Below are 72,089 nucleotides of genomic sequence, written 5' to 3' on the forward strand. Positions count from 1 at the left end.
AAGGTACAGAGAGAGCAACCGAACCTGCAGTCTGCGAGATCCAAAACAGCCAAAAGCAATCAATATCTGCTCCACTGATTACAGAGCAGCCAAAAAAGAACTACATTTGCCAACATCCTAGCAACTTAACGAGGCAGGTGCTACACCCCCTTATCCTTGTGAGCAAGCCAGGAGTGATGAAACACGTCAGGGAAGGTTGGTTTTCAGGTGGACATATGTGAGTTAAAGTGTTACTAATCCCAGGAGCCTGCAGTCACTATATCTGGTCTCCCCAGGAGCCTGCATTCACTATATCTGGTCTCCCCAGGAGCCTGCATTCACTATATCTGGTCTCCCCAGGAGCCTGCATTCACTATATCTGGTCTCCCCAGGAGCCTGCATTCACTATATCTGGTCTCCCCAGGAGCCTGCATTCACTATATCTGGTCTCCCCAGGAGCTTGCATTCACTATGTCTGCTCTCCCCAGGACTCTGCATTCACTATATCTGCTCTCCCCAGGAGCCTGCATTCACTATATCTGGTCTCACACAGTACACAGAACATGGAAATGCAATTATTCTAGTAAATATAAAATGCTAAATACCTTTTCTTTCCAACAGTATATAGCAGTCTTGTGACTTATATCAGTGTCCTAGCACTGGTTAAAGCTTGTAGGAGGAGTTTCCACTCTCCTCTGACTGTCTTGTGAGGCTGCATGACCCCTGACCTTCTGTCTGGACAGTGCTAATTGGCCCTGTGCTGATCACATGCACCCTCCCCCAAAAAAAAGATTTCTAGCAATACACACCAAACTGAGCATGTGCAGAGGGCCTCATAGGGCTCTGTGCTATCAGCAGATGTATTGGGGACAGTAAAAAGAAGGGGAGGATCTGTGCATACAGGATCAAACAGCCTTTTTACACAATGCAGAGGTTTAACCCCTTGCACGCTTTTCTGTTTATACAGACTGATTTTACTGCTGTGGGTTTAGTAAGACTTTAAATTTGGAGTGCAGCTGATATTTTTTTATATCTTCGATGGAGAGTGGAGGGATACTATTGTAGCCAGCAACTGGATTGCCCATGTATGTTAATCTTGAGCGGAGCTATGGATTTGGCTATGTTCTTTTTTATTTTTTAAATGCTTCCATGTCTCTTGTTGCCAAGACCATGCAGAGAAGTTTGAATTTGTGTTCCTGTGTGTGTCCACATTTAGTTTTCAATTAAGTAGGTATCTACCAGAACAAAAAGTTCTACTCGGACAAAGTCCTCTCTAATCTGCTCTATGAGGGCTGAGCTGTCAGACATCATTCATGATGTAGTGGAATGAGTTGGGTGCACGTGGGTATGAGAGGGTGTCAAGTGCTGAGTTTGCATATCGGTTACTCGCCATTTGCAAGGAGAGGACTTCAAAGAGCTGAAAGTAATTTAAAGAGTTTTTCAGTTTAAACTAATCTCCTTCTTTGTAATGAGATTGTAGCTCTTTAATTTTGCTCGTACACTTGCTGCATGTTAAGTGGTTGCCCCGGTTTTCCTTTGTTTGGCTGCTTAGCAATGCCCAGAATCAAACTACGTATTCTGAAAACAGAAATCACATTAATTCGTGGCAACTATTTAGAAAGCCTCTATTAGGGAGCTTCAGAATAATAACGTAATTGGCAGCGAAAGAATCACAAAGAGAACATGAAGTCCCAGCTTGAGGAGACGGCGATTCAGAAGGAGTCTGCATAAATAGGGGAGATGGCGACATTACCATTCCCCAAGGAGCTCCCACATTTCATATTATAATACAATTAATAAGAGGCCTTCAGGGTTGACCATCATTGTGTCAAGAAAAACAAGAACAACATTTCTGAATCTTCAAAACTTCTTCCCAAAGTTGTTACGAAGAGTAATGTCTGAAAGTGGATGAATAAATAAGTATTGTATACCCAACAATCTGACCCACGCTGAGTACGGTCAAAGAAGGTGGAATCTCCAAAGCTTTCCCAATTCCCCCATGAGATTCATACTAAAGAATAGGCTGCTGTTTTGATGAATGTTGTAGAGCCAATGGGCACATAGACCTCCCTGGAGGTTTATATCAGCCCTTACACTTTTTATTAGTGATCAGGTGTCTCAGGAGAGCCACCCACTAGGCACCTCTCTTTTAAAGATCTCACCTTCCTCTCTGCTCCTCCCAGGATCTCCTGCTCTCTAGCTCCCTTGTCACCTCCTCCCATGCTCACCTCCAGGACTTCTCCAAAGCCTCTCCCATCCTCTGGAACTCCCTGCCCCAGTATGTCCGGTCAGCCCCTACCCTGTCCGCCTTTAGGCAGTCCCTGAAAACTCACTTATTCAGGAAAGCCTACCCCAACTTCACCCAATGCCGCGTACACACGGGCAGACTTTTCGACCGGACTGGTCCGACGGACAGAATCCGACGGATTCATCGGGCTTCATCGGACCTTCAGTGGATTTTTTCTGTTGAAAGTCTGACGGACTTTAGATTTCAAACATGCTTCAAATCTTTACGTCGTAACTCCGTCGGACCCAGTTCCTATAGAGAAATCCGCTCGTCTGTCTGCTAGTCCGACGGACAAAAAACGACGCTAGGGCAGCTATTGGCTATTGGTTATCAACTTCCTTATTTTAGTCCAGTCGTATGTCATCACGTACGAATCCGTCTGACTTTGGTGTGATCGTGTGTAGGTAAGTCCATTCGTTGGGAAAGTCCGTTGGAAGTCCGCCGAAAGTCCGTCGGACCAGTCCAGTTGAAAAAGTTCGCCCGTGTGTATGCGGCATTAGAAGTCTACCCACCTCCACCCAAGCCATCTCCATCCGATTATCCCCCGCAGCTATTACCTTTTTCACCATCTCCCGCTCCCTTTAGATTGTAAGATCCACGAGCAGGGCCCACCCGTCCCTTATGTATAGAACTGTATTGTAAATGTACTGTCCCCCTCTACATTGTAAAGCGCTGTGTAAACTATTGGCGCTATATAAATCCTGTATAATAATAGTAATAATATTAATCTTCAGCATAAAGCCATATCTTGGGCACAAATCCAAGGATAGGTAAATTCCCGACTATAGCAACGTCCATCAACCTTGGCACCTAGACAATAATTTATCCTTAAGAAATAGAAAAAATACTGCGCTGCCACTATGTGAAAAACCCCCCCAAAAAAGCAGCAGTTTAACTGTGGGATACACACCAAAAATACCAGATAAATAGAATAAAACTGTGCTATACCATAAATTATGTGTAAATGTACAAAAATAAATCATACATATCATAAAGTGGTGAAATATAGAATCTGAGAAACTCCTCTCATGGAATACCAACATCAAAAAAATAAAAAAAAATACAGTGATCAAATAAACGATAAACAATACAAATAGGACTATGAATCAATGTATGCGTATCAGAGTTCATAAATGATCTTGACTGGAGAAAATCAGAAAACCTGTAGGAAAGGTGAAGAGAGTCCCAAAGAAAAGCCCCTCAATGCTCTGCGGAGAGGACTTAAGACGACGTCAGTTGTGGACGAAACGTACCTTGGGAGGTTGACGCTCTGACGTCATCCCGATCCTATTGTAAACGGGCGGTCGCTATGCCGGCTGGCGAACTGCTCTTTTTATCCTGTTTTGTGTAAGTTTTCTACCTTTTTTAAATAAATGTCCTATCGGATTTATGCTATGGCCACCTCTCTTTTATTCACATGCCTTTGAGCTTGAGTGGTTGCATCCCCTATTGCATTTCCGCAATCACGCTGCATACAGAGAAGCTCCAATACCAGCTGGATATCCCTGATTTGGGTCTGCACACAAGCCTTTATTGCTTGCTTTGTGGTAAGCGTGAATTCTATGTGGTGGAGGAACACTGTGAGCGGTGTTTTTATATAGTCTTCATATTTAAGTCCTCTCCGCAGAGCATTGAGGGGCTTTTCTTTGGGACTCTCTTCACCTTTCCTAGAGGTTTTCTGATTTTCTCCAGTCATACATATTGGCCTAAATTCATGAAGAAATTAGATTTTTATACATTTTTTTTTCTTGGATATGTTTTATAGCAAAAAGTTAAAAAATATATATTTTTTTTTTTTACAAAATTGTCGGTCTTTTTTGTTTATAGTGCAAACAAGAAACAGCAGAGGTGATCAAATAACCACCAAAAGAAAGCTCTGTTCGTGGGAAAAAAAGGACATCAATTTTATTTGGGTACAACGTCGCACGACCGCGCGATTGTCAGTTAAAGTAACGCAGTGCCGTATCGCAAAAGAAAAAGGGCCTGGTCATGAAGGGGGAGGGGGGGGGTAAACCTTCCGAAGCTGTAGTGTTTAAACAGCATTTATTATTTACAGGTTACCATTACATTTCCAGTTATTGGAGAACGTTGTTTTTTTTTTATATGGGGAGGCCATTTTCGTACGTTACATATGGATTCACTGCACAATGGAGGCACCATAAAATCAACGAATCTTAATAGACAAACTGCAGACAATATATTCCGTTAATGCCAATCTTAACAATGTTTCTATTTTTTCTATTTAAAAATTACAATGTGGCGAACAGAAAATGAAATATAATTGCTCAGTAATTACAAGGCAAGGTGAATAGATTGTTCAAGCATGTCCGAAACATCAATAAAACCCAACGAAAAGGATAATTGAGACACTAGAGCTGGAAATGACACGCGACGCCACGTTGTTTTCTGAAATGCCAGCTGCTAATAACACGCCGACCTCTGATCTGTTTAATCTATTGTGAAAAGCTAAGTGCTCTCCAATCAGAAGAGGGGGGGTAAGGCAGGAATCATTATTGTGCCATCTGTGACCTGAAACATGGACACAATATAAGTATAAACGGATCACTCTACACTCGTTAAGTTGCCCCTTGAGCCGTATCGTATTGTATGATCACATTACTCTTATCCTTCTGTAATACCTAAAGTGCACAGCAATCTCCCAGACACATTTAAAGGTACATGCCAAACATAAAAAAAAAAAAACACGTGCATTTAAAAAAATCAGACAGGAGCGAGGGGAAGAGAAGCAGTGTCTTTTTTTTCCCCAAAATGTGTGGCAAATATTGGGAAATTTTGGCAAAATTTTATCAATTTTGGTAAATGCTTTGAAATGAATGGGGAAGGTGAAATGAACCACTTTCCGACCCTGGCTTTTTCTGACATTTGTTGTTAATCTGTATTTTTCGCAAAAAAACATTATATATAATTTTTTAGCAGAGACCCTAGAGAATAAAATGGCGGTCATTGCAATATTTTATGTCACACTGCATTTTTTGGAAAAAAAAAAAGACGTTCTAATGAATAAAAAAAAAAGAAAACTAAAGTTAGCCCAATTCCGCACTTCTCCCCAGCAGGTTGGCTGGGTGAGTAAGCCTCTGCTTGGGACAATGTGTTTGGGGTACTGTGTGGGTACAGGCATTGGGGGACTGGAGCTACGGATTAACTTCAAAAAGTCAACCCGTTTATGATCTCCTTCTGTGTTATGCCGCGTACAAATGACCGGACTTTCCGACAACAAAACCGTGGATTTTTATCCGGCGGGTGTTGGCTCAAACTTGTCTTGCGTACACATGGGTCGCACAAATGTTGTCGGAAATTCTGAACGTCAAGAACGCGGTGACGTACAACAGGTACAACGAGCCAAGGAAAATGAAGTTCAATAGCCAGTGAGGCTCTTCTGCTTGATTCCGAGCATGCGTGGAAGTTTTGTGCGTCGGACTTGTATACACACGCTCGGAATTTCCGACAACAAATTGAAGTTGGCGGAAAATTTGAGACCCTGCTCTCAAACGTTTGTGTGCGGAAATTCCGACAGCAAATGTTCAATGGAGCGTACACACGGTCGGACTTTCCGACAACAAGCTCACATCGAACATCTCCCGTCGGAAATTTCGACCGTGTGTACGCAGCATAATACCCTGTACACACGAGCGGACTTTTCGACCGGACTGGTCCGACGGAATGAATCCGTCGGACAATTCGACCGTGTGTGGGCTTCATGGGACCTGCAGCGGACTTTTTCTGTTGAAAATCTGACGGACTTTAGATTTGGAACATGCTTCAAATCTTTCCACCTGAACTCCGCCGGTCCCAGTTCCTATCGAGAAATCCGTTCGTCTGTATGCTAGTCTGACGGACCAAAACCGACGCTAGGGCAGCTATTGGCTACTGGCTATCAACTTCCTTATTTTAGTCCAGTCGTACGTCATCACGTATGAATCCATCGGACTCTAGTGTGATCGTGTGTAGGCAAGTCCGTTCGTTAGAGAGTCCGTCGAAAGTCCGTCGGAACTCCGTAGAAAGTCCGTCGGAAAGACCGCCGGACTTTTGATGCCGAAAAGTCCGCCCGTGTGTACAGGGCATAAGTCTTCTGCCGAAAGGGGAGATGTGTGACTGGAGTCACTTTGGGCGGTGGGGGGGGCTCTTGTGGAACCCAGCTTACCTTAGGGAGCTCTAGAAACTCCTTGTCCAGCTCCTCCGGCCCCTCCAATGTGTAAGTCACCCTGTGTCTATTAGGGGCACAGGGTGGCCGTGAATCCCAGTCAGGTCTTCACTTGCCAGGCTCACCTTACAACCACACCGGACTCAGCATTTTGTGTTACCCCTGTTATCCTGGGTTCTGTATATGTGGTTTGTGTTGAAAGAATAAAGGGGTTCTTTCACTTGGGACAGTAATACTTCTGAACAATATCCCTCAAGAAATATATGAAGATAAATTAATTCCACCTTTCCAACTGCTGGAATATTGTATGGGTCTGGTCTCATAAACTGTTGTAGACTTTTTACTAAATCGTTTGAGGTGTGGCTGTATCCCATTGTTCTAGTGTTTCTGTCTGCCTTGGGAGCAAAGTATTATGCGATGTATATGTGTTTCTAGCATGTAGACCAGGGGCAGGGTGGAGGGAGGGGGGAATTCCTCCAACAGCCCTCTCTAATGATAAGATGGTCTACTGATGAGAAGTTTGAATACACCTGTGTGTCTCTTGTTACTGAATATAGTTTACCCCGCCCCGGGGTCATTATGCAAAGAAGGGGGATGGTCCCTGAGTGTAAATCTCTTTGTACCTGTGTTTGAATAAACAGTCTTATGCTTCTTCACCCTACACTGATGCTTCGACAAGTGACTGGGGGGGCTAAGGGATCTAGGATCGTGCTGGTACTGGGCAAAGGAAGCTTTTATGGTGGACACACTCTTCTTGAGTACGGGGGTCCTTCACAATGATGTTATGCCAAGCATGACAGGTCCTCTTTATTGAGAGATGTGAGGTCAAAAAGACTCCACATCTCTCATTTACCTTTTTAAAAGAAAAAAAATGCCATTTTGACTTAAAAAAAAATCCTGTCAATCTGCCCGATGACCAGAAGTCACGTCAGAGGTCTCTCCGGTCTTCCAAGGGCATAGAGTCAAGTGGGGACCATCTTGCCCTCACTCAGCTTCCTGCATAGCCATTAGCCGCATCGGATCAGTTCCGAGCTTACCAACGGCTCTGGTAAGCTCGGAACTGACCAGGAAGCGACGGGTGTGGGTGGGGGAGGGTCACCTCTCCTTTCACCTATACAAGTGATCTCACTGCAAATATGCCACTGGGATCACTTTTATCTGAAAGCCGGCTGCCTGACTGAAAAAAATATACCGGGGTTATGGCAGCTAGCTGGTAAAATATTTCAACGGGGACACTAGTTCTGGTGACAAAGAGGGATTCCCTTACTTTGGAGCAGTGGGGGCCGCACCATTAGGGGCCACCACTGGCCCTCTCTCCGATGACCTGAGGAAGGGCCACGCCCCGATAAGCGTTGTCAAGACAATAGCCACGCTTTCTCCTTGCTTCCCTCAACTTGCTCTTCACCATCTTGAGCTCCAAGCCTCGCTTTGAATCTGGTCTCCCTGAGCGTTTGACGTCACGCCCGGGAGTCCCACGCTCACTGGTTCCTATTGGGGCTTGCTTTGACTATCTCCTGGCCCCCGTTTCCACCTATGGCTGGCTAGCTGTGCTGCCTCTCACCGCTGGATACCATCAGGAACTCAGTCCAGGCTCTACATCGTCTCCGGGTCCACACTCAAGTTGGGTTTTACTTCCCCCTTCCCCGTTTCTGTGGATTTCATAGGGGATGCATGAGGATTCCATCACTGCAGCAAATCTACCAACAAGCCGGTCCATTGGCCTCCGCCATATGGTACCATTATAGTGGTGAGCAAGCTGATTGTCTACCATCTACGCAAAGGAGAATTTTAATTGTTTTTTTTATATAAAAAAAAATCATCTTATGGCAACAATAAATCGATAAATGGTTCTTCTTATTGATTTTAGCCTGTTTATCTGTCCGCACAAGACTGCTTCGAATAGCGCTTTTCCTTATGTCTGCCATTGAGTGTATATAATTTTTTTTTTAACATGTGTCTGAACTTTAACGTGGTTGTAAACCCTTACTTCTCAGTTCCAGTAGGCAGGAAGGCCAGGATCTGACTTCACACACTGCACAACACAGAGCAGGGAGCTGAGTGTAATTTGAGACCTGAGTGGAGGGAAAGGACACCCCCCCCTACACAGTCTCATAAAGAAACATGCACAGCTGAGGCCGTCAATCACCTTCTGTGTGCTCTTGAGAGTCTGTGGTGTCAGGATAACTTGTCAGAAGTGAATAATGCAGATAGCATAGGGAGGAGAGAGGAGATGCTGCTTTGGATTGAGGCACATACACACTATAGAGGGATATGCTTTGTTTATTTTTCATTTCCGAGGTTTAATTTACATAGTTGAAGGCTCATTGCCTTTGTTCCCAACTATGCACTTAGTGAGTCTTTTGTATTTCTTGAGAAGCATTAAAATTAGGAATGCACCGATAGCATTTTTACGAATACCGATACTTTTTTGTAGTACTCGCCAATACCAATCACTGACACCTACCACAACTGTTTTGTTTACACTTCAGCTGTCAGCAATGGTACAAAGCATTGAAAAGTTATTTACAAATGAAATAAAAATTTTTTTTTTTACATTTTGCGCTTTTTTCAATGTGAAATGTGTAAATATATGTTAAAAATATGGGAAAATATTAATGAACAAAGCAAACAAAAAAAAAGTTTTAATTATTAACCGCTTGCCGACCGCCTCACGCAGATATACTGCGGCAAACTAACGTACCTGTATGTTGCCCTTTAGGAGGCCACCTGCGGCCGCGCGCGCCCCCGCGGCAGGCTCCATGAGTGGGGTCGCAGGTCCCGCGGACTCGATGTCCGCGGGGATACCCGCGATTGTGTCACAGAGAGGAAGAACAGGGAGATGCTAATGTAAACAAGCATCTCCCCGTTCTGCCTAGTGACAGTGTTACTGATCTCTGCTCCCTGTCATTGGAGCAGAGATCAGTGATGTGCCACACACAGCCCCTCCCCCCCACAGTTAGAATCACTCCCCAGGGCACACTTTACCCCTACACTGCCCCCTAGTGGTTAACCCCTTCACTGCCAGTGTCGTTTACACAGGAATCAGTGCATTTGTATAGCACTGATTGCTGTATAAATGACAATGGTCCCAAAAATGTGTCAAAAATGTCCGATATGTCCGCCATAATGTCGCAGTCATGATAAAAAAAAACGCTGATCGCCGCCATTACTAGAGTAAAATAAAAAAATATTAATAAAAATGCCATAAAACTATCCCCTATTTTGTAGACGCTATAACTTTTGCACAAACCAATCAATAAACACTTATTGCGATTTTTTTTACCAAAAATATGTAGAAGAATACATATCGGCCTAAACTGAGGAAAAAATGTGTTTTTTTATATATTTTTGGGGGATATTTATTATAGCAAAATGTAAAAAATAATGCGTTTTTTTTCAAAATTGTCGCTCTTTTTTTGTTTATAGCACAAAAAATAAAAACCACAGGGGTGATCAAATACCACCAAAAGAAAGCTCCATTTGTGGGGAAAAAAAGGACGTCAATTTTGTTTGGGAGCCACGTCGCACGACCGCACAATTATCAGTTAAAGCGACGCAGTACCGAATCACAAAAAAGTGCTCTGGTCAGGAAGGGGGTAAATTCTTCCGGGGCTGAAGTGGTTAATAGTTTATAAAATAAAAGTGAACAACAAAAAAAGTCAGAAGGAAAATAATAATTAAATGGAGGAGAATAAGGGGTTCATTAAGGCTGATTAGAGTAAAATAGAGGTTAATAAGGGGTTAAACAGAGGGACATTTAATAAAAAAAAAATATATATATATATTTTTTACTTGACAGGTTGCTTTAAACTGACTCCATCTGCAGATGGAAGTTCATCCCTTTGATCTGTAGATGAATAAACAGAAAGATACAAAAAGTAACAATGTTTCTTTTTATTTTTTGTTTCAGTGACTGAGTTGATGTTGTTGATAAACATTAATCGACTGCTTTTTTTCCGACATCTTCAATTGCTGGACTTTCAGCTGTCAACAGGGGAACCCCACTGACAGCTGAATGAGTCATCGGTTGTTAAGGGCGCGGTGGTCCAGATCCTTACAACCTATAATTGACAGATTTTTTTCTTTCTACATTTCAGCTGTCAGTGGGGGGATCCCGCTGACAGCTGAAAGAACCGAGCCTGAAAGTATCGTTTTAAGTATCAGCGCATTTACTCGAGTACCGATACTTGAGCAAATGCTTAGTATTAGTACCTATACCGGTACCGGTGCAACCCTAATTAAAATATCTTTACACACCTGGAGATCCTGCCGGTCCCCTTCACCCTGTTTCTTTCTGACCACACTAGGCAGGGAAGCAGATCCATCTTAGCATGGTCAGCTTGCATCTGTGCCTTCTAAACAGGAACAACAGGATGCCTGTGCTCCCGCAGTCAGGCTGCTGCTAGCACGACCCCCCCACCCAGGCCTGCCTTCTGCTTGGAAGCTACATGACTCTACTCCCCCATGGTCAGATCTCTGCAGGATCCCCTACCACCCGCCCAGACCTGCACAGTTGCCTGAGAGCAGCTGGGATATGAGACCTCTGTAAGAGCTGCCAATAGTCCCTAGGAATCTCCTACAGAAGGTTTTCTTTTTGTCTTAAAAGGGTTGCCGTAGGTTAGTATTGGACATGATTCAAATGTTTTAGGATAGACAAGGTTCACAATTTCACATTTACTTTAAGCATATTTTGACCTTACATTAAAATGAGTGAAATATTACTGTAAAATCCATTTGGCTGAAATCATTTGAACCATCTCCAACGGGCCGATATGACCTTGACAACAGTGAACGGGGAGAGATTTCTCCATTATCTGAGCTTCCTTAGACCTGTTGCTGTTGCTTGTATTTTTCTCCTCATGGACTACACCGGAGCACATGTGGTCAAAGTGTAACTCTACCTATATTAGGTAACATAAGTTCTCCCCTACAGCTAACACAGTTTACAATCTGGTTCCTTAGACACTACTGTACCTATGCAGCATACAGCACCAGTGAGCAATGCCACATCACCTGTTCTGGATTACCCTATTGGCTCAGATCCACGTAACCTCTCCCTGTACTTTCCCTTTTCATTACTGTTAAGCCTTTGTTCTGCCTGTCAGAGTTGTTCCTCAAGTTTTAACCTTCTTGAACTGGGAGTATCTGGAAGCCACTTAGCATCACCATTAGTGCACCACCAAAAGGGCCTCAACCTTGCCGGCAAAAAAAAAAAAAAAAAAAAAATCAATTTTTTTCCTCCCTGTTCATAGTATTTACATAGACTTTAGCAATGTTTCACCTTCTAGGAACACTGAAGTCCTGCAGGCAGACTTGGACCTAGCAAAGTCACTCCAAGGCCTAAGGCAGCAGGGGTTTATATTATCTGTTTCTGGCTGCTCTTATGATTATCTAGGTGACTCTGTTACAGTTTAAGCTGATTGGTAAAACCTATGGCCAGGTACTCATAATTATCCTGTATTTTAAGTGTAACTTTACCATTGTTATTCATATCACCCCTTATCTCTGTCTACCTTTACCTACGCTATTTTATGACAATGTACTTAGTTTGTTTTACTCAATAGTCTGGTGCTTGCGTTCTTTAAAATAGTATTATAGCTGGGTAGTAATGTCACTGTCAATGATTTCTCTGTGAAATTGTGTGTTTAAGTACTCAGCCTGGTGTATCAGAGGGGCTAAATATTTGGGAAGGTCAGGCCAGCAACAGAGGACCCATCGTAACTAGCACCTTCGGGGGTAGTGCTACACAAGAACTGAAGATGGGTCCTTACATTAAATGTATTCCTTTTACCAATATGATATGAATTCCAGGTAGGGATGTTTTTTGATAGTTACATTGCTCTAGCTTGGATCAATGTAACTATGCACAATCCATGCCTGGCCAATCTCCCTGCAAGCTGGCAATCACTGTTGTAGGTACCACTAGTACAGTGATCTCCACTAGCTTCCAGGTCTCGTGCAAAGTGGTCAAATGCTCGGCATGGGCACCATTCAACAATTTGCATTTTTTCAATGAATGCAAAGAGTTCTTTAATTAGACAAGGTGGAGAGGCAGGGCAGTTATGTCATGATCTCCAGCTCGTCCAATCAGAGATTGCTTTACATTCATTGAGAAAATGCAAAGTGTTCTCTGAATCGTGCGCCATGCAAAGTGAGAAACCTCTAGTGTTCACTTAGCAGTAAGGCAGCCGCCAGCCACTCAGTTCAGGACTCGGAAACTAGGGTTGATCACTCTACTAGAGGTGCCTACTACAGTCATCTCCAGCTTCCACAGGCTCGGGCAAGTATGGCACATACATACTTACATTGGTCCATAGTACAGCTTTAAGTCTAGAAAACAAAATTTTCATGTGTATGATTCTTCACTCAAGGCTCAACTTGAGGAACCAGCTCCCTGCCTGGTCCCTTCAGGAATAGACCAGCCTAGGACCCTCACTGGGGCCCATAGACCATTCATCAGAGAGGCTCAAAGCTGAAACTCTGATTATCAACAAAAATAAACCTTGAATTCTGTCCAGCACACCTAAAGCGTTCTAGAAAATGATGCAGCAAGTGAAAACAGAATTCCCGACCTCCATGCTTCTTTGGGGCCAATGACAGCTGGTGTTGAAGATATTGGATCCCAATGATGGACAATTAGCTAATATTTTCAGACAAAAGAAACTGACCACTACTGATGGCAAATATTTTTTATTTTGCAGTTCGATGGCAATATGGTTTACATAGTTACTCTGGAAAATTAGCATCAGGATTTTTGAAGTGAGATGATTGGACAGATTTGTTATGAGAGCTTGCTGATGTCCTCAGACCAAGCAGTCATTTGAAGAGGTTTTCCATCCCACCAAAGACAGACCTCAATCTGATAAGACTTGCTGCAATGGAATATTACATTCCCTTGTATATAGAGTAGTCGTATCCAAATTTATCTGACCAGTGCAAGAAGTATTTATTAGTGTAACACGGGAAGTACGGAGTTGCGCACTCATCAGGACCTTGACCTGGTTGATCATTTTTAGGGTACACATCTGGAGTTGCATTGTATTTCTGAAGCCATTTCTCATATATCCTAGAAAGATTTATGGATAGATAAAGATAATAAATCTCCATACAAAAATCCTAATACAAAAAAGTCCTATTTCCGTTTTGCCATTGGGGGATTCTGTCAACTTCTCTTCTCCTGTATCACAAAATTACTCCATCCCTGCACTACACACACACACCCCACAACTGTCCCACATTTCTGGCTTCCTCTGTCTCTGACCACCAAAACATGTCAGACCCCCCATCAATCCCTGATCCTCCAGAGAAATGTGGCTGGAGCAACTAATAGCAAAAACTTCCATGTCAGTCCTTTAACATTCACAGCCGCTCACCTCCCATCCCATATCTATTCCTGGCCACCTCACTTACTCCTCTTTATCCACAAACACATATAGATTCCCCTAGCTACCTTATCACACCTCCATTGACCGCCCCACCACCACCCCTCCCTTCCCTCCTTACACCCATCCCTCTCTGACAGTCTCACTATCTTCCACTGACATATGCATTTCTGGCCTCCTCCTCCCCATCAAATCCCTACCCCACTGAGAGATATCTATTTCTGGCCTCCTCATCCCCCTCAAATCCCTAATCCATGCGCCCGGACCCTAATCTACATCAGTGGCGTCTCCAGCTTTCATATTTAGGGGGGGCACATGGGGGGACAGGGACAAAAGTAGGGGGGCAATTTATATATATATATATATATATATATATATATATATATATCCTGGGGCCCTTTACTACGATCCCACAACGGCCCTTTCACATGTTCTGCAGTGAGCTCCCTTCCTACTGTATTGGGGCCCCCCCAGGGTGACAGAGAACAAGAGATATATGTCACCAGCATACTAAGAATATATAAGGGTCCAAAGCAGTGGGAGAACTATCAGGGTTGCAAAGGTTGTATTGCCACCGGGCCCTGGTGTTCTGCCACTGTGGGGTTCCCCAGCCTCCTCTTGCTGTTCTGCCCCTGCTATTGACAGCGCTGGTCTGGCATCTCTTGGAATTTACAGGCTAGTTCTCCTGTCCTAAGGATGGGAGAAATCAGTCTGTTTTTTCAGTAACTGAGAGTCCTGGTGGAGTCCTTCCTGCAACTCGCTCTTCTCCCTGCCAATGAGGATGCAGGAGAAGGAGCAGATCGGGCGGCCATGGTTGTTTGAGCGCTCGCATTATGCAGTGTCAGCAAGCAGAGGGAGGGGGGAGGAATCACCTGCAGGAGCTGACTGGGGACGCTCTCCCTCTTAGACATTGCCTTTTTTGTAAAATAAAAATTAATTTTTTTATTTTTATTGGGGGGGCACATGGTGGGGCACAGCATAATGTTGGGGGGGTCAGGGCCCCCTCTGCCCCCCCCCCTAGGGTCGCCATTGATCTACGTGCCGGGCGCTGGACGCATGGATTCCAATGTTTTTTTGTTTTTTTTTAAGCACATGATTTATAATTGGCTTAAAAAAAGGATGGGCTTGGGGCGCAGAACACTGTGCCCTGAACTTACCCAGTTGTGTAACAATAGCAAATGAATATTCACTATTGTCTTCCTGATTCTCCTCCAGGCCAATCAGGAAGCAGGTCCTGAGACCCGATTGGCCAGGGGGTCTTCTACACTTCCTGTTCCTGGTGCAGCCCTGTGGCCGGGGAGGGCTGGAGCTGGCATCCGGAAGCCGGAGCGATCATGGAGGCCGAGGACGGGCAGGAGCTGCGGGTCAGTGGAGCAGATGGCGAATGACACACTGGTGGTGACCCTGAGCTGCGGGGAGAAGTCATACAGCGGGATGCTCCTGGACTGGAGAAGTGAGTACACCCCCTCCCCGCCCATACACTGTACGATCTTATCGATCGCCGCATTCCCGTCTGTCTCCCGCAAGAGGGGGGGGCTTGGCTTTAGTTTGCCACCCCCCCAAAAAATAGTGAGCACCGGCCGCCACTGACGCTACTGTACCCCAATGGTTGCCCTGACCTTGCAAGTCTCCTGACATCTCTGACACCCTGGGTTCAGACATTTTAGCAAAGAAATATGGATGCAGACACAGAATAATTCACAGTAAACCAGTTGAGTTTAAATTAGGATTTTGCAGTAAATAGAATCGATAGAAAATGTATCGGATAAGAGAAATCAGGTTATTGTTACACTCTTTATATGAACAAACAAAACTGAAGTCCCTTGTGAAGCAAGTAATCAGCAAGTTTAACCAATCAATGTCTATGGCTGAAGGCCAGAAGAGGGTAGGAGAATGACCAACGTGGAGTCAAACTACTTCCTTCAACCTCCTGACGCCATAGACCCTCTTTAACACAAACACTTAACACAGCTTAGCAAGTTGTGTCTAAAATCTATGACCTTGGTTTCTTAATAAAGAGTTCCTTGGTGATATGGGGCCGGATAGATGCCCAATGTTCTTGTCCCTTGTGGGGGGATAAAGTAGTAGATGTAGAAATCTTGTGTCTTCAGCTAGCTCTAATCTAGGGGCCCAAAGTAATTGTTAGTTAATAACATTTGGCAGTACATTAGATATTGTAGATGTCTCCTTATAGAGCTCTAATGAAGGAGGCAAAGTAACAGTGTTTGTATGCAGTGTCCATGGGTGTAAAGAGGATGGGCTTGCGCCCGCTCACCAATTTGGGTGACACCAAGCTCAGGAGAAATTATGTGAAGATCCTGCAGAAGGCCTCTACAGATACGGTGCTCAAGGCATGGCTCTCGACCACGTGCCTCTCAGCACCGCAGCTCAGCTGGATCTGTGATACAGGTAATGAGGGTGTCTTCCCAGCTACCACCCAATGACCTGATACTGTCGACAGCGGATGCACTCACACTTGATCCCAGAGGCTTTCTCTTGCCACCTAGGTGGCAGCACAGCCGCGGTCTCCCTGACTGTCTGGATCACTGCTTTCAGATGAAGGCCGTGGTCCCAAGAGACTCCTTCCCAACACAGGCTATTTATCCCTTCCCCCAGCATTCTGTTCTCTTCCTCCAGCCGGCTGGAACTTGTAGTTCAACACAGTCCGGCTCCAATGCAAGCTTGGCTTTCCGAGACTACATGTCCCAGGATCCTTTGCTCTTCTCTCTCAAATCCTCACTTGCTCTGGATTCAGGATGCAGTAAACAGTCTGTGCTGAACAGTGGCGGCCTGTCCATTATGGGTGCATGGGTGCATGGGCGCCGCCCCCTGAATCCATGCGTCCGGCCCCCTATTCTACGTACAGGGCCACAAACAAATACTCTTGCGGTGATCTAATGTTCAAGGGATAACTTCTGAGGCCTGGCTGCTCTCCAGGATAGGGGCATCCTAGCAGTCATAAGAGAAATAAAGAAAAGAGGGCACACCGTGCATTATCCTCAATAAATTTATTAATGAAAACAGATTAAAAAACTACTCACAAACACGTGAAGAAAAATTGCTTTGTAAAAGCCTTCTAGTGTTGGCAATCGGTCTAAATGTCGACGGTCTCCAGAAAGTGCAAGAGAGGACATTAGGACAGCTGCTTTTACAAAGCGATTTTTCTTCATACGTTTGTGAGTAGTTTTTAATCTGTTTTTATTTATAAATTTATTGAGGATTATGCCCGTGCGCCCTCTTTTCTTTATTTTTCTTATGACTACATACAGGGTGCCGGACGCATGGATTTCAATGGTGGGGGTGTGTTTTTTTGAAGCACGTGATTAGAGCCAGAGGCCCTAATAGGGTTCAAAAAAGGGTGTGCTCAGGGGGCAGAGCACTGTGCCCCGATCCCACCCAGTCGTGTGACAATAGTGAATGAATGAATGTTCGCTATCACCACACTGATCCTCCTCCCAGCCAATCAGGAGGCAGGTCTTGAGACACCCGTCACTCGATTAGCTGAAAGGACATGCAATCCTTTTGGAAGCCTAGAAGGAGGAGAGAGGAGGTGCGTGGTGGATGTCGCCGTGATGCAGAAGAAGGGAAGAGGACACAGGAGACCTGCCCGCCGCCCGTAGGAGCCCGCTGCCTCCTGCCTGTAGGAGCCCACTGCCTCCCGCCCATAGGAGCCCGTCGCCCGTAGAAGCCCGCAACCAGACTGCTCCCCACCACTCGTAGGAGCCTGCATAACTGCCTGCCACCCATCTGCAACCTAGATGGGGTAAGTGGTGGGGGGGGGGTTTGCCACCCCCCCCAAAAAAAAACACCAGTCACCACTGGTGATGAAAACTAGAGGGAAACAGCTTCCCTGTTGCAAATGCTGCAAGTGACCCATGTCATGGGTAATTAAGGCATTTGGGTGATTATATATACAGTCAGGTCCATAAATATTGGGACATCAACACAATTCTAATCTTTTTGGCTCTATACATCACCACAATGGATTTGAAATGAAACAAACAAGATGTGCTTTAACTGCAGACTTTCAGCTTTTATTTGAAGGTATTTACATCCAAATCAGGTGAACGGTGTAGGAATTACAACAGTTTGTATATGTGCACTTGTTAAGGGACCAAAAGTAATGGGGCAGATTAACAATCATCCATCAAACTTTCACTTTTTAATACTTGGTTGCAAATAATTTGCAGTCAATTACAGCCTGAAGTCTGGAACACATAGACATCACCAGACGCTGGGTTTCATCCCTGGTGATGCTCTGCCAGGCCTCTACTACAACTGTCTTCAGTTCCTGCTAGTTCTTGGGGCATTTTTCCTTCAGTTTTGTCTTCAGCAAGTGAAATGCATGCTCAATCGGATTCAGGTCAGGTGATTGACTTGGCCATTGCATAACATTCCACTTCTTTCCCTTAAAAAAACTCTTTGGTTGCTTTCGCAGTATGCTTCGGGTCATTGTCCATCTGCACTGTGAAGCGCCGTCCAATGAGTTCTGAAGAATTTTGCTGAATATAAGCAGATAATATTCCCCGAAACACTTCAGAATTCATCCTGCTGCTTTTGTCAGCAGTCACATCATCAATAAATACAAGAGAACCAGTTCCATTGGCAGCCATACATGCCCACATCATGACACTACCACCACCATGCTTCACTGATGAGGAGGTATGCTTTGAATCATGAGCAGTTCCTTTCCTTCTCCATACTCTTCTCTTCCCATCACTATGGTACAAGTTGATCTTGGTCTCATCTGTCCATAGGATGTTGTTCCAGAACTGTGATGGCTTTTTTAGATGTTGTTTGGCAAACTCTAATCTGGCCTTCCTGTTTTTGAGGCTCACCAATGGTTTACATCTTGTGGTGAACCCTCTGTATTCACTCTGGTGAAGTCTTCTCTTGATTGTTGACTTTGACACACATACACCTACCTCCTGGAGAGTGTTCTTGATCTGGCCAACTGTTGTGAAGGGTGTTTTCTTCACCAGGGAAAGAATTCTTTGGTCATCCACCACAGTTGTTTTCCGTGGTCTTCCGGGTTTTTTGGTGTTGCTGAGCTCACCGGTGGTTTCTTTCTTTTTTAGGATGTTCTAAACAGTTGATTTGGCCACACCTTATGTGTTTGCTATCTCTCTGATGGGTTTGTTTTGTTTTTTTCAGCCTAATGATGGCTTGCTTCACTGATAGTGACAGCTCTTTGGATCTCATATTGAGAGTTGACAGCAACAGATTCCAAATGCAAATAGCACACTTGAAATGAACTCTGGACCTTTTATCTGCTCCTTGTAAATGGGATAATGAGGGAATAACACACACCTGGCCATGGAACAGCTGAGCAGCCAATTGTCCCATTACTTTTGGTCCCTTAAAAAGTGGGAGGCACATATACAAACTGTTGTAATTCCTACACCTTTCACCTGATTTGGATGTAAATACCCTCAAATTAAAGCTGAAAGTCTGCAGTTAAAGCACATGTTGTTCGATTAATTTCAAATCCATTGTGGTGGTGTATAGAGCCAAAAAGATTAGAATTGTGTCGATGTCCCAATATTTATGGACCTGACTGTACATTTGTTGAGCGCTGCATTTTGTCATTTTTTCACTTTTCACAATTTCTATCATTGTTGATGCTGACTGCTGTTTTTTTGTTTCTATATAGGGTAGCGCAGCTTTATTTTTTTTTTTTTTATATACAGTATGGCCCATTGGTGATGCCATGCCATATTTTTCCAGTAAGTTGCCCACCTTTAGGCCACATGCAGACTGAACATTATAAAAATACCAGTAGATTTAGTTGTAGAATGCTGCGTTAAAACTCAAGTTTTGGCATGTTTTGTTGCGTTTTTGCATTGGCGTTTTGTGTTTTTTAGCATTTCTTAGCAAGACTATACTCCCACAAAAGCTCATAAACACAGAATAAATAGCCACGTTTTTCAGTGTTTTTCAGAGTTTATGCCCCGTACACACGGTCGGATTTTCCGACGGAAAATGTGTGATAGGACCTTGTTGTCAGGAATTCTGACCGTGTGTGGGCTCCATCACACATTTTCCATCGGATTTTCCGACACACAAAGTTTGAGAGCAGGCTATAAAATTTTCCGACAACAAAATCCGTTGTCGGAATTTCCGATCGTGTGTACACAAATCCGACGCACAAAATGCCACGCATGCTCAGAATAAATACCGTATTTATCGGCGTATAACACGCGCCGGCGTATAACACGCACCCCAAGTTTAGGAGAGAATTTTAAGGAAAAAAACTTTTAGGAGGGAAGTTTAAGGAAAAGAAACTTACATTAAAATGCCCATCAATGCAGCCTCATCAGTGTCCATCTGCAGCCTTGTTAGTGTCATTGCAGCCTTTTCAGTGTCAGTGCAGCCTTGTCAGTGCAGCCTTGTCAGTGCAGCCTTTGCCCCTGTGCAGCCTTGTCAGTGCAGCCTTTGCCCCTGTGCAGCCTTGTCAGTGCAGCCTTGTCAGTGCAGCCTTGTCCCCAGTGCAGTCTTGTCAGTGCAGCCTTGTCCCCAGTGCAGCCTTGTCAGTGCAGTCTTGTCAGTGCAGCCTTGTCCCCAGTGCAGCCTTGTCAGTGCAGCCTTGTCCCCAGTGCAGCCTTGTCAGTGCAGCCTTGTCCCCAGTGCAGCCTTGTCAGTGCAGCCTTGTCCCCAGTGCAGCCTTGTCAGCGCAGCCTTGTCCCCAGTGCAGCCTTGTCCCCAGTGCAGCCTTGTCAGTGCAGCCTTGTCCCCAGTGCAGTCTTGTCAGTGCAGCCTTGTCCCCAGTGCAGTCTTGTCAGTGCAGCCTTGTCCCCAGTGCAGCCTTGTCAGTGCAGCCTTGTCCCCAGTGCAGCCTTGTCAGTGCAGCCTTGTCCCCAGTGCAGCCTTGCCAGTGCAGCCTTGTCCCCAGTGTCCATGTCTACTGCCTGCCGCCGCCATACACATGCTAGTAGTTTTAAATATGGCGCCGCAGAGTTTGGAGGGACTCGGCGCCGGCGGAACTGAACGAACGCCGCCGAGATACACATACCCGAGTGTATTCGGCTCTTTCCGGCGCCGCTCACAGTCCCGCCCAGTCCCGCCCTATGATGGACATAACACAGGTCCAATGGCGGGACTGGGAGTGACTGTGAGCGTCGCCAGAAAGAGCCGAATACACTCGAGTATGTGTATCTCGGCTCTGTGATTTCGGCGGCGATCGTTTAGCACCGCCAAGTCCCTCCAAACTCCGCGGCGCCATATTTAAAACTACTCGCTATGTGAATGTCGGCGGCGATCGCCGACATTCACATAGCGATAGCGGGGATCAGCGTATAACACGCACCCACGACTTTCCCCTGATTTTAAGGGGAAAAAAGTGCGTGTTATACGCCGATAAATATGGTAAAGAGATGTAAGCTATTGGCTACTGCCCCGTTTATAGTCCCGACGTACGTGTTTTACCTCACCGCGTTCAGAACGATCGGATTGTCCGACAAGTTTGTGTGACCGTGTGTATGCAAGACAAGTTTGAGCCAACATCCGTAGGAAAAAATCCTAGGATTTTGTTGTCGGAATGCCCGAACAAAGTCCGACCGTGTGTACGGGGCTTTAGGCTCCATGCACGCTGGGCTTAAAAAAATGTCTGTTCTCTTAGGAGTAAAAAAACGCTCATATAGAGCATTTTTTGTAAAAAGTTTAGACGAGTTTAGAAGAGTTTTAAGTTTTTTCTGCCAGTGAGCTCCAATCAGAAACGCGATCCAGAAGGTTTTTATTTTTTCCTGCCTCTAAACGTTGATCTAAAAATATGCCTGTAAACGTCCTAATGTGTATGGACACATAGGATAACATTGAGCTGCTTCTACAGGTAGAACACAAAACTCCTGTAGAAGCAACGTCTTTTAAGCCAGTGTGCATGGAGCCTTAAGCCTCCTAACACGAAATTAGCAGAAGGGGCCCAAAGGGTGGCGCTCAGGAGCTGAAATTCCTCGTAATACGTCTAGTACGTCACTACGTTCGTGTTTGTTGGCCGACAATTGTGTACCGTTGGTATACAAGACAAGATCCAGGCACACGTCCTGAAGACAAAAATCTGACGCTCGGTTGGCCAACAATTGGATCGGGTGTACGAGGCTTTAGAATGTATTACAGCTAAAAAAACTCCTCTTCACACATACTACTTCTGGGGTTTTTTTCCAGGCAGAAAACACCCCTGCCACTAAAACGTAGATAAAAGCCTATGTGTGCATGGACATATCATAACAGATTTGCTGAGAAGACTTACTTGTCAATGAAACAATGGTGCAGTAGAAAGATTGGATCATTGCTGGAGATTGGAACCTCACCCATCGTCCCTCCAAAGAAGTTATGGACCAAGTTATGCATGGTAGTCTGAAACTCCCCATCACTTGCATTTAGAAAACCTTCAAAGATAATATAACAAGGTTATAGACCTCTGGTTACATTTCTATTAGAGCTCCCATATCTTTCTATTTTTTCCCTAATAGGTCTGTAGGTACCACAAGCTAATGTTGAGTTTGGCAAATTAAAATATTAAAAATCCCCCCCACCCCAAAGCTCCTTGTCCCCATGTTGATGGGGACAAGGGTCTCTGTTCCGACAATCCTGGGCTGTGGTTGTGGGAATCTGTGAGCGGGGGGACTTATCGGAATCTGGAAGCCCCCTTTAAAAAGGGGGCCCCAGATCTTGCCCCCCCCCATGTGAATGAGCATGGCCTACATTGTATCCCTACTCATTCACCAAAAAAGTGTCAATAATAAAAAAAAACACAGTTTATTAAAAAAAAATTAAAACAAATGTCCCCCCGATGTAGATCCATCATCAATCTGGCACCACCGTCGAACCCAAAACCAACAGAAAAATAAAGATCCACCCGCAAGGAAGGCTGACCGCTGAATGCCGCTTGACAGTTCTTAAATAGGTAAGGGGTGCGGGCACCTGGTGTCATCGACTCTGCATACACCGGTTGGCGACGTCACAAGGGAGTGGGGCCACTAGGTGATGTCACCAGATGGCCTCGCCCCTTACATATTTAGGAACTGTCAAACAGTGGGGCAGGCATTCGCCGGTTAGCCCTCCTTGCAGGCGGAGCATTTTTTTTTTTACAGGTGCTCGGGCGTCGTGACACTGGAGCTACATCGGGCGACATTGTTTTTTATGTTTTATTTTTTTAATAAAGGAATTGTAAAAAACTGCCTCTTGTCATTATTTATTTTTGACTCTTTTCTTTGGTGAATGAGTAGGAGTACAATGTACCCCATACTCATTCACATAGTGGGTGCTGGGATCCGGTGGCCACTTTGCTTAAGGGGGCTTCCAAATTCTGATAAGCCCCCTGCCGCAGACCCCTGCAACCACCGCCCAGGGTTGTCGGGAGAGGCCCATGCTGAGGGCATGTGGCCTGGTTAGGTTCAGGAGGTGGGGGGCCCTCGCTCTTCCCCCCCCTTTCCTGGCCTGCCGGGCTGCATGCTCAAATAAGGGTCTGGTATGGATTTTGGTGTTGGGTTCCACTTCCTTTTTTTTTCTTTTTTTTTTATATTGCTGGAAATAGCTTGCAGCAGCGAAGTCTGTTTAAATGTTATTTTTTTTTTTCTTAGGAAATATCATTATTGCTGCAGAAGGTTCTATACACGGTACAGATGTGGCACTTTACAGGCAGACTAAGGGGACCCACCAGGCACTGTATTTAACCACTTGCCTACCGGGCACTAATCCCTCCTTCCCACCAAGGCCATTTTTCAGCTTTCAGCGCTGTCACACTTTGACAATTAATACAATAAAACAGTGCAGCGCTAAACTAAAAGTCTATTGACACAGTCCCTTTAAGATAGAATCAGTTGTAGGTAGGAAAACAGTTCTCCACTGTGATGATAAAGGTGCTCAAAAATATTCCATGCAGTGCTACGCATCCGTGATACCACCACCGGCCAGCCAAACCGCTCACCTCAGCAAATGGACCCCTGAACTAACAGATAGGTCAAACCAGCATGTACCACGCTAGGTGGAAGGGAATGGAGACTTGTCTGGAAAGATGGTCCCACGGTAGTGGAGATGGCACTCCAAATTGCAGATCATATCACATGTAATAAAAATGAAGATACATAATGCACACTGCGTGGCTAAAATAGATATCATTTATTAAAAATATAAGGTACTCACAAGCACAGCACTAAGCCATGATCTGCAATTTGGAGTGCCATCTCCACTACCGTGGGACCATCTTTCCAGACAAGTCTCCATTCCCTTCCACCTAGCGTGGTACATGCTGGTTTGACCTATCTGTTAGTTCAGGGGTCCATTTGCTGAGGTGAGGGGTTTGGCTGGCCGGTGGTGGTATCACGGATGCGTAGCACTGCATGGAATATTTTTGAGCACCTTTATCATCACAGTGGAGAACTGTTTTCCTACCTACAACTGATTCTATCTTAAAGGGACTGTGTCAATAGACTTTTAGTTTAGCGCTGCACTGTTTTATTGTATTATATGTTTCCGGAGGTTTTATATGTTTACCTTCAGTGCACAGCAGCTTATATTTCGTGTTAGTTTTATTTTTGCGCTGACTGTATTACTTTAACACTTTGACAATTGTCCTAGCAACATGGCGCGGCCACGATCGCCGCATTGCTCGCCCTGCGAGAGCCGCTCCACTTCGCCGTCATTTGACGGTGGGCGGGCAGCAAGCAGTTAAAGGAATTTTTCATTTTTATTGTTTCACTTAAAGCATCATTAACCACTTAGGGACCAGCTCACGACGATATACGTCGGTACTTTGAAGGGGGATATCGTCGTTATGGCAGCAGCTAGCTACCATAACTCCAGTATCCTCTTCAGTGAGTGGTCCGGTGTAAGATAAAAGTGGTCTCTGCAGCAAATTCGTCGCAAGGTCACTTTTATCGACGGCGGGAGAGGGCCCCCCTCCCAGCGCGCTCCGGTCCCCTACACCGCTTACCGGAAACGTCGGCAGCGGCGGAGGCGATCGGGTCCTTCTTGTGGCCTGACATGGAGAAGAGTGAGGGGAAGATGGCCCCCACCCATTTCCATATCATTGCAGGGCGGAAGCGATGTCAAAACATCACTTACGCCCATAGCTTTTTAAGGGCCATTTTTTTTTTCTTTTTTTAAATGACAACATTTTTTCTTATTGCATTTTAGTGTAAATATGAGATCTGAGTTCTTTTTGACCCCAGATCTCATATTTAAGAGGACCTGTCATGCTTTTTTCTATTACAAGGAATGTTTTTTAAAAAAAAAAAATAGTGTAAAAATGAAAAATAAAAGGCAAAAGAAATAAGAAAAAAAAATGTTTTAAACGCGCCCCGTCCCAACGAGCTTGCGTGCAGAAGCGAACCCATACGTGTGTAGCGCCCACATATGAAAACGATGTTCAAACTACACGTATGAGGTATTGCCGCAATCGGTAGAGCGAGAGCAATAATTCTAGCCCTAGACCTCCTCTGTCACTTAAAACATGCAACCTGTAGAATTTTTTAAATGTCGCCTATGGAGATTTTTAAGGGTAAAAGTTTGTCACCATTCCACGAGCGGGCGCAATTTTGAAGCGTGACATGTTGGGTATTAATTTACTCGGCGTAACATTATCTTTCACAATATTAAAAAAATTGGGCTAACTCTACCGCTGTCTTATTTTTTAATTCAAAAAAGTGTATTTTTTCCAAAAAAAGTGTGCTTGTAAGACCGCTGCGCAAATACGGTGTGACAGAAAGTATTGCAAGACCGCCATTTTATTCTCTAGGATGTTCGAAAAAAATGTATAATGTTTGGGGGTCCTAAGTAATTTTCTAGCAAAAAAAAAATGTTTTTAACTTGTAAACAACAAATCCCATAGACTTTAATAGAGTTCACGGCTCGGGCCAAACTTTTTCCCTTTCCGGGAGTTCTGGTGCGAACCGAACTGGGGGGTGTTCAGCCCATCTCTACCCCCTACTATTCCTTTTATATTGGCTTCTGAAAGTTACAAATGCAGCAATTTTGAAATCTGATGAAAGGTTTAGCACTGGGATACACATTTTAAAAGATTGATAAAATACATTTTAAACACGTTTTAAATGATAAGTAGTGTATTTTATATACAACTATATAGATCAGACCAAATGAAGGACAAATGAGAAAGAAAGAGGGACAGAGGGACTTTGTTCCAAATCTGGGACAGTCCTTCAAAATCAGGGACAGTTGGGAGCTATGGTCAGTGTTATGATTAATGAAAATGCCCACTTGGGCTGAACAGGCTCCTGCCTAAAGACACAATGTCTCTCTCACAGCTCCATGCTGCACTGGCCCATACCCTGACCTGGGCAGGGGACTTCTTGTCTCCCGGGTGGAACCCTGAATCACTGCCCGCCCCTTAACTATAAAGGCTGTGCTCACCTGTACAGTCAGGCTGCTGGTCTCCGGTAAGACATGGACATCGAAGTAGAGGCTTCTTCCCTCTTGAGACTCTTTAAAATCTCTGGACTCCAGGACCCAATCCAGCAATTCAGGAGTTACCAATCCTGGAGAAAAGTGTAAAGCCAGTTTTCTCAACTAAAAGTAACCATCCTGGAGTCCCTCACCCTGTATCAGTGAGAACCCTTTGTGGCATATAATTCTTCTAACACAGTGGCGGGGCACTACAATATCACAGTCCCTACTAGGATGATTCAATCGTTCTGTTTCTTATGGTGACCATTTTCACCTTAACAGGAACTGATGGGGAATCCAAAGTTCCTTAGTCGTAACCAAAACAGGAAGTGAGGGGGTATCGCCCAATGGGGGCACTGGATTTTGTCACAACTGTCTAAGAGGTTGTATCCCTGAGATTTACATTTGCCCTTACTTCCTGTTGTGTCTCCAGGACACAGGGGGGGGGGGGGATCTGTACAACATTACATTGTTTTAGCCAGATATACACTTTGAGGGGAAAAAAAAAGAATGTTACAGTACTGCTTGCCCACCTTCTAAGGCATTACGGAAGCTATGTTGTGCATATCTGTTGTAGGGAAAGCGGTCAAAGTGTTCCAAGTTCAAAGTGTCCTCTACTTCTTGGACGGTGGGTAGGCTACGGGCGTGAGGATTAGCTCCGGGCTTCCTGTGCAGTTTTTCCAACTGATTGAAGTCATCAGCGGCCAGGCAGTAAGAATCATCATAGTTGTACCCGCTGCAAATAGACTAAAAAATGGAAATATAAAAAGCCTTGTTAATACAGAAAGATAAATGCTGATTTTCAAAATGACATCATCAGTACTTCCTGTTGCTCTTCAGTTAGTGATGGGGAGAGTATTCGTCCAGGACTCATGTATTGATATGTGAACCCAGCCTATGTGATGGTTTGCCCCCTAGTGTGTGTGTGTGATGATCAAGTGCCAAGTTTTGGCCATATTTTATATATGCCATTCTGCAATCAACCGCATGCAAGGGGTGGGATTGAGCTTAGTTCTAATAGAAGAGCATAACAAGGACAGTGTTGGTTATTAATAACGGGGAAGGGATTCACAGGTGGTCGTCATTGGTAGAAAGGGGATTCCAGTTGGTCATAATTGGTGGAGAGGGGATTCACAGATCGTTATCAATAATGGGGAGGAGATTCAAGGTGGTCATCATTGGTGGAGAGGGGAGATTGACAGATGGTCATCAATGATAGGAAGGGAATTCAAGTTGGTCATCATTAGTGGAGAGGGGATTCACAGATGGTTATCAATGATAAGGAGGAGATTCAAGGTGGTCATCCTTGGTGGAGAGGGGATTTCAAGATGGTTATCAATGATAAGTGCTGATGATATGTTCAAAGGTTGAGAGACAATTCATATATGATATGAAAGGTCCACTTTAACATCTTCTCATAGAATATTAGCACTCTGATTACTTGGGAACAACAGGCAGAAATAACAATAATTTTTAGTTTAGACATGTGCAGAATGGAAAAATTTTGTATATATTCGTTATGTTACTAATTTTGTATATATTGTATATTGTGGAGAGACGACCCCATTTCACGGTGGGGATTACCACTTTCACCCTGGTTCTTGTAAACAGAGGCATGCTGATTGCACACCTGTGGGCTGGGTTCATAAACAGCCCAGGGATAGAGCTAAGGGCTCCCACTTGGAGACAGCTCCACCCAAGGAGACAGGAAGTCTCGCTGAGGAGTCAGGAGGATTCCGCCCTACAGATACGAGTCTGTGTGTGAGTGTTGGGAAGACACCCACGTTCTTTAGAGAGACTGCAGGTGGCAGTTTGAACCTTGGGTAAGCTAGGGGAGAGCTTGACCCAAGCATACAGGTGTGTGGAAGAGACCTATGGCCTAGGCGTGATGCCTGAAGCAGCTGTGTCGTCAGTAGGTAAGCCAGGAGGCTGGATAACCATGATGCAATAATAGTATGTAGCACCCTGTAGCTTAGGCAGGGAGCTCCTCACAAATTTACTTGCCAGGGGTAGTTATCCTGGTTGATTGATACAGATCCATTGATTTCTCCCTAAGTTTGGCCTTATTGCTACTTTTCTCTTCTTCCACTAAGTGGCTGGGTACTTGGTGGTACTAAATATGAGAAGGGCAACCCAAGGTCAGGTTATGAGTATATGTGGTATCTCAGTCAATAGGCAGGGGTTTTCTTGAATCCCTTGGCCTGCTGGGAGCACCTATATATTTGGGTGGAGTCAGGTGATCTAGAGAGCAGTGCAGGGTTGGGATTGTGGCTTGCAGTCCAACCAAAAGTGATGGTTCTGTCGGCTGGAGAACCTGTCAGTGGTTGGAGGTGGAAGGGAAGCTGTCGCCACAAAGGGACCAACCACCTGATTACCAGGGACCACAGTGAGTAACTGAAGCAAGTACGGGAGCAGTATTCTCACCGAATGGGCACGATGGAGAATCGCGAAACTTCAGGCGGTGATCAAGTCAAGAGCCCAACCAGCGGAGGTGGTTCATTTTCTAACGAATTTCATATTTTTAGAACGATTCGAATTCGGATTTGTCGAAAAATGATCGACCGATTTGAATTGTGTGTGAAGAATAGCTAGTTGTTAAGCAGCCAGAAGCCAGCTGCTGCGTCCTTAACAACCGATGAGTCATCAGATGTCAGCGGGCTTCCCCACTGACAGCTGAACTGTAAACAAAACAATGCCGGCAATAGAAAGTTCCAGAAAAAATACAGCGTGGAGTCCCCCCCCCCCCCCAATCAATACCAGGCCCTTAGGGTCTGGTATGGATTCTAAGGGAAACACCACACCAAAATAAAATAAAAAAGTGTGGGGTCCCCTCAAAATCTATACCAGACCCTTATCCAAGCATGCAGCCCGGCAGGCCAGGAAAGGGGGCGAGCACCCCCCTCCTGAGCCATACCAGGTCACATGCCCTCAACATGGGGGGTGCTTTGGGGCAGGGGGTTTTGAAAAAACCTTAATTAATCTCCCAATGTAGATCCACCTCACGCCACCCGCCACACCGCCGAACCCAAAAAAAAGAAAAAGAAAACCTCCGGCCTCGTTGAACACTCCCCGCGGACTGCTTGCTCCTCCAACTGACATGTCCAATATATGTAAGGGGCGGGGCCACCTGGTGACCCCTCCCCATTGCGACGTCATCGACCCAGCATGTCCCTGGATGATGACGTCACAAGGGTGTGGGGTCTCCCACTGACATTATCGGGTGACTCCGTCCCTTAGCTATTTAAGAAATGTCAGACGGAGAAGCAGGCAGTCCATGGGAAGCATTTCTGGATGGATCTACATCGAGGGACATTGTTATTTATTTATTAAATCTCGTTTATTGTCTTTATTCACTTTTTACACATTTTTGGTGAAAGTGTAGGCCATACTCAGTCACAGGGAGTGGCCGAGATCTGGGGGCCCCCTAGTTAAAGGGGAATTCCAGATTCCGATAAGCCCCCTGCCCGCAGATCCCCACAACCCCCACAACCAACCTGTCAGGGTTGTGGGAATGAGGCTGTTGTACCCATCAACATGGGGACAAGGTGCTTAAGGGTGGGGGGGGCAAAGCCCCCCCCCATGTAGAGGACATGTTGCCTGGTATGGCTCGCCCCCCCTTTCCTGGCCTGCATGCTCGGATAAGGGTCCGGTATGGATTTTGGGGGGGCCCCACACTTTTTTTTTTTATTTTGGCACGGGGTTCCCCTTAGAATCCATACCAGACCCAAAGGGCTTGGTATTGATTGGGGGGGGACTCCACTCTGTTTTTTTCTGGAATTTTCTATTGTTTTGTATACACTTCAGCTGTCAGTGGGGAAGCCAGCTGACAGCTGATGAGTGATTGGTTGTTAAGGAGCTGCTTAACAACCAGCTATTCTTCACACAAAATTCGAATCGGTCAATCATTTTTCGACCCTTCCGAATTCCAATAATTTTGAAAATTTGGAATTCGTTGGAAAACGAATAAACAAAATGAATTTTAACGAATTTCAACAAAATTCATTACTATTTAATTCGGATATTCGGATACATCCAAATCTCTGAATAGCCAAAAATTCATCCGAATTTGTATTTGGACCGAAACGAATTGCACATGTCTAAATATTTTTTTAGTAGACATGGAAAAGGTTAAAGTCCCTGTTAGCTTTTTTTAATATTGTCCACGTTTCTGTTCCAAATTTCCCCTCACTTCCTATCGGATGAAATTGTTTTCAACCCAACAAAGTTAGAGGAAATCTTTCTAACGAAGCCCAAGAGAGCAGGAAAAAACCAGACAGAATTTCGAATCCCTCCCTACTTTTGGCTGCACTTACACTGTATACCTAATGTTAAAAATAGTAATAGTTTCCCATTTACCTTCCAAAAAGCAAAATAGGAGTATTGACTGAGAAACCCTTGCTCGTCATTATCTCCGAGGAAGTCATTGGTGCAAATTGAGCAGTTTTGTTCTCCTCTCCAGTCCCAATAAGGAAGGGCAAAATTTTCATCCCCCGTCATGAGCTGAATTTGTCTCTCCAGGAAGAGGAGACCCAGACGATGCCAACCAGGAAAAGCTGGACCTTGATGGGCGTAGTTTGTGCTATCATCAAAGGTCCCATTCTTTAGAATTGGCTTTGTGGAGTAGTAATGGATCCAAGAAAAAACATCATAGATGGAGGCATCAACAAAACGGTAAGTGTCTTTGTGATGGCGGTCTCCGGTGTATAAGATGACAAAATCCTGACTTTTTGTGATTTTGGCCAGCGCCAAGTAGCTGAAAAATCTTTTCCTTTCGAGCAAAGAAAGTTCTCGAATTTCCTTCCGCACTATTGTGATTTTGCGATCACATTTTTCTCCGAAATACCCATACTTACAATCACCACAGCGGTAGCCACTGTAGTTTCCAAGGCACTCGCAGGCAGAGGTAAAGTAATACTTTGGCCAGTTCAGGCGATCATCATTGTATTGGGGCACATGGCCAGACTGATTAAAAACAGGCACAAAATCACGGCATATGCCACGACCTGATCTTAAGCCACAGGGGCTGAGGTCCGTCCAAAGTGGGCAACAGGAATCGCTCTTCGAAGCCGCCCCTGTGACACAGAACCGTGGGAACTGAGCTTGGACCAAATCATAGCAAAGGACAAGGAAAACACAAAAGACAATCATGACTTGCTGCAGAAAAATCAACACCTGGAGAGGGCAGTGGGGCCAGAGGATTTAGGAACTCAAGCCTAAATAAAAAAAAAAAAAGAAACTTGTTGTAAAATACAAGGACATTTAAAAACATGAAACTTTATGGGAAATGATAATGTACATTCAGCAAGTAGACCTTTCACATTTTTACCTCCTTTTTGTTCCGTATTTTGCTTATTCAAATGAAAAAAAAAATATATAATAATATGCGGCGCACAAAACAACAACATAAAAAATGTGTAAATCAAAATAAATACATAAAACTGTAATCTTGAATAATTCCTCTTATGTGTATCACTCAGTTCTCTGGGTGGCCTCTGATGCTGTTAAGGTGACGAAACACGTTGGTACACTACTATTGCTGAGTGAAACACAAAAAGCTCTGTACACATGTGATTGGGGAGGGTACCTTATCAGGAGTAGTACACGGATCAGCCATACCATTATGACCACTGACCTGTAAAGTGAACAACATTGATTATCTCATTACAATGATACCTGAAAGTGGGTGGGATATATTAGGCAGCAAGTAAACATGTTGCCCCTGAATTTGATGTGTTGAAAGCAGAAAAAATAGACAAGCATAAGGGTTCGAGGGAATTTGACAAGGGCCAAATTGCAATGGCTAGACGATGGGGTCAGAGCAACTACAAAACTGCACCACTTGAGGGATGTTCCCGGTCTGAAGTGGTCAGGACTAGGGATGAGCTTTGTGTTCGAGTCAAACCCATGTTCGACTCGAACATCATCTGTTCGCCCGTTCGCCGCATTGCGAATGATATGGGCCGTTCGCGCCAAATTTGCGTGGCGCGTCACGGCCCATAATTCACTGCGGCATCGCAGTGCATTGCTGGCTGATGATTGGCCAAGCATGCACTATGACCCGCATGCTTGGCCAATCATAGCGCCGTCTGAACAGAGAGCCGTAATTGGCCAAAGCCAAGGAGGCTTTGGCCAGTTATGGCTCAGGAGATTTAGTACACGCCCCACACTATATAAGGCCGCCTGCACGGCGGCCCTGTGTAGTGTGTTCCGGCGTTCATAGATAGAGAGAGAGAGACAGACCGTGTCATTTGATTTAAGTTAGATAGATTAGGCAGGACAGTCAGTCAGTTAGCTGCACTTACAGTGTATTGTGTATATATATATATGCATCCCAGGTGTTGTGTGTATATATATATATACACTGTATTCAGTTTAGCTAGATCCGTTCCTGTTATCTTGCTCCTGACAGGCAGGCTTGTGTTGTTACAGTATTTACAGCTACCTGAAGAAAATTGCTGGTGTTCTTTTGAGCCTATTAGTACCACAGTCAGGCAGCTAGACTATTTACAGTTAGTGTAGTGCGTCCTCCTCACAGTGTTCAGCTAAAGCTACAAGTTAGTTTAGTGTGACCTCTGCACAGTGTTCAGCTAAAGCTACAAGTTAGTGTAGTGCGTCCTCTGAACAGTGTTCAGCTAAAGCTACAAGTTAGTGTAGTGCACAGTGTTCAGCTAAAGCTACAAGTTAGTGTAGTGCCTCCTCCTCACAGTGTTCAGCTAAAGCTACAAGTTAGTGTAGTGCGTCCTCCTCACAGTGTTCAGCTAAAACTACAAGTTAGTGTAGTGCGACCTCTGCACAGTGTTCAGCTAAAGCTACAAGTTAGTGTAGTGCGTCCTCCTCACAGTGTTCAGCTAAAGCTACAAGTTAGTGTAGTGCGACCTCTGCACAGTGTTCAGCTAAAGCTACAAGTTAGTGTAGTGCGTCCTCCTCACAGTGTTCAGCTAAAGCTACAAGTTAGTGTAGTGCATCCTCCGCACAGTGTTCAGCAAAAACTACAAGTTAGTGTAGTGCGTCCTCTGCACAGTGTTTAGCTAAAGCTACAAGTTAGTGTAGTGCGTCCTCCTCACAGTGTTTAGCTAAAGCTAAAAGTTAGTGTAGTGCGACCTCTGCACAGTGTTCAGCTAAAGCTACAAGTTAGTGTTAAAAAAACAAAGAATCCCCCTAATGGGGCTTTAATGCAGCCAGTAGTATATAAAGAGCAAAATACAAAAAAGGTGTTGTGATGGCTATTTTAATTTTGTTAATACAGCAAGTACTGACAACAAAGGTTTGGGACATGAACTTAAATCCAAAGGTGAAAAATAGGAAACAATGCCAATAACAGAGGACAGTGTACATTAAAATTACATCACAGGCAACAGTAATACAATAGCACAAAGATGTTGATTGTGTGAGATACTGACGCGTTTCGACCCCAATGGGTCTTCTTCAGAGGATAGATATGTATAAAAACTGTAAAAATGTAAACATGTGTCAAGCAATTTCAAGCCAAGAAAAAAAGAAAAAGAATATATAAACAGTTCCATATGGTGTATCTTTACCAGTCACGATGTACTCGATGGTTACAGGTGGCCATAATGTGAAGTAGTATCCCTCTTAATATATCCCCGATATCCTAGCGGGTGGGCCAGTCACAAGGGGAGCGAGTGCCACACACACGTCTTACAAGGAATCACACACTGTGTGTGCAGCTAAAGCTACAAGTTAGTGTAGTGCGTCCTTCTCACAGTGTTCAGCTAAAGCTACAAGTTAGTGTAGTGCGTCCTCTGCACAGTGTTCAGCTAAAGCTACAAGTTAGTGTAGTGTGTCCTCCTCACAGTGTTCAGCTAAAGCTACAAGTTAGTGTAGTGCGTCCTCTGAACAGTATTCAGCTAAAGCTACAAGTTAGTGTAGTGCGACCTCTGCACAGTGTTCAGCTAAAGCTACCTGTAGAAGGTTGGTGGTGTTTTTCTGATCCTATCACTACCGCAGGCAGCTAAATAAGCTACAAGTTAGTTTTTTGCGACCTCTGCACAGTGTTCAGCTAAAGCTACCTGTAGAAGGTTGGTGGTGTTTTCCTGATCCTTTCACTACCGCAGGCAGCTAAATAAGCTACAAGTTAGTTTTTTGCGACCTCTGCACAGTGCTCAGCTAAAGCTACCTGTAGAAGGTTGGTGGTGTTTTCCTGATCCTATCACTACCGCAGGCAGCTAAATAGGCTACAAGGTAGTTTTTTGCGACCACTGCACAGTGTTCAGCTAAAGCTACCTGTAGAAGGTTGGTGGTGTTCTCATACTACAGGCAGGCAGTTGATTTTGCTAGCTGCAGTATCAGTATATATATATATATATATATATATATATATCTGTTTCTGGACAACGTGTTGCTGAGGCTTCGGTCAGTCAAAGAACGAGCGGTATAGAAGGTGGCCGTCTGACCGATGCGTTCAGACAATTTTTTAGTCCGCAGCCCCAAGGTATGATCGGTTCCAGCAACCATCGCCAGCGTCTGTTTTACATGGTGCAGGAATACCTAAGGGCAAGATCTGACTTGGACACCTTTCCCACCGAAAATCCTCTGGGTTACTGGGTCTTGAGGATGGATCACTGGGCAGAGCTTTCACAGTATGCAATTGAGCTACTGGCCTGTCCTGCATCCAGCGTTCTTTCGGAACGCACATTCAGTGCTGCTGGAGGCTTTGTAACCGATCACAGGGTGCGTCTGTCCACCGACTCGGTCGATCGACTGACCTTCATAAAAATGAATCAGTCTTGGATCACCACCAGCTACCAAACACCTGATGCTGATGTAACCGAATAATTTTTTTTGAAATGTCATATCCCTTCAAAGACTGCCTATGCTGATGCTGAGTGACTATCCTGTTATGCTGAGTAATTATCCTCTTCTCCCTCAATGATCACGCTGATAGCTTGTAAGAACATTTTTGGTTCTGGGCGCCGCCACCAGTGCCTAGGGCCAAATTTTTCAGCCCCTGTTTAACAGGGGCGTGTAATTACAATTTTTGATGCAATACTTTGCAGCAGAGCTCATTCCTGCGTTCCAACTAGAGTATCTGTGAGGGGTGTTGTGGCACCAGCACCAGTGCCTAAGGCCCAATTTTTCAGCCCCTTTTAAACAGGGACATGTAATTAGAATTCTTGATCTAATATTTCACAGCAGGGTCCGTTTCTGCGCCCACCAAGAGTAACTGTGAGGACTTACAGTGTTGTGCCACCAGCACCACCACCACCAAAGGCACAATTTTTCCGCCCCTGTTCAACAGGGGCATGTAATTACAATTCTTGATCTAATATTTCACAGCAGGGCCCTGTGAGGGCTTACAGTGTTGAGGCCACAACAACACCTAAGGCCCAAATTTCTGCTGAGTATATAGGGCAGGCCCCTACTTTCAAACATCCAATTTACAAACTACTCCTACTTGCAAACGGAAGGAGACAACAGGAAGTGAGATGAAATCTACCCCTAGGAAGGGAAATTCTCTCCTGTAAAAGTTAATATGGGAAAAACTTTTCTCTTTTCCACTGATGCTTTATCACCAATCCTTGTTTCACTAAAAACCCCAAATTTTCAAAAAACATTTGTCATTGGGACAAATTGTGACAGGGTAATGAGTGGTCAAGGCCAGGGCTGGATTTTCCACAAGGCCAGCGAGGCCAGGCCTCGGAGCGGTAGTGGTGCAGAGGCGGCGCCGCTCCTGCGGCGACTTCTCAGCTTTCACGGCCGCCCCCCCCCGCACTAACATACATAGCCCCCGGGACGCGCCTGGGTCCAGGAGGAGGCGGTAATGTCACTGCGTGGCTGCGCTGGGCACTGGGAGATCCACGCTGAGCCGCTTGCTCTGTGTAAATGGGCGGGCGGCTCTTCTATCATGGATCTGCCTGCCTGCAGGGCTGTCTGAGTGGTGGACATGGACGGTGAATGTTGGGGCCCGGGATGAGTATACTCGCACACTACAGGACAGGTAAGACTGAGCAGCAACAATTTGAATGTCAGGTAGGTCAGTCATGTATGTCAGTAGTCAGGTCAGTCATGTATGTCAGGTAGGTCAGTCATGTATGTCAGGTAGGTCAGTCATGTATGTCTGTAGTCAGGTCAGTCATGTATGTCTGTAGTCAGGTCAGTCATGTATGTCAGGTAGGTCAGTCATGTATGTCAGGTAGGTCAGTCATACATGTCAGTAGGTAGGTCAGTCATGTATGTCAGTAGTTAGGTCAGTCATGTATGTCAATAGTCATGTCAGTCATGTATGTCAGGTAGGTCAGTCATGTATGCCAGTAGGTAGGTCAGTCATGTATGTCAGTAGTCAGGTCAGTCATGTATGTTAGGTAGGTCAGTCATGTATGTCAGAAGGTAGGTCAGTCATGTATGTCAGTAGGTAGGTCAGTTATGTATGTCAGTAGTCAGGTCAGTCATGTATGTCAGTCGGTAAATAAAGTATAATATAATGATTTGTGCAACAGGTCCATTAAAGGGGTTGTAAAGGCAATTTTTTTATTCTTTTTTTTATTAACATACATGTTATACTTACCTCCACTGTGCAGCTCGTTTTGCACAGAGTGGCCCCAAACCTGGTCTTCTGGCATCCCTCGGCGCCTGTCTCGGCTCCTCCCCGCAAGAACTAACCCCCTTCATGCGAGCTCCCTTGCATATGGGTTAGTTCTTGCGGGCGCGCTCCCGTGATACAGCTGGCTGCTATAGCCCCTCACTGTATCACTCGGCCCTGCCCCCTGGCGTGCCACATCATTGGATGTGATTGACAGCAGCACGAGCCAATGCCGGCGCTGCTTTCAATCCATCCACTCTAGCCAATCAACTGCCAGGCTGAGTGGTGAAGAGGACGTCGGGGGCGAGCACAGCAGGTGAAAATTGTAGAGAGTTTCTGCTATAATCTTTAAAAGCATTTTCTGCATTACAGAGTATTTTCAGTCTGTACAATTAAAGCCAGTTATTTTCAGTGTTCTCGTGTGGGGAGATATTTTTTTAATTGATCTATTGTAGCAGTCATCGATAAAGGATGAGAATGGTGGTGTGTGTGTGTGGGGTGGGGGGGCAGGGGCGGCATTGAAGGACCCAGCCTTGGGGCGGCAAAGGGAGTAAATCCAGGCCTGGTCAAGGCTCATTCATGCATGTGGGGAGGTAAGGCTCATTGATGGAGGTGGGGAGGGAAGGCTCATTGATGGAGGTTAGGGATGAGCTTTGTGTTCGAGTTGAACCCATGTTCGTCTCGAACATCGTCTGTTCGCCGAATTGTGAACGATATGGGCCGTTCACGCCAAATTCGTGTGGCTTGTCACGGCCCATAATTCACTGCAGCATCGCAGTGCATTGCTGGCTGATAATTGGCCAAGCATGCACTATGACCCGCATGCTTGGCCAATCACAGCGCCGTCTGAACAGAGAGCCGTAATTGGCCAAAGCCAAGGAGGCTTTGGCCAATTATGGCTCAGGGGATTTAGTACAGGCCCCACACTATATAAGGCCGCCTGCACGGCGGCCCTGTGTAGTGTGTGTTCCGGCGTTCATAGATAGAGAGAGAGAGAGAGACAGACAGTGTCATTTGATTTGAGTTAGATAGATTAGGCAGAACAGTCAGTCAGTTAGCTGCACTTACAGTGTATTGTGTATATATATGCATCCCAGGTGTTGCATATATATATATACACTGTATTCAGTTTAGCTAGATCCGTTCCTGTTATCTTCTTACTGACAGGCAGGCTTGTCTTGTTACAGTATTTACAGCTACCTGAAGAAAATTGCTGGTGTTCTTTTGATCCTATTAGTACCACAGTCAGGCAGCTAGACTATTTGCAGTTAGTGCAGTGCACCCTGCTCACAGTGTTCAGCTAAACCTACAAGTTAGTGGGGTGCGTCCTGCTCACAGTGTTCAGCTAAACCTAAAAGTTAGTGGGGTGCGTCCTGCTCACAGTGTTCAGCTAAACCTACAAGTTAGTGGGGTGCGTCCTGCTCACAGTGTTCAGATAAACCTACAAGTTAGTGGGGTGCATCCTGCTCACAGTGTTCAGCTAAACCTACAAGTTAGTACGGTGCGTCCACCTCACAGTGTTCAGCTAAACCTACAAGTTAGTGCGGTGCGTCCTGCTCACAGTGTTCAGCTAAAACTACAAGTTAGTGCTGTGCGTCCTGCTCACAGTGTTCAGCTAAACCTACAAGTTAGTGTAGTGAGACCTCTGCAAAGTGTTCATCTAAAGCTACAAGTTAGTGCAGTGCGTCCTGCTCACAGTGTTCAGCTAGATCCGTTCCTGTTATCTTCTTACTGACAGGCAGGCTTGTCTTGTTACAGTATTTACAGCTACCTGAAGAAAATTGCTGGTGTTCTTTTGATCCTATTAGTACCACAGTCAGGCAGCTAGACTATGTATAAGTTAATGCAGTGCGTCCTGCTCACAGTGTTCAGCTAAACCTACAAGTTAGTGGGGTGCGTCCTGCTCACAGTGTTCAGCTAAACCTACAAGTTAGTGGGGTGCGTCCTGCTCACAGTGTTCAGCTAAACCTACAAGTTAGTGGGGTGCGTCCACCTCACAGTGTTCAGCTAAACCTACAAGTTAGTGCGGTGCGTCCTGCTCACAGTGTTCAGCTAAAACTACAAGTTAGTGTGGTGCGTCCTCCTCACAGTGTCCAGCTAAACCTACAAGTTATTTTTTTGCGAGCTCTGCACAGTGTTCAGCTAAAGCTACCTGTAGAAGGTTGGTGGTGTTTTCCTGATCCTATCACTATCGCAGGCAGCTAAAAAAGCTACAAGTTAGTTTTTTGCGAGCTCTGCACAGTGTTCAGCTAAAATTACCTGTAGAAGGTTGGTGGTGTTCTCATACTACAGGCAGGCAGTTGATTTTGCTAGCTGCAGTATCAGTACATATATATCATATATATATATATATATATATATATATATATATATATATATATATATATATATATATATATATCCCAGCTTAGTGCAGCTACAGGCCATTAGTATGTCTGGAAGGCCAAGAAGGAGAGGCAGACAGTCACAAGCCAATAAGAGATGGCAAGCAGGCTCTGTGTCTAGTGCTGGTCGTGGAGACGGTGCATCCTCATCAGCAAGTGGCCGTAGGACACGCTTGGCCTTTTTTTCGGCAGCTGGCTGTGTTGAGCCACAACATGCGGAAGACTTGGTCGAGTGGATGACCAAGCTGTCCTCATCCTCCTCATCCTCCTCATCCTCTCTCACCCATGCCCAGGGTACTTTGTCTGGCAAACCAGCGGCCTCTTCCCTTGGCTCAATGTCATCAGTGACTCCTTCCCTAGCCCCACCATGTCCTCCTGAGGAGTCCCTCGAACTGTTTGACCACAGTGTTGGGTACATGCTCCAGGAGGATGCCCAGCATTTGGAAGGCTCTGATGATGATACTGAGCTCGATGTAGGCAGTAACGTGAGCACGGACAGAGGGGGTGCCCAAGAAGGACAGCAATCTGGCAGTCATGCTCCCCCTGCTGCAGCATACTGCCAGGTTTGCTCCAGTGATGAGGAGGGAGGGGATGATGAGGTCACTGACTCGACGTGGGTGCCTGATAGGAGAGGGAAGGAGGAGGAGGCGGCACATCACCAACGAGGCAGGATGCCCTCCAGGGGCCAGCCTAAGGGCAGCACATTGACTGCATCACACCCCAAAGCTCCACATGTGCAGGGCGCTGCAGTGTCTGCGCGTTATTCAAAAAGTTCCTTGGTGTGGGCCTTTTTTGAGACGAGTGCATCAGATCGCACCGCTGCTATTTGCAACATATGTCTCAAGCGTATCTCGCGTGGCCAAAACATCTCCCGCTTGGGTACCACATGCTTGACCAGACATATGTTGACCTGCCATGCAGTTCGTTGGCAAGCGTATCTAAAAGACCCACACCAAAGAACAAAGAGGACCTCTCCTTGCTCCTCATCAGCTGAGATCTCCAACCCCACTATACCTTTAGTCCTCTCTGAGACCTGCACTGAGAGGAATGAAGGTGTAGAATTAGGTGTGTCACAGCCAAGTACTTGTGGGCAATCTGCTTTTGGTACACCGACGTCAGATTGTACCAGGAAAATTTCATTGCCCCAGCTGCTGCACCGCCGAAAGAAGTTTGCTCCCAGCCATCCACATGCGCAGCGGTTGAATGCTAGCTTGGCAAAATTGCTAGCACTTCAACTGCTGCCTTTTCAGTTGGTAGACTCTGCCCCCTTCCGTGAGTTTGTGGAATGTGCGGTTCCTCGGTGGCAGGTACCCAAACGCCACTTTTTCTCACGGAAGGCGTGTCCTCGCTGGACAGAGCGGTCAGCGGTAAGGTGCATATTACCGCTGACTCATGGTCCAGCAGGCATGGACAGGGACGTTACCTAAGTTTCACGGCGCATTGGGTGACTCTGCTGGTAGCTAGGAAGGATACAGGACAAGGTGCAGTAGTGTTGGAGGTTGTTCCGCCACCACGCCTCCAAAATGCTAATGATTGTGACACACCTCTCTCCTCCACCCTCTCCTCTTCGTCTTCCTCCATGGCCTCTTCCTGTGCTTTGTCCTCGGAACCAGCGGTGCTCCGTAGCCATTCAAGGGGCTACGCAAGTACGCAGGCCAAAAGATGCCATGCGGTGCTTGAGCTGGTGTGCTTGGGGGACAGGAGTCACACTGGGGCAGAGGTTCTGTCAGCTCTGCAGGGGCAGGTTCAGAGGTGGTTGACGCCACGCCAACTTAAGGCAGGAATGGTGGTTTGCGACAATGGCACCAACCTCCTCTCTGCCCTCCGACAGGGACAAATGACCCATGTGCCCTGTTTGGCTCACGTCCTTAACTTGGTGGTGCAGCGGTTCTTGGGCAGGTACCCGGGCTTACAGGATGTCCTGAGGCAGGCCAGGAAAGTCTGTGTGCATTTCCGCCGGTCATATAATGCCAGTGCTCGTCTGGCGGACCTCCAAAAGGAGTTTAACCTGCCCAAGAACCACCTAATCTGTGACATGCCCACCAGGTGGAACTCAACGTTGGCCATGCTGCAGCGGCTGCACACGCAGCAGAGGGCCATCAATGAGTACCTGTGCGACTATGGCACCAGGACAGGGTCAGGGGAGCTTGTTTTTTTTCCCCACGCCAGTGGGCCATGATCAGGGATGCATGCACTGTCCTGTCGCCATTTGAGGAGGCCACGAGGATGGTGAGCAGTGACAGTGCATGCATCAGTGACACTGTCCCCCTTGTCCACCTGTTGGAGCACACTCTGCGTGGAATAATGGACAGGGCACTTGAGGCAGAACAGAGGCAGGAAGAGGAGGACTTCCTTAGCTCTCAAGGCCCCCTTTATCCAGACAGTGTTCCTGCGTGCCCGCCGATCACACAGGAAGAGGACGAGGAGGAGGAGGAGGAGGAGGAGGAAGATTGTGTCAGTATGGAGGTGGAGCCTGGCACTCAGCATCAGTCTTTAAGGGATCAGTCCCAAGAAACACATGGACTTGTACGTGGCTGGGAGGAGGTGGCTGCGGACCATGTCGTCCTTAGTGACCCAGAGGACTCCGGACCGAATGCCTCAGCAAACCTACGCTGCATGGCCTCCCTGATCCTGCAAAGCCTGCGTAAGGATCCTCGTATTCGTGGTATCAAGGAGAAGGACCAATACTGGCTGGCAACCCTCCTTGATCCACGTTACAAGGGTAAGGTTGCGGACCTTATCTTGCCATCGCAGAGGGAGCAGAGGATGAAACATCTTCGGGAGGCCTTGCAGAAAGGTCTGTGCAACGCGTTCCCAGAGACTGGGAGGTTACAAACTCCTGTTTCTGGAGAACGTGTTGCTGAGGCTTCGGTCAGTCAAAGAAGGAGCGGTGGAGAAGGTGGCCGTCTGACCGATGTGTTCAGACAATTTTTTGGTCCGCAGCCCCAAGGTATGATCGGTTCCAGCAACCATCGCCAGCGTCTGTTTTACATGGTGCAGGAATACCTAGGGGCAAGATCTGACTTGGACACCTTTCCCACCAAAAATCCTCTGGGTTACTGGGTCTTGAGGATGGTTCACTTGGCAGAGCTTGCACAGTATGCAATTGAGCTACTGGCCTGTCCTGCATCCAGCGTTCTTTTGGAATGCACATTCAGTGCTGCTGGAGGCTTTGTAACCGATCACAGGGTGCGTCTGTCCACCGACTCGGTCGATCGACTGACCTTCATAAAAATGAATCAGTCTTGGATCACCACCAGCTACCAAGCACCTGATGCTGATTTAACCGAATAATTTTTTTTGAAATGTCATATCCCTTCAAAGACTGCCTATGCTGATGCTGAGTGACTATCCTGTTATGCTGAGTAATTATCCTCTTCCTCCTCAATGATCACGCTGATAGCTTGTAAGAACATTTTTGGTTCTGGGCGCCACCACCAGTGCCTAAGGCCCAATTTTTCAGCCCCTGTTTAACAGGGGTGTGTAATTACAATTTTTGATGCAATACTTTGCAGCAGGGCTCATTTCTGCATTCCAACTAGAGTATCTGTGAGGGGTTGCAGTGTTGTGGCACCAGCACCAGTGCCTAAGGCCCAATTTTTCAGCCCCTGTTCAACAGGGGCATGTAATTACAATTCTTGATCTAATATTTCACAGCAGGACCCATTTCTGCACCCACCAAGAGTGAGTGAGGACTTACAGTGTTGTGGCACCAGCACCACCACCACTAAAGGCCCAATTTTTCTGCCCCTGTTCAACAGGGGCATGTAATTACAATTCTTGATCTAATATTTCACAGCAGGGCCCTGTGAGGGCTTACAGTGTTTTGGCCAAAACAACACCTAAGGCCTTAATTTCTGCAGAGTATATAGGGCAGGCCCCTACCTTCAAACATCTAACTTACAAACGACTCCTACTTGCAAACGGAAGGAGACAACAGGAAGTGAGATGAAATCTACCCCTAGGAAGGGAAATTCTCTCCTGTAAGAGTTAATATGGGAAAAACATTTCTCCTTTCCACTGATGCTTTCCAATCCTTGTTCCACAAAAAACCCCAAATTTTCAAAAAACATTTGTCATTGCGACAAAAGTGAGGTGAAATCTTCTGAAGAGGAGGAAAGACAGCAAAACAAATGTCACAGGGGTGATAACCCTTCCCTATGTTTTCCAAAAAGCTTAAAAAAGATTTTTTGGCTGGAGCTAAACACGTTAAAAATGTACCAGTTCAAAATTACAAACAGATTCTACTTAACAACAAACCTACAGTCCCTGTCTTGTTTGCACCGCCTGTATACTGCTGTTCAGAGTATATAGCGCCTGGTTGCCCCACACCTTTCCTTATTTTAATTTGGGTGCGGGGTTCCCCTTAATATCCATACAAGACCCAAAGGGCCTGGTAATGGACTGGGGGGGTACCCATGCCGTTTGTCTCACCGATTTTCAGTGCCAGGACCTGACATTACATTAAAGGGGTTGTAAAGGTATACATTTTTTTACCTTAATGCATTCTATGCATTAAGGTGAAAAAACTTTTGATAATACCGCCGCCCCCAGCCCCCCCGTTTTACTTACCTGACACCTCAAAAACTCGCCTGCTCGTTCCCGACCTCCATTCAGCCGATCAGCCTGGTCGCTGATTGGCTATAGTGGATGGATTGAAAGCAGCGCAGCCATTGGCTTGCGCTGCTGTCAATCACATCCAATGACGCGGCGCGCCGGGGGGCGGGGCCGAGTGATACAGCGAGCGGCTATAGCCGCCGGCTGTATCACGGGAGCGCGCCCGCAATAACTAACCACCATGCGAGGGAGCTCACATTAAGGTGGTTAGATATTGCGGGGAGGAGCTGAGACAGCCGCCGAGGGACCCCAGAAAAGCAGGTTCGGGGCCACTCTGTGCAGAACGAGCTGCACAGTGAAGGTAAGTATAACATGTTTGTTATTTTTAAAGAAAAAAAAAAATTACCTTTACAACCCCTTTAAACCCGCAAGCAGTTTTAAATGAGATTTTTTCCTTTAAAAATGTCATTTTGTGCAGGGACTGTTCTAAACGCGGGAAACACGCGCCACTTTGAAGGCATACTATAGACACCCCCCAGGTACGATATGTAAAGGAATATTTCACTTTTTTTTTTTTTTTACTTTAAGCATCATTAAAATCACTGCTCCCGAAAAAACGGCCGTTTTTAAAAGTTTTTTTTGCATCGATACATGTCCTCGGTGCGAACGGAACCGGGGGGTGTTCGGCTCATCCCTAGTGGAGGTGGGGAGGGAAGGCTCATTGGTGGAGGTGGGGAGGGAAGGCTCATTGGTGGAGGTGGGGAGGGAAGGCTCATTGGTGGAGGTGGGGAGGGAAGGCTCATTGGTGGAGGTGGGGAGGGAAGGCTCATTGATGGAGGTGGGGAGAGAAGGCTGACCCATGTAGTCCGATCCAATAGAAGAGCTACTGTAGCTCAAAATGCTGAAGAAGATAATGCTGGCTCTGACAGAAAGGTGTCAGAACACACAGAGCATCGCAGATTGTTGTGTATGGGGCTGTTTAACCGCAGACCAGTCTGGGTGCCAATGCTGACCAGGGCCGGACTGGGAATAAAAACCAGCCCTGGAAATAATTTCATACCAGCCCCATAGCATTTTTATACCAGCCCAACTGCATAACGTCGTTATTTTTTTGTTCACAAAAGGGAAAACCATGCATTTTAAAGCACATTTGAAGAGTGTATTGTATATAGATAAGAGAGACATGGAATTTACAAACAGCAGCAATTTTTTATTTTTTTACTGGCAAAAATCATGGCATTTACTGGCACATTTTTTACTGACACTGCAAAAAAAAGGTGCCGTAAATGGCAGGTTTCAGTGCAAATATCAATATTTAAGCTATAAACTGCTATTAGCAATGTGTTAAGTTAAACAAAAGTCAAACACCATATTTCTCCTCTTACATGAAGGTCAGATTAATATAACCCAGCACAGAGTTCCCCCATATATCAGGAGGATTCCCCTTTACAGTGCAAGGGAACTCTGACATAAAGGGGAACATTGCAGATCATGATCTAAGCAGGAACTCTGATATAAAAGGGGGGCACTGGTGACCAGAGACCCCACTTATATCAGAGTCCATTGCTTTCCCCTTTACATCAGAGTTCTCACTTACATCAGGGTCTGCAGCATTGCCCTTTACATCAGAGTCCCCCCTTGCACTGTAAGGTGGAATCCTGCAGACTATGATGTAAAGGGGAACTCTGGGAATGTGGGGAGGACTCTGGTGACCAGAGACCACCTTCTGCAGAAAGAAAACACTAAGGTACGGGGTTTACTGATATAAGGGGGAAACCTATATATCAGTGCCCCCTTACAATATTGTATTGACCCCCCCCCCTCTCAGGTAGGCCTAGCGGCGCTGTCACTGACCTCCTCTCGGGTGCACCGTACAGGGCTCAGTCAGTCGGCTCCAGCTCGGTGGCTCTGGTTTTATCCCATAGTTTCCTCTCCACAGTCCATACATGTCTGACTTCTCCCATGACCCCCATACCTGAGGCACTCCCACTGTTGACTCCGCTTCAGACTGCAGACGTGATATAAGACAGGAGATGGTCAGAGGCTGCGGATGGTACAGGAGAGGTCAGAGGCTGCGGATGGTACAGGAGAGGTCAGAGGCTGCGGATGGTACAGGAGAGGTCAGAGGTTGCGGATGGTACAGGAGAGGTCAGAGGCTGCGGATGGTACAGGAGAGGTCAGAGGCTGCGCATGGTACAGGGGAGGTCAGAGGCTGCGGATGGTACAGGAGAGGTCAGAGGTTGCGGATGGTACAGGAGAGGTCAGAGGCTGCGGATGGTACAGGGGAGGTCAGAGGCTGCGGATGGTACAGGAGAGGTCAGAGGCTGCGGATGGTACAGGAGAGGTCAGAGGCTGCGGATGGTACATGGGAGGTCAGAGGCTGTGGATGGTACATGGGAGGCCAGAGGCTGCGGATGGTACAGGAGAGGTCAGAGGCTGCGGATGGTACATGGGAGGTCAGAGGCTGCGGATGGTACAGGAGAGGTCAGAGGCTGCGGATGGTACAGGAGAGGTCAGAGGCTGCGGATGGTACAGGAGAGGTCAGAGGTTGCGGATGGTACAGGAGAGGTCAGAGGCTGCGGATGGTACAGGAGAGGTCAGAGGCTGCGCATGGTACAGGGGAGGTCAGAGGCTGCGGATGGTACAGGAGAGGTCAGAGGTTGCGGATGGTACAGGAGAGGTCAGAGGCTGCGGATGGTACAGGGGAGGTCAGAGGCTGCGGATGGTACAGGAGAGGTCAGAGGCTGCGGATGGTACAGGAGAGGTCAGAGGCTGCGGATGGTACATGGGAGGTCAGAGGCTGTGGATGGTACATGGGAGGCCAGAGGCTGCGGATGGTACAGGAGAGGTCAGAGGCTGCGGATGGTACATGGGAGGTCAGAGGCTGCGGATGGTACATGGGAGGTCAGAGGCTGCGGATGATGCAGGGGAGGTCAGAGGCTGCGGATGGTGCAGGGGAGGTCAGAGGCTGTGGATGGTACATGGGAGGCCAGAGGCTGCGGATGGTACAGGAGAGGTCAGAGGCTGCGGATGGTACATGGGAGGTCAGAGGCTGCGGATGGTACATGGGAGGTCAGAGGCTGCGGATGATGCAGGGGAGGTCAGAGGCTGCGGATGGTGCAGGGGAGGTCAGAGGCTGCGGAGGGGACCACAGGAGAGGTCAGAGGCTGAGGAGGGGACGACAGGAGGTCAGAGGCTGAGGAGGGGACCACAGGAGAGGTCAGAGGCTGAGGAGGGGACGACAGGAGGTCAGAGGCTGCGGATGGTGCAGGGGAGGTCAGAGGCTGCTGAGGGGACCACAGGAGAGGTCAGAGGCTGAGGAGGGGACGACAGGAGGTCAGAGGCTGAGGAGGGGATGACAGGAGGTCAGAGGCTGAGGAGGGGACGACAGGAGGTCAGAGGCTGAGGAGGGGACGACAGGAGGTCTGAGGCTGAGGAGGGGACGACAGGAGGTCTGAGGCTGAGGAGGGGACGACAGGAGGTCAGAGGATGAGGAGGGGACGACAGGAGGTCAGAGGCTGCAGGGGGGACAGGAGGTCAGAGACTGCAGGGGGGACAGGAGGTCAGAGGCTGCAGGGGGGACAGGAGGTCAGAGGCTGCAGGGGGGACAGGAGGTCAGAGGCTGCATGATGCAGGGGAGGTCAGAGGCTGCAGATGGTGCAGGGGAGGTCAGAGGCTGCGGAGGGGACCGCAGGAGAGGTCAGAGGCTGAGGAGGGGACGAGAAGAGGTCAGAGGCTGAGGAGGGGACGAGAAGAGGTCAGAGGCTGAGGAGGGGACGAGAAGAGGTCAGAGGCTGAGGAGGGGACAGGAAGTCAGAGGCTGCAGGGGGGGACAGGTGGTCAGAGGCTGCAGGGGGGGACAGGTGGTCAGAGGCTGCAGGGGGGGCAGGAGGTCAGAGGCTGCAGGGGGGGGGCAGGAGGTCAGAGGCTGCAGGGGGGGGCAGGAGGTCAGAGGCTGCAGGGGGGGACAGGAAGTCAGAGGCTGCAGGGGGGGGCAGGAGGTCAGAGGCTGCAGGGGGGGGGCAGGAGGTCAGAGGCTGCAGGGGGGACAGGTGGTCAGAGGCTGCAGGGGGGGACAGGTGGTCAGAGGCTGCAGGGGTGGGCAGGAGGTCAGAGGCGGCTGCAGGAGGTCAGAGGCTACAGGGGGGGTAGGAGGTCAGAGGCTGCGGGGGGGGGGTAGGAGGTCAGAGGCTGCGGGGGGGGACAGGAGGTCAGAGGCTGCGGGGGGGGACAGGAGGTCAGAGGCTGCGGGGGGAGGACAGGAGGTCAGAGGCTGCAGGGGGGGCAGGAGGTCAGAGAGGCTGCAGGTGGGAGACAGGAAGTCAGAGGCTGCAGGGGGGAGACAGGAAGTCAGAGGCTGCAGGGGGGGACAGGTTGTCAGAGGCTGCAGGGGGGGGCAGGAGGTCAGAGGCTTGCGGGGGGGACAGGAGGTCAGAGGCTGCGGGGGGACAATGAGGTCAGAGGCTGCAGGGGGGGGACAGGAGGTCAGAGGCTGCAGGGGGGGACAGGTGGTCAGAGGCTGCAGGGGGGGGACAGGTGGTCAGAGGCTGCAGGGGGGGGGGACAGGTGGTCAGAGGCTGCAGGGGGGGGACAGGTGGTCAGAGGCTGCAGGGGGGGGGACAGGTGGTCAGAGGCTGCAGGGGGGGGACAGGTGGTCAGAGGCTGCAGGGGGGGACAGGTGGTCAGAGGCTGCAGGGGGGAGGGGACAGGTGATCAGAGGCTGCAGGGGGGGGACAGGTGATCAGAGGCTGCAGGGGGGGGGGACAGGAGGTCAGAGGCTGTGGGGGGACGCAGGAAGAGGCACAGGCCACCAGACGCCAGACACTGAGCGCTGCAACCGCTTTACCTTTAAAAATGGCGCCACTTGGCGCCATCGTGTCACTGCGCATGCGCCCGCATTTCTGAAAATTGCCGAGCGTGTACGGGTTTTCCCGAGCACGGCTAACCTCGGAACAGCGCTGGCGCCTGCGCAGTTGCACGTCGGCCCGGCCCCCGCAGCCATTTTTCTTTCAGGCGCCGCTGCCCTCACAGCGGCCGCAGGAGTAGCCAGACCACCGGCCCACCGGGGGATTTCCCGGTATCCCGGTTGGCCAGTCCGGCCCTGATGCTGACCCATGTCCACAGCCAAAAGCACCTACAATGGGCACGTGAGCCTCAGAACTGGACCACAGAGCAATGAAAGAAAGCGGTCTGGTCTGATGAATCAGGTTTTCTTTTACATCATGTGAATGTCTGGGTGTGTTGCCTACCTGGGGAAGAGATGACACCAGAATGCATAATGGGAAGATGGAAAGCCGGCAGAGGCAGTGTGACTTACAGGACTTAAAGGATCTACTACTAAAGGCTTGGTGCCAAATACCACAGCATACCTTCAAAGGTCTAATGGAGTCCATGCCTGGACGATTCAGGGCTGTTTTTGGTTTCAAAAGGGGGACCTAATCAATACTAGGTGGGTGGTCATAATGGTATGGTGGGTGCAGTGGAGGAACTACCAGGGAGGCAAAGGTCCCACTGCAAGACCATAATAAAGGGCTCCGGGTTGGGAGTAAAGGGCCCCGGGATCAGTGCGAAGGGCCCCTGCCGGGGGTCAGGGGGGTCCTGCATGGTTTCTTGCATTGGGACCCTGAAGGGTAGAGTTATGCCTCTGAGTGGGTGGGCATAATGTTATGGCTGATGGATGTAGATACCCCTTGCTTATTGAAGTAGAGGGGCTGATATCCTATTTTTTTTTAGTCCCCTGTGTACATATCCCCACAACCACTGGGTCAGGATTGTGGGGAAGAGGCCCTTGTCCTCATCGACATGGGATAAGGTGCTTTGCCAGTAGGGCCCCCTCTTGTTTTTTGCATGTGAGGAGGACCTTGCACCATTTTTATTTTCTGTTTGTTTTCTTTGAATTTCTTTGCATGGGGCCCCCTTGACATCCATACCAGACCCTAGTTAAGGTCTCAGGACTGTGGGGTCTATTCAAGTTGCAGTGAATGCATACTTGCCAACAGTCCCAATTTTCCTGGGACAATCCCGATTTTTGGACCCTCGTCCCAATCAGAGCTCGTCCCGATTAAAATCCCGGGATTTTGCTTTTGTCCTGGCAAATTGGGACTGTTTTTTCTGGCTAAAAGCAGCAGGCTACAAAAAGATGTCTGTCACCGCCGCAAAGGACTCTTTCCCCGTGTGTTCAGTGGAGAGGGGAGGGGTAGCCAATCGGCTTCTCTCAGTGTACAAATAGACAATTCTCTTGTATACTGAAGCTGATTGGTTGCACAGATCAAAGATGCCTCCCCTCTCCACTGAATACACAGGGAAATCCGGGAACTCATGTAGCTGCGGCCAACCCTCCGCCCCGTGTCCGATGAGAGGGGGAACTGATGTAAGGAGGGGCTCCGCTGGGGACACTGATGTAAAGAGCGGCTCCGCTGCTGAGGACACTGATGTAAGGAGGGGATTCCCTTGATGAAGTCACGTGACCGTGACGTCACGCGTAGAGATGGGATAGGCATCCAAGATTGATATATGTGAACGAGCTCACCGCTCGTAGGAGATAAGTTTCCTGTGTGTTTTTTTTTCTTGTAAGTGAAGTGAGTACCCTCACCATTGTTTTAATAAAAACCAACCTCTGATTGAAATACTACACTACCTGGTCCCTTCTTTCCTTTAATTCCCCTCCTGCTCCACTGAGAGACAAAGACCCACCAACAGCTCCATCCAGCCCAGGAATCTAAGTGAGAGGCAGCTAGGAGTACAAGGGAGAAGCAGCCATTACCAGCAACTTTATGCGGTTACCTCTTTACCGCAAGGTAAGTGGCCACTGTGTGTCCTGTGCATGAAGAGGAGATCACCCCCATGCTATCAGCACCTTATTGCACGTTTTTGCACATTTTCTAAATAGCTACAAAAAGAGGATTTAATCGCATTGGACTACATTCCCAGTCCCATTATAAATTTTGCACACGTTTGCCTCTGTTTGAATTTTCACAAGTTCTACAGTGGACTTATTTTGGTTATATGTTTATTATACACTGCATTTGCAATTTTTGCACATATTGATTGCACGTTGCACATTTAATTTATTAACTGCTGTGTTTTGCACAATGTTTTTTGCCTATTTGCACGATCCATTGAGGTTTTTAGTGATTGTATAATAATTTTAGTGTTTCCAGTAAGATACTTATCACATCTGCCCTTAAGTCTTTATTGAATGATTTTCTTGCACTTTGCACTTTGCTATTACCACCGATTATTGTGGAATATCACACTGCACCTATTGGGTATAGAAATGCTCTATATTCATTGTACTTATTCTTATATTGTTTCTGGTTTTTATATATTTATATAATTTTACGTGTTCATTTACCTTTGTACTACTACCTCTAGCAGCATAGTTTTTTTTGTTTTGTTTTTTTTTTTTGTTTTGTTTTTTTAATTGCACCTATTGGGTATAGAAGTGCTTTATATTGATTGTACTTATTCTTATATTGTTTCTGTTTTTTTTATATATTTATATCATTTTACGTGTTCATTTACCCTTGTACTACTACCTCTAGCAGCATGTTTTTGTTTTTGTTTTTTATGTAAGGAGAGGGCTCTGCTGATAGGGACACCAGATGTAAGGAGGGGCTCCGCTGCTGGGGACACCAGATGTAAGGAGGGGCTCCGCTGCTGGGGACACCAGATGTAAGGAGGGGCTCCGCTGCTGGGGACACCAGATGTAAGGAGGGGCTCCGCTGCTGGGGACACAAGATGTAAGGAGGGGCTCCACTGCTGGGGACACTAGATGTAAGGAGGGGCTCCACTGCTGGGGACACTGATGTAAGGAGGGTCTCCGCTGCTGGACACTGATGTCAAGAGGGGCTCCGCTGCCGGGGGCACCTGATGTAAGCAGGGGCTCCGCTGCCGGTGACACCAGATGTAAGGAGGGGCTCTGCTGCCGGGGGCACCTGATGTAAGGAGGGGCTCTGCTGCTGGGGACACTAGATGTAAGGAGGGGCTCCGCTGCTGGGGACACCAGATGTAAGGAGGGACTCCGCTCCTGGGGACACCAGATGTAAGGAGAGGCTCCACTGCTGGGGACACCAGATGTAAGGAGGGACTCCGCTCCTGGGGACACCTGATGTAAGGAGGGGCTCCGCTGCTGTGGACACCAGATGTAAGGAGGGGCTCCGCTGCTGGGGACACTGATGTAAGGAGGGGCTCCACTGCTGGGGACACTAATGTAAAGAGGGGCTCCACTGCCGGGGGCACCTGATGTAAGCAGGGGCTCCGCTGCTGGCGACACCAGATGTAAGGAGGGGCTCCGCTGCTGGGGACACCAGATGTAAGGAGGGGCTCTGCTGCTGGGGACACTGATGTAAGCACTCAGGCTCCACTGCTGGGGACATCTGATGTAAGGAGGGGCTCCGCTGCTAGGGACATCAGATGTAAGGAGGGGCTCCGCTGCTGGGGGCACCTGATGTAAGAGGGGCTCCGGTGCTGGGGGCACCTGATGTAAGGAGGGGCTCCGCTGCTGGGGACACCTGATGTAAGGAGGGGCTCCGCTGCTGGGGACACCTGATGTAAGGAGGGGCTCCGCTGCTGGGGACAGCAAATGTAAGGAGGGGTTCCACTGCTGGGGACAGCAAATGTAAGGAGGGGTTCCGCTGCTGGGGACAGCAAATGTAAGGAGGGGCTCCGCTGCTGGGGACAGAAAATGTAAGGAGGGGCTCCGCTGCTGGGGACAGCAAATGTAAGGAGGGGCTCCGTTGCTGGGGACAGCAAATGTAAGGAGGGGCTCCGCTGCTCGGGACAACAGATGTAAGGAGGGGCTCTGCTGCTGGGGACAACAGATGTAAGGAGGGGCTCCGCTGGAGACACTGATGTGAGGAGGGGCTCCACTGGGAAACTGATGTAAGGAGGGGCTCTGCTGCTGGGGACAACAGATGTAAGGAGGGTCTACACTGCTGGGGACCCCTGCTGGGAATGCCTGATGTAAGGAGAGACTGCGCTGGGGGCACCTGATGTAAGGAGGGACTCCACTGGGGGAACCTGACATAAGGATGGACTCCGCTGTAGGCACCTGATGTAAGGACGGACTCTTTTGGGAAGCCGGAGCCAGCTCTCGAAACTTGACCCACTGAAAGCTAGATAAGGCATGAGCCAACGTATTGTCAACCCCTGGGAGGTGTACCGCATATAGAAAAATATTCAACTGTAGGCAACACAGCACCAGGTGGCGTAACAGCAGTACAACATGCTGTGATGGTGCTGAGATGCGGTTAATAACTTGCACCACTCCCAGATTATCACAATACAATCTCACTTTCAAGTTCCTTAATGATTCACCCCATATGTCCATCGCCAGTACTACTGGAAAGAGCTCCAGTAGCACCAGATTCTTTTGCAGGCCTGCTTCCAACCAAGAACTTGGCCAATGCCCAGCGCTCCAGTGACCCTGGTAGAAAGCGCCATACCCCGTCGACCCAGCAGCGTCCGCGAACAGCTCCAAATCAAAGTTACTCACTGGTCTGGACATCCACATCGATCTTCCATTAAAGTCGGTTAAGAATGTGTGCCATACCCTCAAATCCTCCCGATGTTCCCTAGTGCCCTGAATAAAATGTGTGAGGGACTGGACCCCTGCAGTGGCTGCCGACAACCGCTGACAAAACACCCTCCCCATAGGAATAATCCAAAAAGCAAAATTCTATTTACCCAGCAAGAATTGCAGCTTCCTCAGCTGAATCTTGCGGAGCCCCAAGACCCCACTACTCCCCCCCTGATTCCAGTTTCTCCTCCGGTAAGTGACACTCCATGCGATCCGAGTCGATCACTATGCCTAGCAAGCTGAGAGTGGTGGTCGTGCCCTCTGTCTTGTCCTCCACCAACGGAATGCCAAATCTACCCATCATGTGTTGCAACGTGGATAACAGTACCGCACACACATTGGACGAAGGAGGACCCATACAGATGAAGTCATCCAAATAATGGATGATGGAATTAAGCCCTGAAACGTCCCGAACCACCTACTCTATAAAGGAGCTGAATGTTTCAAACATTGCACAGGAAATGGAGCAGCCCATTGGCAAGCAATGATTTGGCAAGTCCGTCCTTGCGTTAGGATCACAAGGACATCAGCCTCTGGATGAGGCTCAAGAGCAGGTCCACGTCGGCCATAGCTGGTGAACTACAAGTGCCACTGCTCTAAGCTGCTTGGCTGCAAACTGTTCCCTGTCTAGACTTCTCCCTGCAATGCTGCCCAGGGAACCCCCTATCCAATAAATAAACTAAACCCCTCCCCTCTTTCCCTTTCTTCCAATCCACCTCTCCCCACTTTTACCCTGTTATCCGTAACCCCTTCATGTCCCCTTCTCACTCCTGTCATGCCGGCCCTCTGCTAGCTCCATTACTTTCCACTCACTCCGGGCCTCGCTGTTCACTCCAATGCATCATTGGCAATATACAGCAAAGAATATAGTCCAGTATATAGCTCTCTAGTAGCACGCTATACCAGCACACTCTTCTCCCTAAAAACCCTGCTGGTTGTTCTTCACCTTCACTAAACTCCAACACACTGATAAAGGGCTGCCGGGAAAGCTGGTCTATTATAGTATGTGCTGGGACTTTTGCTAAGAACCATCATTGGCCAAAGTGCAGAGGTCAGTGATTGTTTTTGGTATTGCATTGTGGGGTGTTCAGCTGGGTAATTTTTGCTAATGGTCAAAAAACTTCAGATTGAATCCAAACCTTCAAAAAAACAAAACCCTGAGCTCGTCCCTAATGAGAAGCTTCTTTCCTCTTTCCTGAACATTGCACACTTATATCCTGCTACAAGAACATGCTGATCTGTCGGTGGGATGTCCATCTATGGTTCAAGACCACGGAGGAAAGCACGTTTGATTCCATAGAGAGGAGATCATGAGATGCTTTATGACTATAAAAAAAGGTTTTGATGCAGCAAGTTCTCAGAGATTAGTGGTTTGATTCTTACTCTGTATGGTCTAAAGTTATCAGTGGTGTACCCCAAGGTTCAGTGTTGGGACCCTTACTTTTTAATATCTTTATAAATGATATTGGGTCTGGGATCGAAAGTAACATTTCTTTGCAGATGACACCAAGCTATGCAGTGGAATAACAGTCAATAGTCCTTACAAGATGTCTCCAATTTACGACCTCAATGCACTGTCTAATTGGGCAACTATGTGGCAGATGAGGTTTAATGTTGAGAAATGTAAAGTTATGCACTTGGGGGCTAACAATACGCATGCATCATACATACTAGGGGGAGTACAAATGTCAGGAAAAGCCCTCTTGTAGTCATTCCAGCAAACGGAAGATTAAAAGAATGCCTGTAAGCGCCATCCAGCGCTCGCGCAAAAGCACCAATAGCGCTAATGGGCGAACGTGCTTGCGCAATAGCGCCAATAGCGCCCTGTAACACACTTGGCGCCAAGATGGGCTATTTAAAGGAGACTGTTCCAATGCTGCCTTGCTGTCCGGTCTACAGCGTTCCCTGAGACCTCTGCTCCCTTGTTACCAGTTTCTCTGTATCCAGTACTTACTTGGCTTGTTCCTGACTTACCTGTTTGCTGCCTGCCCCGATGTCGGCTTGGACTCTGACTATTCTCTTGGTTTGCCCTCCTGTACCTGATCTGAATGCCAGTACCTTGACCCAGCTTGTCTGCACCTCCCTGCTGTCTGCAACCTGCTGCGAGACTACAGTACTCCTCCCTGCTGTCTGCAACCTGCTACGGGACTACAGTGCACCTCCCTGCTGTCTGAAACCTACTACAGGAGTACAGTGCACCTCCCTGCTGTCCGCAACCTGCTACAGGACTACAGTGCACCTCCCTGCTGTCTGCAACCTGCTACAGGACTACAGTGCACCTCCCTGCTGTCTGCAACCTGCTACAGGACTACAGTGCACCTCCCTGCTGTCTGCAACCTGCTACGGGACTACAGTGCACCCCCCTGCTGTCTGCAACCTGCTACAGGACTACAGTGCACCTCCCTGCTGTCTGCAACCTGCTACAGGACTACAGTACTCCTCCCTGCTGTCTGCAACCTGCTACAGGACTACAGTACTCCTCCCTGCTGTCTGCAACCTGCTGCGGGACTGCATTGCACCTTCCTGCTGTCTGCAACCTGCTTCGGGACTACAGAGCACCTCCCTGCTGACTACAGGATCCAGCTCTCTACTCCAGTGTTCCAGCCAGGCACTTGTGCCCCTCTGTACTTCTGAGCCCCTGTTCACACCTTCAGGGGTTCCTGAGTCAGAGGTATACGAGAGGCCATTCTCTGCACTCCGGGCTCCACCTACCAGGTACGTGTCAACAACTGGGGGAATCCGTGGTGGAGAAGGATCTGGGGGTTTTGGTAGATCATAAGCTCAATAATAGCATGCAATGCCTGTGGTTTCCAAAGCGAGCAAAGTCCTTTCTTGTATTAGGAGAGGTATGGACTCTAGAGAGAGAGATATAATTTTGCCCCTGTTCAAATCATTAGTAAGACCTCATCTGGAATATGCAGTTCAGTTTTGGGCACCAGTTCTCAAAAAGGATATCAGGGAACTGGAGAAAGTGCAGAGAAGAGCAACCAAACTGATAAGAGGCATGGAGGAGCTCAGCTATGAGGAAAGATTAGAGGAACTAAATTTATTCACTCTTGAGAAGAGGAGAATAAGGGGGGATATGATCAACATGTTCAAATATACAGTATAAGGGGTCCATATAGTGAACTTGGTGTTGAGTTATTCTCTTTACGGTCAACCCAGAGGACAAGGGGGCACTCTTTACGTCTAAAGGAAAAGAGATTTCATCTCCAAATACACAAAGGTTTCTTCACAGTAATGCCCCGTACACACGGTCGTATTTTCCAAAGGAAAATGTGTGATAGGACCTTGTTATCGGAAATTCTGACCGTGTGTAGGCTCCATCACACATTTCCGACCCACAAAGTTTGAGAGCAGGATATAAAATTTTCCGACAACAAAATCCGTTGTCGGAAATTCCGATCGTGTGTACACAAATCCGACGGACAAAGTTCCACGCATGCTCAGAATAAATAAAGGGATGAAAGCTATTGGCCACTGCCCCGTTTATAGTCCTGACGTACGTGTTTTACGTCACCGCGTTCAGAATGATCGGATTTTCCGACAACTTTGTGTGACCGTGTGTATACAAGACAAGTTTGAGCCAACATCCGTCGGAAAAAATCCTAGGATTTTGTTGTCGGAATGTCCGACCAATGTCCGACCGTGTGTACGGGGCATAAGAGCTGTGAGAATGTGGAATAGACTCCCTCCAGAGGTGGTTCTGGCCAGCTCAGTAGATTGCTTTAAGAAAGGCCTGGATTCTTTCCTAAATGTACATAATATAACTGGGTACTGACATTTATAGGTAAAGTTGATCCAGGGAAAATCTGATTGCCTCTTGGGGGATCAGGAAGGAATTTTTTCCCCTGCTGTAGCAAATTGAAGCATGCTCTGCTGCGGTTTTTTGCCTTCCTCTGGATCAACTGAGGGTATAAAATTGGGTATATTGGATTGTACGATATTTTTAATTTTATTTATTTATTGTTTTTAAGGATGAAAATTTTAGGGGTAGAGGAATTGTGCTAGGATTGTTGATTTTTTTTCTTTTTTTGGGGGGCATTTAAAATGGTGGGATTTGGAGGATAGGGGGGCAAAACACTGAGAGGGGAGATTTCAGCAGGGGGGCAGATTTGTACTGGGGGGAGGGGAAATTTATACTTGGGGAATAAGCATGCAGGTTAGTGCTCAGTGTTTTTTGTGAGGAGATTTTTGTTGACACATAATACTCATACATCTTGAGGGGGGGTGGTTCCAGTTTGGCATGTTCGCCCTGGGCTCTAGATGACCCTGTCCCAGCACTGGTGCCAGGACTTTTTTTCTCAGAGAATAGGTGCAGGTACTCACCATCTCACCCTTCAGCAGCCAGCAACAGTAGATCCCTCCCTCAAAAGTAGATCCCTGTTAACAACAACTGACCCATAGGTGTGCGCAGCCCATTGCATTAGGGGCGCATGGGCGCAGCCCCCCATTCTACATGCAGGGCGCAGAATGCATAAATTACAATGAGGGGGGGGGTTTGAAGCATGTGATTAGATCCAGAGACTCTAATAGGCTTCAGAAAACCCACTGTGCCCGCCCACCCCAACCCAGTTGTGTAACAATAGAGAATGTATATTCACTATTGTCACACTGATTCTTCTCCCAGCCAATCGGGAAGCGGGTCATGAGACCCGTTTCCCGATTGGCCGAAAGGAGAAGCGTCCAGAGAAGATGCACGGCCAGGGGAGACTGAAAGGATGGGGACGGTGTTGGCAGTTAGGTTGGCCTTAGTCTATGTACATTTCGGCCAGTTCTTCATGAATTGGCCAATGAGAATCTCTTCTTAAGTCTGGGATGCCAGAAGAATGGAGACTTAAAAGGATTCTCACTGACTAATGAGAATCCCTTTGAGGCTGCTTTCTTCCAAGACTGCATCCTGGAATAAAGAAGAGTTTCTCATTGGTCAGCGCATTCAGTGAGAGCCAATGGGAATTCTTTCGAGGGTCCTTTCTTCTGGGGCAGCATTCTGGAATAAAGAAGAGTTTCTCATTGGTCAACGCATTCTCTTCCTTATTCCAGGCACTGTGTAGTAAAGTTTTAAAGTGCCGGACCATTATACCGGCTGGAGAGGGCAGTAGAAGATGGGGATCACATCATTTAGGTGCAGCGGGGACTGCAGGGATGGGGGTGACGTTGGGAGTTAGGTTGGCCTTAGGCTATGCATGTTTTGGCCGGTTCTTCATGAATTGGCCAAAATTCTCTACATGGGTGGCCTTGTCACCACCCTCCTGCCCAACATCCTTCAACTGAAGAATCAAAGGATCTGTAAAGCAAAATTCTCAGCCAAACAGAAGCTACCTGTACATCCAATCAGATGCAGCCATTGTTTGGGTGTTCTGACAGCTGTTGGTGCCGGCCATCAGAATATAATAGGATTAGTGGGACATTTGCCCATCAAAACTGATTAGTAGGATGGAGAAATATGTCAGATTTTTTTTTAGTTCAGTCTGTAAATTGTGTATGGACAGCTTTACCTTTTCACCTGTGTTGTAATAAGGTGAACCAACCCATTAAGAACATTGGCAATACTACCATGGCAAAAAAATAAAAACTTACTTGTGTCCGGGATGGACGTCTCCTCTCTCAGGATGAAAGACTTCTTGCTGATATGGATAAAATTCTGAGGATTTCTCCTTTGTGCTTCGACTTATAAAGCCAGAAAATTAACATAGATAGAAAATACGTCCAGAAAAGGTGTGACAACATTACCAAGAACCCAATAAAAAGAACGTATTCCATTCAGAAAGGAAACTGTTAAATATTATTTTACAATATGTAGTGTAGAAAAACACCGTATTTTGTAATCTTGGTAAAATTCGCTAGAAACGGAAAGTTTATTTGCTTAAAACGATGTCCAGTACAGCACAAGACGATTTATGTTGTAACATTACACATGCAGGTCAAGGGTGTTGGCAAGCGGCTGCAGATACTGTATGTCTCTCTTGCCACATGGATGAGACCTTTTATATTGTTGGGAACAAGGAACATAGGGTCATCAAAACAGTAAAATGACATCACAAACCATAAGGCTTCATGCACACTGGGTGTTTGCCCAACTCCTCTGAACGCCTTTTCTCCCGGCAGGAAGCAAAGCTGCTTAAAAAAACGAACCTAAAGACACGTTATTGCAAATGCGTTTAGGCGTCAATATCGACCACTTAAGGACCACCCCCACGCAAATATACTGTGGCAGGGCCATCCTCCTGCACGAAATCACGTACAGGTACGTGATTTCATGCACTGGGTCTGGGGCGCACGCGTTGGGATTGGACCCGCCGATCGTTCACAGGAGAGGCAGAACGGTAATCTGCCTATGTAAACAAGGCAGACCGCCGTTCTGTGAGGGAGGAAAATGGAAATCTTGTGGTCCCCAAAAAGTACCATAAAAATATCCTTGCAGACACGATAACTTTTGCGCAAACCCAACAATATATGCTTGTTGGGGTTTTTTTTACCAAAAAAATGTAGGTCTAGGAGGTTTGTGTAATGTTGCGTACACACGAGCGGACTTTTCGACCGGACTGGTCCGACGGTCTTCCGACGGACTTTCCGAACAAACGGACTTGCCTACACACAATCACACCAAAGTCCGACGGATTCGTATGTGATGACGTACACCGGACTAAAATAATGAAGTTGATAGCCAGTAGCCAATGGCTGCCCTAGCGTCGGTTTTCGTCCGTCGGACTAGCATACAGACGAGCGGACTTTTCGATAGGAACTGGGTCCGGGGGAGTTCCGACGTAAAGATTTGAAACATGTTCCAAATCTAAAGTCCGTCAGATTTTCGACTGAAAAAGTCAGCTGCAGGTCCGATGAAGCCCACACACGGTCGAATTGTCCGCCGGACTCGGTCCGTCGGACCAGTCCGATCGAAAGGTCCGCTCGTGTGTACGCGGCATAAGAGTTGGTTTAGTCTATAAGCCATATCCTCCCTCCTCTCCCATTACCTATGGGCTCCTCTCACTTTAAATTGCATTTTGACCACACCCACCATTTAGAGCACTGTGCTTCTTAGCCCTGCCCCATTCCAAGCCATGTAGATTTGAAATTGACGCCCAATCCCACCTTTACTGCGCCTGCAGGGCCGGATTAACATAGGGCTGTTGGAGCTGAAGCTCCAGGCCCCTTACCTTAAGATAGGCCCATTTGCCAAAAAAACAAAAAACAATCAAAAAAACAAAAAATGAATGATTTCAGGGGTCGTGGCTTGGTGACCAGGGGGTATGTAGCTGAAGGCCTACTCCACCATTGGTCAATATTTGGGGCTCCTACGACCTATAGTTCCGGAGATACGGGGATCCTTGCGCAGCCTGTCAGAAGCTACATACAGAGCGGCCAGTTTAAATACAAGCCGGCACACTCTGTTTGCAGCAGACTGAGAGGATGAGCTCACAGAGCCTCTCCTCACTTCTTGTCAGAGGCACTGAGCACAATGGACAGCTTGGAGCCTGCAGACTCGTCTATTGATTTCAATGGGGCCCCTCTGCAACTGCATGCCAAACTCGCTCGCAGTAGCAGCATAGTCCAACAATGTAAAACTAATCGATCCGTGACTGCTGCTCCTCTCTGCCAATCCCTTCACTGGCTTCCCCTACCCCACCGTGTAAAATTCAAAATGCTAACCATAACATACAAGGCCATTCAAAACATCGCCCCCATCTACATCACCAACCTCATCTGCAGGTATCGCCCAAATCGCCCCCTCCGCTCCTCCCAGGACCTCCTGCTCTCTAGCTCCCTTGTTACCTCCTCCCATGCTCGCCTTCAGGACTTCTCTAGAGCCTCTCCCATCCTCTGGAATTCCCTGCCCCAGTATGTCCGATCAGCCCCTACCCTGTCCACCTTTAGGAGATCCCTGAAAACTCATTTATTCAGGGAAGCCTATCCCACACCCACCTAACTGTCCCTGAGCCACCCCCATCAAATCATTCTTTGCAGCTATTACCTTTTGTACCACCACCCCCTCCCTTTAGAATGTAAGCTCTACCAGCAGGGCCCTCCTGTACCTTTTGTATTGAACCGTACTGTAATTGTGTTGTCCCCCTTATACATTGTAAAGCGCTGCGTAAACTGTTGGCGCTATATAAATCTTGTATAATAATAATAATAATAAAACTACCATTCAGCAATGTAAAAAAAAAACAAGGAGGCAGCAGTAGCACCTCAACGACGCCTGTCAGCTGCTGCTATACCACTCGTTGAAAAGCTGCCGATGGAGTGGAACTCAAAGCGAGGCTTGGTCAGGCTCTTAGTACTATAAGGGGAGGTGACGAGACGCGCCGCCCGTGCCCCTGGATGATGTGACTCTATCACGAAACGCCGCGTAGGGCAGAGCGACGTGTTCTCGTCACCTCCCATTGCTGCAGTTGTTTCCAGTAGGACGGGCTGTCTGTAAGCTTCCGGCCGGCGCTCCAGACTACACTACATGCCTACTATTGTCTACTAACATGTGAGTTTCACCTTTTACTTATCCAATAAAGTCAATGATTTTACACTATATGGAGCCTTTTTTTCCTTCTATGACCGTATCTGCAATGCTGTGGGCTGATGTCTGAGTACCTGTCAGCAGGGGCGTTGCTAGGTCTACAAAAGATCTGGGGCTAGAGCCCATAGCAGGGTAGTAAAGAAAGTCATACGATTGGGCGGGCATACACATGTATATACAGTAATATACGTATGTGTGTATATATATCCCCAGAGAGCCCCCCCACTTACATCAGGGTCCCCAGAGAGCCCCCTTACATCAGGGTCCCCAGAGAGCCCCCTTACATCAGGGTCCCCAGAGAGTCCCCCCTTACATCAGGGTCATCAGAGAGCCTCCTACTTACATCAGAGTCATCAGAGAGCCTCCCCCTTTCATCAGGGTACCCAGAGGGCCCCCCATTTACATCAGGGTTCCCAGAGAGCCCCCTTACATCAGGGTCCCCAGAGAGTCCCCCCTTACATCAGGGTCATCAGAGAGCCTCCTCCTTACATCAGAGTCATCAGAGAGCCTCCCCCTTTCATCAGGGTGACCAGAGGGCCCCCCATTTACATCAGGGTTCCCAGAGAGCCCCCTTACATTAGGGTCACCAAGAGAGCCTCCCCCTTAAATCTAAGTCCTTAGAGAGCCTCTGCCTTAAAATCAGGGACCCCAGAGAGCCCCCCACTTACATAAGGGTTCCCAGAGAGCCTCCCCTCCGCTTTGGGGACCCCTGCAGAGACTCGGGGCTATTGGCCCCAGATTCGGGGCTATAGCCCCAAAAGCCACCCCCTAGTGACGCCCCTGCCTGTCAGTGTGAACATCTTTAGCCTGACCCTGCAGTCTTTGATGTCCCGTCTCGGTATAAGGTCTCTGATCCATTGGTCGTGGTTCGAAGCAGTATTAACAAACAGCTTTCTCTGATCCTCTGTAACGGGGGATCATGAGTTTCTGGTAAGCGGCCAGTCTGATTTCACGGTGGTGGAGCAAGCACGCTTTTTTCTTCTCACAGCAAGAATTTATGTTTTTTGGAACTTTTTTAAGATACTTTCATATCACTTGGGTGATTTATTTTTTATACATGGACTTTTTATTATCACTTTGAACATTTTATTTTTGGATTGATTATTCATTTGACATGTGTTTTGTATATTATGTATACACTAAAGGGGAACTCTTCACTTAGTTCTAAATATTTGGTTTGGTGATGATGTGTATGATCACCAATCTGTTTTAGCGCAATTCAACCCCCCTTTTTTTCTTATTTAATCCACCACAGATCACTTTTCAGAGGGCAGTAAGCATTACCGCAAATGTGAAAGAAACTTGAAACACATCATCCATTTCACACTCCCCACCAACCAGGTCACTCCCCAACCACTTCCCATGTTAGCGACCTCCCTTCAACTTATATCACAGGTATATCAACCTGCAGGTGACAGACCCTACTCCAAAAGATATCACTACCAGTTACTCCCCCCACCCGCTGATTGATATCTCTCCATGACCACCTCACACCCCCTTGCTGACAGACCTCTCTCCCCAGCCTGTCCCCACACACCTCTCACCTGCTGACCAGTGGATGGGGGAATCACTTCCGCAGTGTTATTGTGTTCTACCAGTGGGGAGACTTCCCTACCCACACAATACAATCCTCAGTGTTGCTAACCATAGCTGGCAGCACTGATTGTTTTGGGAAAAACCTGACAGGCTGGTTGTACGCAAGCCGATTAATAGATCGACTATGGCTGGTCTCTGCTTAATTTCAATCCATGCAAGGCCTGCTTAACCACTACGCAGTCCCTAAACATCCTTCCACAAACCTTTACATTTTTCCTTCCCAGATTCCTTCATCCTTCTCACCTGTACATAGTGCCCACTGTCTTAACCCCAACTAATCTCCTATACACACTGCCTACTGTCATATCCTCCACACTCTTCTCCTGTACATACTGCTCACTGTCATACCCTCGACACTCCTCTCCTGTACATATTACTCACTGTCCTGCTGTCAGGAAAGGTTCCCTCCGCTGGTAATATCTATCATTTGGCGTGCACTACTGAGGTCCACCAGCAGATGTCTCCTGGCAGTTTGGAACTGTCAGGAGAGCCTTTCCCTGCTGGTATTATGTGATCTTTGGGCAGCAGTACTGGCGTCCACTAGCGGGTGGTTTCTGGGTCGACATTACCTCTTGCAATCAGGCATCACCTGAGTCTAATTGAGATGTGTATAAATATCCGGCAAGTGCACACACACCTTGCCTTGGTATTGTCCTTGTACCCTGAACCCTGTATCCTGAACCTGTTTGTATCTGTTCCTGTATCCCTGGATCCTTGCCCTGCAGCCTGATTCCTTCCATCTTGTTCCCTGTCAGTTTACTCCTGGCCCCCCATCTGCTGATCTCCTGTTTATGACCCTGGCCTGGCTTGACTACGATTCTGGTACTCCCTTTTGCTATATATATACTGGTTGGTTTATTATCACTGTTTGGTTGTTCGGTTTGTTCACTCTGAATGTATTGGTGGTGTGTTCACATTTATATACATTTACTTTAATAAACTAATTTACTTTCACCTGTTTATGTCTGGTTCACTCTGTCGCAGTCACACAGTTCTGGTCACATCTGGTTTATGACAGAATACCAGGGCCATCCTTGACTGGAAGTGGCTGCACAGGGGAACCATTTTAATTGAGGTTGATTGCAAACATGAATTTATTTTTCTCTGCTGGCATCTGAAAGTGGTGATTATTGCCACCAGGCTTTGAAAGGATGGTCTAGTGACCAGTTGTTTGCAGCTATCCGTTTGGCTCACTCCCTGGTCGATCAGGGTTATATATTGTTTGGGGAGGTGCAGCCTTTGATCAAGATCTGTACTGAGCTGGCCCTGCCCTGTATTCCAGAGGGCCGTGATGATTTCACTCCTTCTATTAATGTGAATCAGGTTGTATCCCTAGTGTGGCTTTTTGTAGATGATCCCGCTGATTTTTGTGAGCATTACTCACACTCCTCTCCTGTACATACTGCTCACTGTCATACCCTCCACACTCCTCTCCTGTACATACTGCTCACTGTCATACCCTCCACACTCCTCTCCTGTACATACTGCTCACTGTCATACCCTCTACACTCCTCTCCTGTACATACTGCCCGCTGTCATACCCTCCACACTCCTCTCCTGTACACACTGCCCACTGTCATACCCTCCACACTCCTCTCCTGTACATACTGCTCACTGTCATTCCCTCCACACTCCTCTCCTGTACATACTGCTCACTGTCATTCCCTCCACATTCATCTCCTGTACATACTGCCCACTGTCATTCCCTCCACACTCCTCTCCTGTACATACTGCTCACTGTCATTCCCTCCACATTCATCTCCTGTACATACTGCTCACTGTCATTCCCTCCACACTCCTCTCCTGTACATACTGCTCACTGTCATACATTCCACACTCCTCTCCTGTACATACTGCTCACTGTCATACCCTCCACACTCCTCTCCTGTACATACTGCTCACTGTCATACCCTCCACACTCCTCTCCTGTACATACTGCTCACTGTCATACATTCCACACTCCTCTCCTGTACATACTGCTCACTGTCATACCCTCCACACTCCTCTCCTGTACATACTGCTCACTGTCATTCCCTCCACATTCATCTCCTGTACATACTGCCCACTGTCATACCCTCCACACGCCTCTCCTGTACATACTGCTCACTGTCATACCCTCCACACTCCTCTCCTGTACATACTGCCCACTGTCATTCCCTCCACATTCATCTCCTGTACATACTGCCCACTGTCATACCCTCCACACGCCTCTCCTGTACATACTGCTCACTGTCATACCCTCCACACGCCTCTCCTGTACATACTGCCCACTGTCATACCCCCCACACTCCTCTCCTGTACATACTGCCCACTTTCTTACCATCCACACTCCTCTCCTGTACATACTGCCCAATGTCATTCCCTCCACATTCATCTCCTGTACATACTACCCTCTGTCATACCCCCACACTCCTCTCCTGTACATACTGCCCACTTTCTTACCCTCCACACTCCTCTCCTGTACATACTACCCTCTGTCATACCCTCCACACTCCTCTCCTGTACATACTGCCCACTGTCATTCCCTCCACATTCATCTCCTGTACATACTACCCTCTGTCATACCCCCACACTCCTCTGCTGTACATACTGCCTACTGTCATACCCTCCACACTCCTCTCCTGTACATACTGCCCACTTTCTTACCCTCCACACTCCTCTCCTGTACATACTACCCTCTGTCATACCCTCCACACTCCTCTCCTGTACATACTGCTCACTGTCATATCCTCCACATTCCTCTCCTGCACATACTGCCCACTGTCATACCCTCCACACTCCTCTCCTGTACATACTGCTCACTGTCATACCCTCCACACTCCTCTCCTGTACATACTGCTCACTGTCATACCCTCCACACTCCTCTCCTGTACATACTGCTCACTGTCATACCCCCCACACTCCTCTCCTGTACATACTGCTCACTGTCATACCCTCCACACTCCTCTCCTGTACATACTGCTCACTGTCATTCCCTCCACATTCATCTCCTGTACATACTGCCCACTGTCATACCCTCCACACGCCTCTCCTGTACATACTGCTCACTGTCATACCCTCCACACTCCTCTCCTGTACATACTGCCCACTGTCATTCCCTCCACATTCATCTCCTGTACATACTGCCCACTGTCATACCCCCCACACTCCTCTCCTGTACATACTGCCCACTTTCTTACCATCCACACTCCTCTCCTGTACATACTGCCCACTGTCATTCCCTCCACATTCATCTCCTGTACATACTGCCCACTGCCATACCCTCCACACTCCTCTCCTGTACATACTGCCCACTTTCTTACCATCTACACTCCTCTCCTGTACATACTGCCCACTGTCATTCCCTCCACATTCATCTCCTGTACATACTACCCTCTGTCATACCCCCACACTCCTCTCCTGTACATACTGCCCACTTTCTTACCCTCCACACTCCTCTCCTGTACATACTACCCTCTGTCATACCCTCCACACTCCTCTCCTGTACATACTGCCCACTGTCATTCCCTCCACACTCCTCTCCTGTACATACTGCCCACTTTCTTACCCTCCACACTCCTCTCTTGTACATACTACCCTCTGTCATACCCTCCACACTCCTCTCCTGTACATACTGCTCACTGTCATATCCTCCACATTCCTCTCCTGCACATACTGCCCACTGTCATACCCTCCACACTCCTCTCCTGTACATACTGCTCACTGTCATACCCTCCACACTCCTCTCCTGTACATACTGCCCACTGTCATACCCTCCACATTCCTCTCCTGTACATACTGCTCACTGTCATACCCCCCACACTCCTCTCCTCTACATACTGCCCACTGTCATACCCTTCACACTCCTCTCCTGTACATACTGTCCACTTTCATAAACTCCTCTCCTGTGCCTACTGCCCACTATCATACTGTTCACACTCCTCTCCTGTGCCTACTGCCCACTATCATACTATTCACACTCCTCTCCTGTACATACCACCCACTGTGATACCCTCCACACTCCTCTCCTGTACATACTGCCCCATCATACCCTCCACACTCCTCCCCTGTACATACTGCCCCCATCATACCCCCCACACTCCTCTGCTGTGCATACTGCCCACTGTCATACCCCCCACACTCCTCTCCTGTACATACTACTCACTGTCATACCCTCCACACTCCTCTCCTGTACATAGTGCCCACTGTTATACCCTCCACATTCCTCTCCCTCACCTGCACATACTTCCCACTTTTATATCATCCATACTCCTCCCCTCAGCCTTCTCAACTAAAGGAAATCTTCTCAGTCCTCATATTTGTTCTGTCTATTATTAGTACTCATTTAATTTTGTGATATATTTTTGAAATGTTGACAACTATGCACTTGGGCACTGCCCAAGGGCCACCGGGTCAGTAGGGGGCCCCATGAGAGGCTCCTGGGATCCTGTGATATTCAGGGCCAGATTAAGAACATCATGGGCCTGGTGCTGAGGATTTTGGTGGGGCTTTTTATAAAAAATAAAAATGCAAACAATTTTTTGTTATAACAAATTAAATAAATTAGAAAAAGGGAGGATGAGAGAGAGAGAAAGGGGATGAGAGGGGGGTGAGGGGTAAGGGAGGGAGGATGAGAGAGAGAGAGGGGGTATGAGAGAGACAGGAAACGCATGAGCATGCGTGGGAGTGACAGCAACACAGCCCGGCCAAGGCAAGTGACCAAAGGCACAGAACCCGGAAGGAAGACCGGATGAAGATGGAAGCGCCCGGGACCCGCCGGATTGATCACAGCGCAGCACTGGAGGGCTCAGTCTGACAGGTAAGTGTACCCTAATATGCTGTGCATACCAGTACATTATGCCATAACCTACCTCAGGACCTCTAAAAAGTAGTAATGTTACTGAAATTTACTACCGCTTTAATATTACAGAATCCCAGGAGCCCCTCATGGGCCCCCCACTGACCCGGTAGCCATTGGGCATTGCCCAAATGCACAGTTGTCAACATTTCAAAAATATTTTCAGGGACACTTTTTTTACCAGTGGTATATTTAGAGTAGCTGACATTCCCTATGTTCCTCTATACATTACAGTAGTAATCACAAAATTAAATGAGTACTAATAATGGGCAGAACAAATATGAGGACTGAGAAGATTTCCTTTAGTTGAGGAGGCTTAGGGGAGGAGTATGGATGATATAAAAGTGGGAAGTATGTGCAGGTGAGGGAGAGGAATGTGGAGGGTATAACAGTGGGCACTATGTACAGGAGTGTGAAGGGTATGCCAGTGGGCAGTATGTACAGAAGAGGAGTGTGGAGGGTATTATGGGGGCAGTATGTACAGGAGAGGAGTGTGGGGGGTGACAGGGGGCACTATGTATAGGAGAGAAGTGTGAAGGGTATGACCGTGAGCAGTATGTACAGCAGGGGAGTGTGGAGGGTATGACAGTGAGCAGTATGTATAGGAGAGGAGTGTGGAGGTTTTTACAGCAGGCAGTATGGTAAAGGAGAGGAGTGCAGAGGGTAAGACAGTGAGCAGTATGTACGGGAGACGAGTGTGGAGGGTAAGACAGTGGGCAGTATATACAGAAGAGTGTGGAGGGTATGATGGGGGTAGTATGTACAGGAGAGGAGTGTGGAGGGTGTGGCTAGCATGGGAAGTGGATGGGGAGTGACCTGGTTGGTGGGGAGTGTGAAATGGATGATGTGTTTCAAGTTTCTTTCACATTTGCGGTAATGCTTACTGCCCTCTGAAAAGTGATCTGTGGTGGATTGCTTTTCAATGAGTGGTGTAGCAGCAGCTGACTGGTGTTCATGAGGTGCTACTGCCGCCTCCTTGTTTTTTTTTTTTTTTACATTGCTGAATGGTAGTTTTTACAATGTTGGACTATGCTGCTACTGCGAGCGAGTTTGGCATGTAGTTGCAGAGGGGCCCCATTGAAATCAATAGGCGAGTTTGACAGGCTCCAAGCTGTCCATTGTGCTCAGTGCCTCTGACAAGAAGTGAGGAGAGGCACTGTGAGCTCATCCTCTCAGTCTGCTGCAAACAGAGTGTGTCAGCTTGTATTTAAACTGGCCGCTCTGTATGTAGCTTCTGACAGGCTGCGCAAGGAGCCCCATATCTCAGGAACCATAGATGGTAGGGGCCCCAATGGTGGAGTAGGCCTTCAGCTACATACCCCCTGGTCGCCAAGGCACCAACCTCGAAATCTATCTTTTTTAAAAATGTATTTATTTTTTTTTTTTTTTCTTAAGGTAAGGGGCCTGGAGCTTCAGCTCCAATAGCCCTATGTTAATCCGGCCCTGGTGATATTAAAGCCGTAGTCAACTTCAGTAACATTACTACTTTTTAGAGGTCCCGTGGTAGGTTATGGCATAATGTACTGGTATGCACAGCATATTAGGGTACACTTACTTGCCAGACTGAACCCTCCAGCACTGCGCTGTGATCAATCCGGCGGGTCTCGGGCGCTTCCATCTTCATCCGGTCTTCCTTCCGGGTTCTGTGCCTTCGTTCACTTGCCTTGGCCGGGCTGCGTTGCTGTCACTCCCACGCATGCTCATGCGCTTCCTCTCTCTCTCACCCCCCCCTCTCTCCTGCTCCCTCCCTTACCCCTCACCCCCCCTCTCATCCCCTTTCTCCTCTTTCTCTCTCTCTCATCCTCCCTCTCTCTATTTAATTTAATTTGTTATAACAAAAGATTTTTGCATTTTTATTTTTTATAAAAAGCCCCACCAAAATCCTCAGCCCCAGGCCCATGATGTTCTTAATCTGACCCTGTGTGCCTGCACCTGTAAGTGCTCAACTACAGGCCAGCTTGGCCCAGACAAACTATTAAAAAGGGACAGTAAAAGGTGGAATTAGACTTTAAACAAACATCTAAGTTTTATATGATTTGGTTTATGCCACAATACATACATCCTCATGTGCTGTGAGGTGCTGCATTCAAAGTTTACTTCCTGAAAAAAAAAAAAATTTTTGAGGGCAATCAAGGTTTCACCTTTTAGGAGCGGGTTACACCTGTATTTAGGGTGTAACATTATTCACAACCAGAATCTCCTCTCCCTGTGACAGCGAGTGCCGGGGTCCTCTCACCACACCCACTATCACATTTCAAAATCGGTTTGTGCTTTGTGGGGGGCTCCACCCGCACCATTCATTCACAGCAATCTGAATGATAAAACTACAAGTCCCCTCTACCACCGCGGCAGCCGGACTTGTAGTTCTCAATGAAATGAGAGGGCACTGATGAGCACCCTAGTAGATCATTCACAATCCTTGCAGCTTTCAAACTGACAGTCCAAACAGAGGTATGGCCAAAAAGCTGTAGCGCTTGTCTGCAGGAGTCCGACATTGCACTCCTAAATATGGATGCTCTACAGCACGGGTCTCCAAACTTTCTAAGCAAAGGGCCAGTTTACTGTCCTTCAGGCTTTAGGGGGGCCAGTGAGTAGAAAATGCCCTGGCATCAGTGCCCCATCATTGGTTTTAATGGAAGAAATAGTGCCCTATTGATAGGGCTGCATTCCCCAAACTGATACTATCATTGGTGTCCGTGGGTGGAATGGTGCCCCAAGGGCCAGATTAAAGGCAAGCAAAGGGCCACATCTGGCCCCAGGCTGCAGTTTGGTGACCACTGCTCTACAGGCTCCTGAGAAAAATAAATGCACATTTTTCTTACACATATGGGAATTTACTTTTTTTTTTCACAAAGGTGAATTTAGTTTTAATTTGATATCATGTTTACACACTCTCAATAGAACCCAACGAAAAGAATAATTAAGACACGGAGCTGGAAGTGACACACGATGCTCTGTTTCCCGAGGACACCAGCCACTAACATGCCAACCTCTGATCGGTTTGATCCATTGTGAAATGCCAAGTACTCCCCAATTAGAGCTGGAGGCAACACATAAAGCCTTATTGTCCCATCTGTGACCTAAAAACATGGACAATACAAGGATAAAGGGGTCGTTCTACACTTAGGTTGCACCACAAGCTGGATTATATAACACGATCACCATTTTGTAATGCCCAAAATACGTCGCAATCTCCTACACAAATTTAAATGTAGATGTTAAACAAAATCCCTGTCCATTTTCACAAGAATGAGGGAGTGAGAAAAAAAAAATGTGAACATTGGGAAATTGAATAACATGTAGCGCTACTCTCGTTATGGCTGCCGATAGAATCTATACCTCACTGGTTGCCCCGACTCTGCAAATCCTTTGTCACCTCTGACACCCTGGGTTCATTCATATTTACCAATTGTCACGGGAGGGGCACAGCCAGAAAATACTTTTTTGGGGGGCAATTTATCAGGGAAATGGCTGGTGTTGGCGCTTAAATCATCATGGCACCATGGTTGTTATGGTGTCAGGATGATTGAAGCACATTATTTCTATTATTACATTGTTATATAAAATGAAATAGTTCAACTCACCATAATGCAGAATCTGTGGGAGCCCCGAGTGTGTCACTTGCCACGTCGCCTGCCACCAGATGCGGATTGTCACTTGCCATGTCACCTGCCACATGTTGCGGATTGTCACTTGCCACGTCACCTTCCACACGCTGCGGATTGTCACTTGCCACGTCACCTTCCACACGTTGCGGATTGTCACTTGACACGTCGCCTGACACGCATTGCGGATTGTCACTTGCCACGTCGCCTGACACGCATTGCGGATTGTCACTTGCCACGTCGCCTGACACGCATTGCGGATTGTCACT

General features: G+C 47.4%; 1 protein-coding gene across 2 annotated transcripts; it reads right to left on the bottom strand.

Moving 5' to 3' along the window:
• Positions 1-13,102: 13,102 nt before the first annotated feature.
• LOC141117648 (tyrosinase-like) lies at positions 13,103-58,996 on the bottom strand. 2 transcript variants are annotated; one of them, XM_073610606.1, is made up of 5 exons: positions 58,851-58,996; positions 30,566-31,422; positions 26,743-26,956; positions 22,056-22,194; positions 13,103-13,494 (listed from the first exon to the last, which is right to left on the bottom strand). In XM_073610606.1, the coding sequence occupies exons 2-5, from the start codon at positions 31,355-31,357 to the stop codon at positions 13,314-13,316; spliced, it is 1,326 nt and encodes a 441-aa protein (XP_073466707.1). In that variant the 5' UTR covers positions 31,358-31,422; positions 58,851-58,996; the 3' UTR covers positions 13,103-13,313. The 2 variants fall into 2 exon arrangements, with proteins under 2 accessions (XP_073466707.1, XP_073466708.1); XM_073610607.1 differs by lacking the exon at positions 13,103-13,494 and adding an exon at positions 26,177-26,301 and having other exon boundaries at positions 22,171-22,194; positions 58,851-58,995.
• Between the last annotated feature and the right edge of the window lie 13,093 nt (positions 58,997-72,089).

Source organism: Aquarana catesbeiana, linkage group LG13 (genome assembly GCF_042186555.1).
Source record: "Aquarana catesbeiana isolate 2022-GZ linkage group LG13, ASM4218655v1, whole genome shotgun sequence".
Lineage (NCBI taxonomy): Eukaryota > Metazoa > Chordata > Amphibia > Anura > Ranidae > Aquarana > Aquarana catesbeiana.

What these genes read in the sequence shown, in the direction of transcription:
- LOC141117648 (XM_073610606.1), bottom strand. Translation starts at nt 31,357, where the DNA reads ATGATTGTCTTTTGTGTTTTCCTTGTCCTTTGCTATGATTTGGTCCAA. An exon ending in CCTATTTTGCTTTTTGGAAG is followed by an intron (nt 26,957 to 30,565) that starts GTAAATGGGAAA and finishes TCCATTTTTTAG; the next exon opens with TCTATTTGCAGCGGGTACAA. An exon ending in CACCATTGTTTCATTGACAA is followed by an intron (nt 13,495 to 22,055) that starts GTAAGTCTTCTC and finishes AAATCTTTCTAG; the next exon opens with GATATATGAGAAATGGCTTC.